Source organism: Tenrec ecaudatus, chromosome 12 (assembly GCF_050624435.1).
Source record: "Tenrec ecaudatus isolate mTenEca1 chromosome 12, mTenEca1.hap1, whole genome shotgun sequence".
NCBI classification, from domain to species: Eukaryota; Metazoa; Chordata; class Mammalia; order Afrosoricida; family Tenrecidae; genus Tenrec; species Tenrec ecaudatus.
Genome location: NC_134541.1, coordinates 141,560,588 through 141,632,676, shown reverse-complemented (window position 1 = coordinate 141,632,676; position 72,089 = coordinate 141,560,588). Strand labels below are relative to the sequence as shown.

Genomic DNA, 72,089 nt, shown 5'->3' with positions numbered 1-72,089 from the left:
CCGCGGCGCCGCAGACACCAGACCCTCCTTTCTGAGCGTGGGAGCGCGGGGATGCTGCCCCGCCTGGTCGATGGCCTTTGAAAGACTGAAGTTCCCACTTCCGAGTTCAAGAATATTTTTCTGTGTGTTCATCTTTGTGATGACAGCTAACCCTTTGCTGCAGTTTCATCGTTTAACCAACCCCTTTCTTATTCTGCTCTCCTGTTCGCTTTTATCTCAACCAAGAAATGTCACGCTCCTCATTCTTCGTGCACAGTTGAATGTTTTAATTATAAACCCTAATGTCGGCTTACTGTAAAGCACCTGTACGAGGAGGCTTCAAAAATTCATGGGAAATTATCTTCTCTTTTCATTCCATTCTCCCACGATCTTTCCGAAGCTCGCGCGCATTGTGATGCCAGTGTACAATTAGTAAAACCCCTCTGGCAAATAATTCAGTAGTCTGGGATATAATTTAGAACTATATGCTATGCAAAGCAAAGGTGGCAAAACAATCCAGTGGTAAAAGAATAGTTTGGTTAATGACTGATTTAATTGACTCAATTTACAAGAAATCAAAGGAAGGAGCATACTACATTCAAAAATAAACTCCAGGAGGATTAGAGCGATAAAATATCCAAAACATTAAAAACTTAGAGGAATTTTTTTTCAAGAGTAGCAATTTAGCTTTAGTGAGGTGGAAACTTTAAGCAAGATAGGAAGACTTATGTCTTTAAAGTAAAGATAAAGCTATTTGACTATATGCAAATATTTTTACCTTTTAGCAAGGCATCACAATGACAGGAAATGTGTTTAAAAAGAACAATTGGCTTCAAATAAAGCTATGCAAAACGCATGGCAATCTACATTGTAATCCTCACATAAAGAGGTTCTATAAATTATTTTATAAGACAAAAGCTCAGTTGTGTGTGTTTTTAATACAGGCAATGCATACAAATAGACAATTAACAGAATAGAAGTTCATAAACATTAGGATTCATAAACATTGAAAAGATGCCTATCTCAATAAAATGATTTAAAATGAATAAAAAATAAAAAAAAACCAAAGATTCAATTAAAAAAAAGATGCCTACTGTCATTGAAAGCCCTGGAAATGTAAACGGTTGAGATATAAATATTAAAGTCATGGAGAGCATGAGCGATAGAAGAGCTATTACAATAATGCAGTCACACACATTTCATGGTAGCACTGCTCACCTCAGCCCCGCTTGGTGGTCCACGTGGAGAGAGGGGGAAGGGAAGGAGGACGAGGGGAAAGGGAAACAGGGAAGGAGAGGAAGCCGAGGAGAGAGGGGGGGGGGGATAAGAGACCGACGAGAGTGGCTTCTATTGCTATAGGGGGGCGTGTAAGCCCAATAATTACAGGTAAAGACATACATCACAGGAAGGAGTTGCACTATGTTATACAGCAGTGAGAGGGGGTGGTCTAGGGACATACACTCAATAGGAAGAGGAGGGATTGGGGTATACATGTGACAAGATGGGCGGATCCTACATTTAGGATGGCGGCCTAACTTTGACCTGCTTTCTGGATCTCCATATGAACCTTTATCAGTAGGGTGTGAGCTCCACCTACAGGAATCAAGCTATTGGTTGCAAGTTTTAGAGAGAAGCAATCCATTGTCTCCAGCAGCAGGGAGCAGAGACAGCAGTCTGGCAGCATTGCCTTGAGGGACTTTGCAAGCATCTGACCCACACACATTATCCCTCTAGTAGGAATCAACCCAGTTAACTTAAATTGGGCCTTTTTATCTCCAGACTATATATTTTTATTGGAGTAGAAAGCCTCATCTTTCTTCCCTGGAGCTGGCTGGTGGTTTTGAAGAGTGAAACTTTGTGTTTAACCGCTAAACCCATAACCTCCTATGGCACTAGAGCTCCATGAACTAGCAACGTAAAATGCTTTGCCCTCAGGCAGAGTTTGTTTGCTTCCACCCACTCCTCTGGCCAGCCTGGTGAGGAGTAGTCTAGCCCTCAAGAACTTGCCTGAGTATGCCCTTGATGGGAACTGGGGTACGAGGTTGCATGTTCATGCCCTGGCCAAGATGGTTGGAGGGCCCTGGACCAGTCCTGTAAACTTTTCTAATCTGTAATAATGTATTTACTCCAATCATGGTCCCTTTCCCATTTCTGTAGTCACATTTCCAACTGTGATGGTCTGATCTGCTGGGAACGTGACTTTTAAAGGGGCTTCCTTTGTTTTCCATGTGACTGAGCTGTTGTGGATCCCTTAGGCCCCATTATGGAGTCATGCTTACGGTCTCCCTCAACCAGATGATTTGTTTTGTCTGGACTTTGTCCCATTCAAGATTTAACAAGGGGGTCTCTGTAAATTATATTTGAACTTGGACTCTTCTCGCTGCCCTAAAACAATGCACACAAAAATATATACCAATTCGATCATTTCTACGTGTACAATTTGCTAACATTCATTATATTTATGAAATTATGTAGCCATTCTCACTGTCCTTTTCCAGTTCCAAATTTCCATCATACACATAAGCTCACTGCCCCTTAAACTTTTCACCTAACCTTCCAAGTTCCTGTGTCAATCTGATCACAGACAGATTATTCTTTACAAGAACACAATGTCTAAAGCAGATCTTCTTTACTGATTCAGCTATTGGTTGGCTTTAAAAAGGCTTTCCAAAAATAAAACCTGCTGCTATCAAGTCAATGCTGACTCATAGTGAATACCGGATATGGGCTTCTGAGACTGTAATGTTTACAGGAGTAGAAAGGCCCACCTTTCTCCTGCAAAGCGGCTGGTGGTTTCAAACTGCTGACCTTGTGGATCGCAGCCCAACATGTAACCACTACACCAATAGTGCTCCTCAAAAGGACTCTAGGGGATGTTTTTGATTTAAGGTTTTAGGATCTCCACTTTTTCTTTTTTCCCCCCTTCTTTTCACCCAATTGATATTTGATTCATACTATTTCATACCTTGATTTTACACATAAGATAGCTCTTGTTCATAACAGTTCATACAGTTCTTCTACATTCTCCTCCTAGAGTATATGTGAAAAAATGTGGACATATCATAACACTTTTACAAAAGGAGCGCACATGCATAACCAGTTCACAGATCGAAAAAGAGAACCTGACGACATTGCAGACTCCCACTTGAAACCCCTCCCAGTAACCGTCTCTGTCCGCAACTTCTAACATCAGAAATCCATTTTTCCTAGTTTTGAACCTTAATTAAGTGAATTCATACAATATGAGCTCTTTTTATGTCTGACATCTTTTGCCATACATTGCTCCTAGAATCTTGGTGATATTTCTATACAACTGTGTGTAGCAATACCTTATTCATTTTCAGTTGATAAGTATAATTGTGTCATTTTTTTTCAATCTCATTGTTTTATAGTATTTCATTACATCTATAGCTCCAAGGGAGCCCTAGTGTCAGCGAGGTTATACATTGGGCTGCTAACCTCAAAGTAGGCCATTCAAAACTACCAGTCACTCCATGGGAGAAAGTCAGGTCTTTCTGCTCCGGTAAAGAGTCACAATCTCAGAAACTCACGGGCAGTTCTACCCTGTTCTATAGGGTCACAATAAATCGACATGGACTTATGGCAGTGAGTGAAAATTTTGTATTCTGTTCTATATGGTATCATGTTTCCCTTTAGGAATAGTTGTTATATAGTTATTTGGTCCCTTATAAATGTTTGTTTCCAATGGTTTGATGAGCAAAGAAATTGTAAATTAAATCTCTAAAAGACTGTTTAAAATACAAACTGTCCACTCTTACATCATTGTCAATTCCTCTTCTACATGGACATTGAACTGCTAACACCGAGGTCAGTGGTTCAAGCTTACCAGCCCCTCCGACGGAGAAAGATGAGCCTGTTTGCTCATGTAAAGATTCACAGCCTTGGTGTCTCCATGTAGGCTCACTATGAGTCCTGAGCACCACCTTTCTGTGGAAGCCAGTCATCCTCTCTCCCCAGCCACTGCTGGCATTGCCCAGTGGGCACAGGAACAAAGGGGTCATGGTGGCAGGTATCAAGGTCGTCTCTTGGAATTACCATGTCCTGTGGTTAAAGTCCATGGTAAACTACAATACAATTCTGACAAGACTACTAATGGCACAGACTCTTCAGGAGTGACAGATTCGGTCACTGAGTCAGGCCAAGAACCAGGACCAGCTGCAGGACTTGTGAGGGCAAAGGGAATACAGAGTGGGTGGTGGAAAAAGGCAGCTCCAAAGAGCAGCCCAGCCACATGATCAGTTACAGAGATGAGGACTACAGTTGTTATGCGGGCTTCCTCTTTGCATGTACACATCCAATATTTGGGGTTCATTTATACAATATAAGGTGAAAATGGGGTTGTGTGCTGTCAGTTGTACCCATGTTAGTTGTGTCATGTTACATGCGAGTATGTCTTTGTCTTTGTTTGGAGATTCTGTTTGGTTTACAGAGAAGTGTGTAGGTGCCAAATAGACAAGAGGTGGAGTGTGACCGATAGGTTTAGTGTCAACTTGACTGGGCCAGGGTTCTCAGTAGGATGTGATCTAATTGCATGGTGAGCAGCTATGCAGTTGTGGTCAGATGAGGGTGGGGGGAAATGGACAGGAAGTTTCCTCCTATTTCAGCAAACTCTGGGGGAAGCCATGCCTTTTCCTCCTGGTGCGAATCCTGCAGCTGTCTCATCGACCTCTGTATCTTTGGACTTCAGCCGCCAGCCTGCCATCTTCCCTGCTCATCCTGTCATCTCTCAGCACCTGCAAAGTTGCCATCTTGCTGGAGCACGTAGCGGTGGGAGAACAGCCTGTGGAGCAGGCTCCTGGGAGGGAATGTGGGGATTGGCAGGCAGAACGCCCAGGCCCAACTCGGTGAGCTGTTTAACTTCATCCAGGCTGACGCTCCTCCCTGAGATGTCACGGAGGACAAGCTAGAAGCAGTTTGTAAATGACCAGGCACCTCACACCATGAGCTTTCTGTGAGTGTCTGAGATGGTGGGACCGTGGACTCTGATGCTTGGGCTCTCAGTCTAACCTGCCCAACGTGACTCTGAGGGACATTCCACTTAACTTCGAAGGTTCCTTGCCCCTGACCCTCACCACCATAGCCCACTCTCCTGATTTCCAGTCTTCAGAAGTTGCCACAAAGAGTTACATGAGGCTGGGCCCATTTGAGCTTCTTCAAACATAACTCATTGTGGCCCTCATGTTCAGTGTCCACCTTCCTACCCAGGGGTCCTGAGTGGCCTGAGGGCACAAGGTGGCGAGGGCTGATGTGCAGGCTGTCTGAGGCAGGGAATGTGCAGGGAGTCCTGGGGAAGAAGAGCAGAAGCTCAGTGATGTCAGTGCTCGAGGAGAGGAGCAGTATGGCATGGCAGGCAGGGGTGGGATGGGGAGCAGGTGATGTGTTTAACAGAAGAGCATGGGGAGAGGAGCAGTGTGGCGTGGGGAGGGCAGGTCATGTAGTTAACAGAAGGGCATGGGGAAAGGAGCAGCATCGCATGGGGGCGGGCAAGGGCAGGTCATGTAGTTAACAGAAGGGCATGGGGAGAGGAGCAGTATGGCATGGGGAAAAGCAGGTCATGTGGTTAACAGAAGGGCATGGGGAGAGGAGCAGTATGGCATGGGGAGGGCAGGTCATGTGGTTAACAGAGGGCATGGGGAGAGGAGCAGTATGGCATGGGGGCTGGGAAGGGCAGGTCATGTGGTTAACAGAAGGGCATGGGGAGAGGAGCAGTATGGCATGGGGAGGGCAGGTCATGTGGTTAACAGAGGGCATGGGGAGGGGTAACTCAGTGGGATAAGGACAGCTGCCATCAAGGTGAGGGGAGGGTATTGGGTGGGGGTTTAGGAGGCTGTGGATGATGTCAGGGGTGAGGAGGGTCAGGGGTAACAGAACCTGGGAAAGGGTATGAACATGCATAGCAGATGTCCCTGCACCAGCCAGGGCTACTGTCCAGGTTGTTTGCTCTTGACCACAGCGTGGCCTTCTATCTCCTACAGCCACCAAGTACAGCCCTTAACAGGGGTCAATTTTGTCAGCAGACATGTCTAGAAGCTATTATTCCTGTGCAGGAAAGAGCACCCAGTGAAGCCCATTGGCAGCCACTGAGGAACAGTGATCAGAACCCAAGACTGTGCTGCTTCCCTGCCGTCCACCCCGACAGCCATTCGCCAGGTGGCTCCACTGCTTCAGCAGACCCCAGATGAGCCTTCCAAAGGGACAGCCACTGACTCACTGGGCTGGAAGACGGTCAGAGAAGTCTTCTTCAGGGAACTCATATCGTTTGGGCCTTCTGTCCCGACAAGCTCTGACCTTGACCCATCAAGCCAACCCAGTTCAGCTTCCTCTTGGGCAGCTTTCCCATCTGGAAACACTGTGAATTCCCGGCCAGAGGACACTTCCAACCTCTTTGCATGAATGTCTCACAAACATGAGCTCTGAAGCTAGAGCCACTCTTTCCTTGACCCTGACATCCAAAAAGTTCCTGGAATTACACACTGTCAAGAGAACAAGTGAGTTCTGACTCCCCCCTCCACCCCCGAGTTCTTTGGGGATGTTGAAATGACTCAGGCAGAGCATGCCACCTCAGTGCCCAGTCCTCTGGAGCAAACCGGCACACCTGTCCAGCCCTGAGCAGCTCATCTCTCCAGGATCTGGGCCATTCACACTAGAAATTGAACCAGCTCTTCAGGGGCATCCCCTCTGCACAGGGAGTCCCTGGGGACTACTGCCTGGGTCCCGAGGAGCTCCTCCCCACTGCAGTCTCCCTCTGTTCAGTCAAAGAATTTCCAGTGCTGCTCAGTTCAAATCTATCCAACACAGCTGAGGGAGTGAAACTGAACAGTCAATTGTGTTTCATTTGAGTGATTCACTAGAGATAATAAGCTCCTCTGTCCCGCAGACAGCAGGGCCACATTAAGCACAGCTCCAATGTTAAACGGGTCACATGGAGTCCAGATGAAAAGTGGCCCAAATTCATCATATTGCGGATCCAAGGGTTCTGTCAACTCACCCTGGTCATGTCCTTTGTCTAGGAAATGATGATGGATATAATGGCCATTTCTCTTAAGAATATGTTACTTTTTCTAGGAAGCAAGTATTGGACCGACCCTTCCATCCTGGAACATAGGAGGACAAGGAAAAACTAAGATTCAAGGAAGCAATTAGCCCCAAGGAATAATAGTACCCTTGGACCACAACCTCTTCAAACCTAAGAAGAGAATAATTAGCTGGACCCCAATACCAACTACCAACCAAGATCATAATCGAAGATCCCGGTTAAAATAGGTGGAAATGTAGAATAAAAGGTAAAGACCAGACTTACTGGACCGAAAGACACTGGAGGAACCTGGAAGACTATTGCCCTGAGAGTACAACTGCTAACTTGAAACCAAAGGCACCTCTGTAAGTCAACTTTCAACCAAATGCTACCTGGGACTATAAAACCCACCACAAACTCATTGAAAAATGTGGCCTGGGGGACAATCCACACTACAAAACTGAAAGGGTAACATTTGCTCCAAACCCAAGAGGAGGAGACCGGGAAAGTGGACAAAAGAAAATAGGGAGCCCAGGGAGTTAACAGGCAGCTGCTACCTCACTGCAAGAGTGTGTGACCAAGGTCACTCAACAACTGTAGGAACTGCTGATTGGAAAACAAACTAGCTGTGTAAACCTTCACATAAAACACACTCTTTGTGGAAGGAGGATCAAAAGCTTGCTGCCTGTACCTGAATAAGAAAGCAGTTTATGTCCACCTCTTTCTACGACCATGACAACATTTCTAATCTATGAAACAATATCACCCAAAGGGATAGTGAGTAGCTTGTAATTCCCATTTAGTTATATTTGTCATTCTCTATTTAGTGTCTTTGATAGTTCTATTTGTGTTTCTCTTTCACCGTTATTTATTAAAAATCTTTTTATTGGGGGCTTTAAAAAATTTTACTGGGGGCTCTTAAGGCTTTTACCACAATCCATATATCAATTGCATCAAGCATATTTGTACATGTTGCCATCATAAGTTTCTAAACATCTACTTTCTAGTGAGCCCTTCTCTTTTACTTTTATATCATAAACACCTGAGTTTCTGAGGTTGGCGAGGGAGTGTATTAGGTACATGATTTCATGCCAAGTTGAAGCTATATAAACGTGTAGGGGTGGAATTGAGCCTGTCAATCAGGTTACAGCCTGATGGTGCTTCCTTGTGGGTGTGGCCTTCTCAGGGGCATCTCCCTCCCTCTCCTTCACCTTCCTGCTGGCTGACCCTGGTTGCTACCACTGCCCTGCAGCTGCTTCCACCACCATTGGATACATGGGACTTAGAATCCACAGGCCTATGATCTTCCTGCATTCTGCATCATTGCATGTGACTTTATGAGTCTGAAGAGGCACTTATGGATTAGTATCAGACTTTTGGACTTGAGTTGTACTGGACTGGGATGTGTCTTTGATATATAAGCACTTATTGATATAAAGCTCTTTCTTACACCTATATGAGTGTCTCTGGCTTTGTTTCTCCAGTCAACCTGGCCTAACACAGGAAGTATATGGAACTGGAGTTCCTGGGTGGCACCAAGAGTTGAGTGCTCAACCACTCATGAAAAGATTTACAGTTCAAATTAGAGCTTGGAATTGGTTCCAACTGGTTCGGTCATGGCAGAAAAATCAAAGCAGAACAGACACAAGTTTTTAAAATTTGGGTGAACCAGAACAGTAACTAAAATGGGAAGTTTATAGGCTGAAGTCCTATCATGAGTGTCTCTGGATAGACATAATGGGTCCTTCAAGGAGCATGGTGCAGTAGCTGGGGGTAGTGGCAGGACTGTGGAGACCGACATGCATTCAAAGCCCAATGTTTGGCCACCCTCTTTGAGAGGGCCGCCAGAGTTGTTTCTGAATGTTCAAGTTCCAACTTGCAAGAGATGTGGTTGCTATACAATGCATATGGTGCCTGTGGTAGTTACGTAATCTGGTGTGAACTTGAGACTACTGAGAGTGAAGGGGTGGAATTTACCATGCCAATCAGGTCACAGCTTGATGACCTCATTTGGAGGCTCTCCGGAGATAAATAGCCTGCTGGAGGAGGGACACAGACACTCTGCTTGGTATTCCTGATGTCAAGACACGTGGAACTATGCTAGAGCCCTGGAGCTAGAGCTAGAGCCCTGGAGCTGGAGGAGCCACGTGGAGGCCCACACCAGCACTGAGATGCTTCCACAGCCACTGGATCCACAAGACTTTCCACCACTGGCCTATGTTCTTCCTGCATTTGGCATCATTGCATGTGTTTGAAGACAGATGACAGATAGATGATAACCTCACCAGGAAGGCCTCACAAGGCTCTAAGAGGAAAGACTCACACGCTCTGTGATAGGGCTAATTTGCCAAGTAGGCCAATCAGAACACAAGGGCAGAGTTTAATTGTGTTGCAACTTGATTAGCGGACAAAGAGAGAAATGGCTTTCCTAGGCCCCTTCCCTTTTCTCTCCCTGCCTGGTCATGGGACCAGCTTGAGCTATGCTTTACCCCAACCTGGACTGCACTACCCGTGGGCCAAGCCAATCAATTGATGGTATAGCTAGAGCTTGAGACTTCTTTGAGACCTGTCTTGCCAGGCTGCTGCTGCGTACATTGCTTGAACTTGAGGCTGGTGGATCCTGTGGCAGTATAGGGGCCTGCTTCCCTAAGCTCCCTGCTACTGACAATTGCTGACTAACCCTGCTATCTGCTGCCTTCAGGCAGACTTGGCCTGTCTTGCCTGAGGGAAGATTCCAATGTCTGCTTCATTGACCTTGGACTGGCATCCCAGTTCAGTGGAAGGATTTCCAGTATGTTAACGGTTGCATGAAAGTGAGTTCAACTAAGCTTTCTACACTGCTCGGTTAATCTGTTAATCTTCTCGATGTATAAACCTATCCTTTGGTATATAATCATAAGTTTTGGCTCACTCCCTGCAAGACATTCTAGAGGAAAGCCAAATGGACTTACCCTGATGTAGCCAGAACCCTGACAGCTGGAGAAAACATGTGGACACCCCTGCCAGCACTGAGATGCTTACACCACCACTGGATCCACAAAACTGTCCACCCACTGGCCTGTGATTTTCCTGCATTCGGCATCATTGCATGTGTTTAGTGAGTCTGAAGAGGGATTTACAGATTGTTATTGGACATATGGGCTAATAACGGACTTATGGACTTGATCTGGGCTAGAATGTTTTCTCAATATTCAATTGCCCTTTTATATAAAGCTCTTTCCTATACAAAACAACAACAAAATGAACACAAGTATCCTGGTTTTGTTTCTCTAGTGAACCCTGCATAACACACTCTCCAATCTCTCATAAAGCATAAATCAAATATGGAGCAAAACTGTAAAGCAACTGAATGGTCAGCAAGAGTAAATTTCCACTGGTTCAGGCCAGTAGATGTTGTCTATCAGGGTCTTCCAAGGAGATCAGATCATTCGTCGGTTCTGGAAGGTTACTGGTAGCTTTCTTCAGGAAGGGAACCCTGCACAGCAGCGGACTCACACATCTACACACAGGGCAGTAAACTTGCTGGGAGGAGGCAGGCATTAACCACTTGACTCAAGAAAAAACAACCATTTTATTCACTGAAGAATAATTCTTTTTCCTGTGGTTTTAGGGAGGCTGGTACCAAACATGGGATATGGAATCATCCTTTGTCTAAAGCATCCCCTTAGGTGGAGAGTCTGCTTGTTCTGTGCCATCAGCAAGGGTTTAAAGTTTTTCTGGAACCCAATCTGTGAGCACCTCAGAAGCATACAGGTACCTGAGTACACACCCAACTCATGAAGTGCTAGCCAAGGATGCAAAGAGACTCTGCTCTGACAATGACCCCAGTGGGTGCTGCTGACTGGGAGGCTGGTAGTTCCAAGGCACCTGTTTCTCTGCAGGTAAAGGGTACGGCTGCCTGCTTCTGTAAAGATCTGGTCTGTGAAACCCTACATTGGCACTCTGAATCAGGCTGAAGGGACCACAGACTTGCTGAACAGCAAACCAGTCGCCTTGGAAGCAGGACTGCCAGAATGCTCCTCAGAAGCAAGGATGGTAAATCTTTGTCTCACAGTCGGACATGACATCACCAGACGAGTGCCTGGAAAAGACATCCTGTTCGGTAAAGCAGAGGGCCAGTGAAAAAGAGGAAGACCCTCAAGCACATGGACGGACACACTGAAGGCCACAATGGGCTCAAACCCAGTAACAGTGAAGACGGTGTGGCGCAGGCCGTGTTTTGCAATGTCGAACATTGAAAGTCGACAGGGGTCAAACACACTCAACAGCACCTGACAACTGGGATGGGGTGACTTGATGGCAGCATGGATGGCTGGATGGTAAGCTGTGCACGCACATAGTGGTGAGATGGAAATGAAGAGGAGAGTTCAGATCATGAATGCTTTCATGACTTGTCATTTAATGCTGGTGAACATTTTTATCATAAACGCAATGGACTATAACCGGCAGTGGAAACCCCTTATCCTGCTCTACCTGGGCCATCACCAAAGGGTTTGCCTCTAGGTTTCTCAGAGGAGAAGCAATCAAAACACACAGATGTTGAGCGTTGACAACCACAAAGAGAACTGGGGGAGGTTTGGCCTTGCACCACCGTGCAGGTGGGAAGTTGGCTGGCAGTGCAGTGTGAACTGATCAGATCTTGTCCAAAGCGTGGACTCTGGTCTGTCCCTGCCTGAGTCAAACTAAATTGCCTTTACCTTGTGACCCCAGGAACAGTCTCAAATACCAAACTAGTCCAAGATCAAACCATTCTAACACAGCCGTGTGCAGCAACACCACTACGTTTCTCAAGGAGTCTGGGAGTTGCTTCTTCTGTGGATCAGAAGCTACAGCTTGTCTTCAACATCCAGACGAGGCACATGTGCTCCCCCTGAAGTGCCAGCCACCTCCCCAAGAAAAGCTCAGTCCAGACTGCTGCTGGAGAATTCACAGAGCATCTGCACCCCCCAGACGGCATCACTGGAGGCTTGGCCAGCAGGCCGCTGCACCTGTAACCAAGCACAGCACCTTCCTCTGCCTCCAGCTGTCCTCAGAGTACTGACTTTCCAGCCCAGAGAACATCCTGGCCCGGCCACACTCCACCACTAACATTTACACTAACCCTAATCTGAAACCCGAAACCCGAAACCCTAACCCATCCCTAAACCCTACACTCTAAACCCTAAAAACCCTAAACTCGAAATCCTGACCTTAACCCTAACCCTAACAACCCTAACCGCGACCCTGACCCTAACCCTAACTCTAACCGTAGCCCTATCTCCTAACCCCTAGCCCCTGACCCCTAACCGCTGACCCCTAACACCTAATCCCTAACACTAACCCAAACCCTAAACTTAACTCTAACCCAACCCTAACTGAACCCTAAACCTAGACCTATCCCTGAACCCTAATGCCAACACCTAGACCCTAAACCCTTAACCTTTAACCCTTAACCCCAACCCTAAAAACCCTAACTATTCCAACCCTAACCCTATCCCTAACTCTAATCATAACCAAGTCAAATCAGGACTGGTCATCCAAAAATTCAGCATCATTTTCCTCCAGTTCACACCTTAAAATATCATCCCTTCATCAGCTTGAGTTCTGGGCAACTCAATGTGGGCCCCCTCACTTAGCCTTACTAGGGGTCCCCTTTGATCATCTTGTCTTCAGATCATTGGCACTGTTACAAATCCTCAATAACCCTACCAGTCAATCCATGCTGTCTTCTCCGCTAGTCCTTGTGAACCACATCCACAGATGTCAGTGGCCAGACTCAACCCATCTCTTTAATGCTGCATTTATCTCACTTCAACTCAACAAGTGGGTTGAGGTGGCCACCTGGCAAGCATTTCAACCTGCCCACAGGCTCCCTTTAGCAATTAAGTCCTAGAGCAAAGAGTTTCTTTATGGATTCAAATTTTGTCCAGCTTCTGACAAAAACCACTAGTTCAGAATTCAAAAACCAAAGATTTCCTTCTTTTTTCTTCAATCTGTCAACAGACTCTGAGATGAGTCTCTTCATTTTTTAATTTCCTGAGAACTCAAGACAGTGGGTGGGGTTTAGCGTTTTAGAATCTTCTTTGCAGGGGTGTCTTAAGCCATTTAAAGATTCAAATTAAGACCTGAAGGCAAGTGGACTTATAAGCTCTCTATTTTCATACTTCCCAATAATCATTTCTATCAACCATTATATCAATTTTGGAAACAGCTATCAATATTCCTGTGATAAATATCAGTCAGGTGACATTTAGAAAACGACCATCAGGAGTCCTGTTGTAAATATTAGTCTGGATATATGGAAAACATCTGTCAGAATACATGTTGGAAACATCTGGAATCATATGTTAAATATCAGTCCAAAGACATTTGGGAAGCATCTGTCGGGAGTTCAGTATTTAATATCATTCAGGACATATTCAGGAAATATCTGTCAGGAAACCTGTGGTAAATATTATTCAGGAGACACTTGGAAACATCTGTTAGAATATATGTAGAAGCAGCTGTCAGCAGTTCTGCTGTAAACATCATTCAGGAGACATTTGGGAAACATCTGTCAGGAGTCCTGTGGTAAGTATCATTCAGGAGACCTGTGAGAGACATCTGCCAGAATACATGTAGGAAATATCTCTCAGGAGACATGTGGGAAATAACAGTCACATGCAGAAAACACCTGTCAAGAGATATTTGGAAAACCTTTTTCAGAATACATGTAGAAAACATCTTTCAGGATACATGTGGTTTCTGTCAGTCAGAGACATGTTGGAAACATGTCAGGAATTCTATGGTAAATATCAGACAGGAGACATTTGTGAAACATCTGTCAGGTGTCGTGTGGTAAATATCATTCAAGAGACTTTAAGGAAACTTATGTCAGGGGTTGTGTGGTAAATATCAGTAGGAGACATGTTGGAAGCATCCATCAGGAAAACCATGCTATCAGTTAGGATACATGTGGGATAATCTGTCTGAATGCATGTAGAAAACATCTTTCAGGAGACATGCAGTATTTGTCCATCAGGAGAGATGTTGGCAACATCTATTAGTAATCTGGCATAACAATCAGTGGTAGACACATGAGACACATCTGTCAGGAGACATATGAGACACATCTGTCAGGGGACATATGGTATCTGTCAATCAGGAGATATGTTGGGAAAATATGTCAGGAATCAATTTCTCAAGACCCATTACTGACCACTCAAGGGGGCCGTTACTCTGTGTCTGATATGATGTGATGATTCCTCACTGATTCCCTATGAGGAAAAAATCTTACTCATTTTACCATGTCCACCTCACTAATATTCTGTATAAAATGTGTATGTTTTCATAAATAGCCAGCTATATCTTCCATGAACTTTTAATTTACTAGTATAAAATAATTTAAACAGAAATATCATTTTAACAGGCATACATTTTGCTCATTACCTCTCCTCACATAAAAACCAGCCTTGAAATCACAATGGATGTAAAATTGAAAAGTAATCAATTGAATAATATAAAAGTATGTAAATTCTTCAAAAAACAAAAAATATAATTGCAAATAACATAATAATATAAAAGTATGAAAACTCTTCAAAAATTCAAAGTCAAGCAATACAATCTTTAAAATATACTGAAATATTATTTTTATCATAATTCATCTGATATTTTTCCAAAAATGTATTCAATTCGTTTTCAAAATATTTTAAAGATGCTTTAACAAGATTAGCAGAAGTTGTAAATTGCAATTTAAAAAATATCAGCTTCCCCACAACCAAATGGGTCTAAGGGGCAGTTGTGTAATTGAGGGGTAAATTAAAGAGGCATCAGACAAGATAAAGCAAGCAAGGGCTCACCTCCTCATTCATGACTGCAGGAACCAGGTCTGAGCAGAGAGAGCAAGTATTGTAACCTCACGAGTTTCTGTAATGTTGGGCACACAGGCCACAGTGAGCACATACGTAACAGGAAGGGGTTGCACAGTAGGCATACATGTGACAGGAGGGGGACGAGCTAGGGGTGTACACACAATAGGAAGGGGAGGCACTAGGGGCACTAGGGGAACATACTAACAAGATGGCAGTTTGACCTTGCCCGTCCCTGAGCTGGCTTGACCTTAGGTGTCTTTGAGCTCTCCTCCAGGGGAACAATCCATTATCCTTATCAGAAGGGAGTGGGTTCTTCTTAGGGTGGTGCAGCCCCTAGGGTCTAATTGCCTTAGATGGATGACAACCTTCAGGCAGATAATCTTCAAGCAGTTGACCTCCAAGTATATATAGTAGCAGCCATGTGCTTGTAAGAAGCGCCTTAAAATCTGTATTATTATGTGGGGACTTTGTGGAGCATAACCTTTACATAGGAGAATATGAGTGGATGTCTTCCAGATTCCTTAACGTATGAATGTTGAAAGTTTGCCTGAATGCACTCGCTTCCCAGTTTTCAGTTTCCCAAAAGCCCATTGGGAAAACCCGTGAGATCAGGAAAGATCTCTACAAACTTGGGGAAATGTCACGTGTATAGTACACATTTTCAGAAAAATATTTTCTTACCCGAATGGTCCTGAAGCCATCTAAGTGCTTAGGACTTGTCAGAATCCACTAAATTTTGGATGGTCTTCATATAAAGGCAGGGCACTGGTTTCTCAGGCTTCAGCTAGAAGAACCTGGGTATAAAGCTTAAGAATTGGTAGAATGTAAATCAGAGTTTCTTTTTCTTTTCTTTTTTAAAAAATAAATCAGGGTTTTGGAGGCTCTTACAGTTCTTGTAACAATCCATACATCAATGATATAAAGCACATTTGTACGTATGTTGCCATCATCATTTCCAAAACCCTTCCTTTCTACTTGAGCCCTTGGTATCAGCTCCTTGTTTTTACCTCCCCCACACCCCATATCAGAATCTCTTGATGCTGGGCCACAAGGTACCCTGTTAAAGGAAACTAGCATCTGACAACTGAAGGGTCAGTAGGCACAATTGTACTGTTATAATGTATAAAGTTCATAGTAAAGTCATAAAATAAAGGAGACAGATGCATTGTATGGTAGCATGCTCACCTTAGCCCGTCTTGGTGGTCCATGTGGAGGTGGGAGTAAAGAGAGAATCTTTACTATCTTGGGATAGATTTATAGGTAGCATAGTCAGTAGTTACATATGTCACAAGTGTTAGCGAGTGAGACCCTCACCCAGACCACTCACTGAAACAGAGATGGAAAGAATAAAGCTTTATTCAGACAGAGTCGAATCTGGGTCCTCACCAGCAACTGAGGCAGGCTCAGTCTGTAAGGCGAGAGCCCTGAACAGCATCAAAGCAGAAGGTATTATACTTTTTTTGTGGGGCGTCTTGCCAAGCAAGGGGAGGAGGAAGGCAAGTTCTTGTGTGAAACTGGCAAAGCATTCTCAGGAAGGTGAAACAGAACAGTTTTTAAGTCTAACAAAGCAAGTTCTACATTTAAGGTCAGTTTGTCCCTAGTGGTCTGCCAAACGATACTGTAGGTAGGCTAGGCTGCTTCTTGGAGCGTAAACATCCTGGTCTGGGCTACACCTGTTTTAGGCTGCAATTTAAAATTTTTCCATTTCAGACCGCGGGGTGACCTGCCTGTTACTGTTACAGGGCACAGTGTCACAACAAGGTGGGTAGCAACTACATTAAGGTTGCTGAGCTCACAGGTGAGGTAACATAATACCTGTATTGGGGGAAGGTATGAGGGGGGCTGGGTAACACAGTGGGAAGAGATAGCAAAAGGACGTCTGCTTCTCTCGGGAGATAACGTTCACCATACGGCAGCATAGCTGTTATGGGAGAATGTGTGGGGACGATGTTTATAGCAGGACAATGTACTTGGACATTAATCTCTAGCTTTCCAACATAGCAGTTTTCCGACAGTGGAATACTAGCTTTCCAGATTCCTTTTATGAGTTAGGGAATATCGTCCTCATCAGAGTTCCCTCAGTGTTAGGTTCCCACAGTTCCCCCTTCTGTACTATGTTTAAAATTAAAGAGAGCTATAGAAGCTACATGGTCTCTTCATATCTCTTAGCTTCCTATAGAAGCAACATGGGACTGCGAGCATCAAAATTATGACAATGAACAGCAGTCAGACTAGAATTAAAGCTATGTGACATACTCTGAATCCAAGTATCCAACTTACCATCCACCAAATGTTTACTCACCTCAGACTTAGGAGATATTTAAGTCCGTCCTTGAATGTATAGAAAATATCCTTTTTTTAGCTGATTAACAGCTCCCTTGTAAATGTTTTCTCATCAAACCTCAATTTTGTAAGGCAACATCGCCTGGGTTAGGGGCTACACAGACTCTGCAACATTCTAATACATTTTAACATCAAATGATAAAGTCCCTAATCTGATCATCTAGCAAACAAGCAGTCTGTTGTGGTACTCAGATCGTTCTTGTCTGAGAGTATCAGCAGCGGCAGAGATGTTTGTGAGCACCAGGAAAGCTGCGACGGCCATTCTCACGAATCCATGAGGTCTCCTTGATGTTTTGGGTCACTTCAGCAACGAGAGATGAGGTCTCCCCATTCTCCAAGTCGAGCCATCCGCTGTTCCTTGCTTCCTGGGCCTGGGCAAGTGGGAATCCATTTACTCACTCCTGCGCCAAAAAGGCACAAAGCAAATAGCCCCCCCAAGGGCAGTTAGCAAACCTGTATCCCAGACGCCATTGTCCTCAGATCAGCTTTCTCTGTAGAGGTAGAAATGTATTTATCTGCCCTAATGATAGAAGCTTTAGGTAGAGAGAGAAAAAAATGAGCTAATAAAGCTAAATGAAGCTTGTCGTGTACAGAATCGCCTTTTGTCTCCACTTCTGTTTTAATAATTGGGACCTGTGTGCCGCGTGCCCACTTGAAACGGGCCTGGCCTCGGAGGTTGAGAGGGACTCCCATGCGGTGTGAATGTTCCAATCTTGACAAAAACTGCAAAACTGTCTGCTGGTATAAGCGGAGCTACTGTCCATTTTCTGATGTGATGTAGTGCCCATCACAACGAAAGAGGAGTGAATGGCGACATGCTTTGTGGATTCACCAGTCATGACTGGCGCCCATAAAAATCCTGAGAAAGTATCTGTAGTAATGTGCACAGCTCCTAGACATCCACGTGAGGGTATGTGCGCGACATCCACTTGCCAGAGTGCATTTGACTAGTCTCCACGTGGGTTAACTCCATCAGGTCCCTGGCTAAGTGAGGTTTGCTGACAATGAGCGCATTCTCTGAAGAATTGTCTGACTTGGGCCCACTTTAGATGATAGGCAAGCAGTATTGTCATGTGTAGGAAGCATCAGGCTGATCAAGGTGTTTACTAATGGGTGACTATTTAGTCCCCTGCTTCTCTGTGTCTCTGCAGACAAAAGCATTGCAAAATGACTGTTATTTGTGACTTTGCTGCTAAAAGCATTGAGGGATAACTCAGTTATTTACGATCTCTTTGAGACTCTCTTGAATCTTGCATATCCCTGTGACTGTCTTTGAACCTAGTGCTTTTATTAATCTAAGGTTAAGAGACTGTGACTAGTTAAGTAACATTTGCATAGATAAGAGCTTAGGAATGTTTAAGTTCTTTGATGTTTGTTTTGTAACCAATTCCCTTGTGTAAGAAGAGTATAGAAACTAAGCTTCAAATATACACGAGACTTCAGTCCATCGGATTGGAGTCTTCCCGATCCCATGCTTTGTATATATCTCTTTCTTTTCCGTTCATCTGCACGCCTCATTTCGAACCCAGCTTGATGCGGGATAGCTGGTCTATATCCCCGCAGTCATGTACACTTTGATGCTCAGCTTTGGGGATTGTAAGAGTAGCAAATGTGCTTTGAGTTAACTCATCTGCTTTAGCATTTCCCACAGGACTTGCCCCCTGACAACTACGTGTGTGCCCTCATGTGCCCAATGCAGAACGAATGCAGACAGGACCTTATTTGAGTTTTCAGGGTGATGAATAATTTACCAGTGTCAGAGTGGGGACCTGACTCCAGCTTTGCCGCTTCAGTGGAAGAGCGTGCTTGTACGGTGCACACTGAAACACTGATTATGTGGTTAGGCGGCTTCACATCTTTGAGTAGTAGAACGAGCGTGAACACTTGTTTTCTGAGCAGAGGTGTAGCGTTTGAAAGGGTTGAGAAGAAGGACCTCAGTAGGCCACTACGCCTTTCCTGGGCCCTCTGTAAAGTAAGTGGGGGCTCCATCTGTGGCTTAGGGGATGCGACTCAGATACATGGAGTCTTTTCAGCAATTCCCAGAGCTTTCCTGGAGGTTAATGAAGATCTAAGTTTCCATAAAATTCAGGTAATGCTATCTGATAATCTGTAAATGATTCCAAAAGGTTTTATTTGGGCTGGAGTATACAGAAAAATTATGACTGGTGGATCATACCCACTTAGTTTTGGCAGCGATGCCTGCCTTTAGTGATCAGCTGTGCTGTTTGTTCCCATTAAGGCCATGCAACCTTGGGGCCAGTGTTGCCCCAATGTAGCCGCTGCAGAGGCTGATCCTCTAGAGCCAGAATGGATGGCAGTGGGGGTGATCGGTGTGTGATAAATGACAAGATTAACACTTTTATCTGGATCAACTTGGTAAGCCTTTCTCTGGCTCATGTGTTCTGCTACAAATTGGCAGGTTTCAGGAGTAAGCTTTCTCAGACTATTTAGCTGTGGATCCCCCTTAGGGTATCAAATAAATGTCAGAGTTCTTCCATGGGACTATTAAATTCGGTCTAATCCAATTTATGTTCTCCAAGAAGCTTTTGAGAATCATTTAATATTCTTACATGATCTTTTCTAATCTCGTGTTTCTGCGGCCTAATTGTGGTCCGATTCTCCACTGTTCCTACCTAAGTATGGAGACTGGTAGCTTCAGTCTTATCAGGATCAATCACTCACCCTGCCTGAGAGACAGTTTTCCTGACATGCATATAGGTTTGTTGTAGCATGTCACTGTTGGGTGTGGCTATCCATGCAGTGGATTATACCAGCTTCTGAGAAAAATTTCCTGGCAGGCTCCAGCACCTTTCTTATGAAGAATTGACACATAGTAGCACTGTTAACCATGTCTTTAGCCAGAGTTTTAATATGGTACCTCTTATTAGGAGGTCTATGATTTAATTCAGGGACAGTGAATGCAAATCTTTCATGATCTGCAGGATCCAATGGAATCATGGAGAAACAATCTTTTACGTCTGTCACAAACATTTCCCAATCTTTTGGAATCATGCTAGGTGAAGGGAGACCTGGCTGCAGTGTCCCTATAAGCTGTATAAGAGAATTAATAGCTCTTAAGTCTATGCACATCCTCCATTTGCCTGATTTCTTTCTAATTACAAGTACAGGGGAATTCCAGGGGCTGAGGGTCTATGCTACGTGCGTTAGTCTGGGTACTTTAGAGAAACAAATCCACAGACAGTCACATGTATAAGAGAGTTTTATATAAAGGGTAAGTGCATATCAAGAAAACATTCCAACCCAGTGCTGCCCAAGCCCACAAGTCCAACATTAACCCATATGTCCAACGCCAGTCCACAAAGTCCTCCTCCATCTCACACAACACACAATAGGACGCCGAATGCAGGAGGAAAGCCAAGTCAGTGAACATGTAAGCATCTCAGCACTTCTTCTATCATCATCATCATCATCATCATCATCATCATCATATTACTACTACTTATCTGCCAGCCGCCCAACTGGCTCCTCACTTCAAATAATTTCTCCGATTGACTCCACATCCGATGGGGTTACATAACCATTGTATGGGACGATTTCTCCTTCAGGAGACCTTCCCTTGGTACCAGTCCCCACAATCAAATGTGTCCAAGGGGCAGTTGTGAAATGGGAGGGGGCAAAATTAAAGAGCCAGCAGACAAGATAAAGCATGCAAGTGCTCACCTCTGGGACAGTCATGATCTCAGCAGCCAGGTCCACGTAGAGAGAGAGAATATATTTCTAATCAAGGTTTATATACACTCAGGGGGCATGTGAGCCCCCCCTAATTGCAGGTAATGGCATATGTAACAGGAATGGGTTATACAGTAGGCATACATGTGACAGGAGGGGGACAAGCTAGGGGTGTACACACAATAGGAAGGGGAGGCACTAGGAGCATACATGTGACAAGGTGGGTGAACCCTTGAGTCAAGATGGCAGCTTGAACTTGTTCCACACTGAGTCTTAATGTCTTTCGGCTCTCCTTCAGGGGAACAATCCATTATCCTTCTCAGAGGGAGTGGGCTCTACTAGGGTGGGACAGACTATAGGGTCTGATTGCTTAAATGGCTGATACCTTTCAGGCAGATAACCTTTAAGCAGTTGACCTTCAAGTGCATAGTCATTGACCATGTGTTAGCAAGTAGTGCCTTAAGTTTGGCATCTAATATGGGGGACAACATGGGGAATAACCTTTCTGTTTCCCACAGTACCCCTTGGGATCACCCCCTATGCTAGCTAGTCCCATGGAGATTCCTGCAACACTCTTCCGTGTAGACATCTGGGGCCCTCTCTGGACCTCTGCCATTCCGTTTCCACTTTGGACCCCCTACTCTGATTCTCTGGGCCTGGCTCCTCCTCCTCTGAGTCAGGGATGCTTTTTATTCTGCCATGTGAGTTGTGGATGCACTGAAGCTGGGAGCCCCTGCACACACCCATCAGAGAACTGAAGTGAATTGGAATATCAAATGCCACTCAAAATCCAGAGAAAGGAATCTTCAGAGAAGCACAGCAACAGTCTGTTTACCAGGTTCAGAAACCGCTGAACACATGTATTTGAAAAACCAAAACACACACATTAAAATGTGATACATTTCTATAGGCTGGATATTGCATACCGTGAGAGGGAGAAACTCTTGGTGCCAGTCATTAGCGGAGCCCCACATCCAATGGGCTTTGACTTAAAAAACCCACCAGGTGCTCATGTGAACACTCAAAACAAGCCTTCCTCTTCTGACACTGGAAAACAGGACCATTCTCAACTTGAAAGATTTCTCACCAGAGAAAGGTCAATTACATTGACGTTTCAGAGTTGGAGGTGAACTACTTCTCCTACCAAACACATCCCCCACATCCTACCCATGACACCTACGTGTGGGACATAGTCAACTGAGATAAAAAGTTCAAAGGTAAAGAATGTGGATACTGCAATGAAGGAAAGGTACACGAACAGGGGAGAATATAAACCACAGCACAGGCATGAAGGTCAGCGCCCCACTACCCAGGCCCTATCACAGATGCAGACTCAATCCGAGGATCACACAGAAAACCCCCTGTTCTCTCACTTCATCAACATCAAGATTCCCATGAGAGTAATTGTGGATTACAATTTAGAATGGGAAGAACCTACCCCTCTGAGGAGAAAAAAAGAAATGAGATTTAGCAAACATTGTCTAACTCTTAGCAGAGTAACATAAATTCTCACAACCCTTAGTTCTCAGAACAAAGGTGATAAATGTTTCTAACTCAATGAAATAGTAAGATCAACTTTTCATTTATTTCAATACATCAATCTTATTGGAACATTGATTTTCTGTGTAATTAATATTTAGTTTGTATAGTACTGTAAGGTTTTCCATTTTTATTTTTTATTAACCCTGAACTGAGTAATTTTTCAATCTCTCAAACAACCAATATTCTTCAGCAAATTTCCGTACTTTTTCCAACACAAGTGTGCAGTACACATGGTTCTAGGAATGGGGTGCTGTATGAAACAGAGTCCTTCTTCAAAGAAGAGGAGACTGTAAGGTTTATTTGGGCGCGAAACAGAACCAGAGATCCAATTAAAGTTTTAGAAGCAGGCTTTACTGAGAAGCTTGCGGGACGGGTTCAGCAACTCAGGGTATTGAGTTATTGAAGCGGCGCAGTGAGAAACTTTAGCTGTGTTTTTATTACCCCCCCCCCTTGCTAGCAAGCACGGTGTGTGTGTGTGTGTGTGTGTGTGTGTGTGTGTGTTTACACAAGGGATTGTAAAAAAACGGAAGCAGTCATTAAATTTTCCGGGAATTGGGTGGGAGTTGGGCAAATTGGCTGAGCAAGCATCTTTTAGTGAGAACACACACTTTTGGACATTTGTGGTTTACCGAAGGGGGGGGGGTTGATGAGGGGTAAGTTTCAAAAACTAACATGGAAGCGCCTGAATCAAAATGGAGTTTCTTGTGCCAAGGTCATACATCCCAGACTCCACCTTACAAGGAAAATAGACGACGCCATCTTTTCAGTAACTGCTTCCTGCTGGCAATGGACGACGATTAAGGGAGAAGGGGGGTTTGTAAGGCAGAGTACTGGGATTCTGGGACCGGCACACGATGGGGGAATTCATATTGAGTTTCCAGGAGAAATTCATATTGGGGTTCATATGGCTGTAACATCATTTGGTGAACTGCAGCTTGGGTGATGTCACGGAGCCGGCTTTGGAGGAGCTGGATAAGACAAGGAGCGATTAAAAGCAAAATTGTAACTAAAATTACAGGTCCTAATATGGGGGCTAAAAAGGAGTAAAGAGAAGTGTTCCACCAGGAAGATGTCCCATCTGTTTTTGATCTAGTGCTCTGTAACTCACGGCTTAGTTCATTAAGGGTCTGGATATTGGTTTCCACAACTTCCGACTCATTGATGTAATAACAGCATTCCTCCTGGAGGAAGAGGCAGGTTCCTCCTTTTTCTGCTGTGATGAGGTCTAGAGCGCAGCGGTTCTGTAAGGTAACTTGAGCAATAGAAGTTATTTGTCTTTGCAAGGAGGCTAAGGATTCTGTGGAGGTATCAAGTGCCAAGTGGAAGCATTCAGTTAACTGATTGGTTGTGGTAATGGAGTGTCCCAGGGCGCCACCACTCAGTCTCACTGTGACTGTTGATGAAGCTAGGGAAAGGCTGCTCTTTTACTGCGGTGACTAAGTGTCTGGGTGTATTTGGTCTGGAATTCAGCTGGGGTGTAGACAGTGAGCTGCGGAACTAGTGACAGGTCGGCACAAGAGGGTAGACATGCTACCGATGTTAAGATGTTTGGTGAGTGTATGATTGCACCAGAAGAAAAATCTTGCTGGTGCTGTTATTGGCTGGGAAGGTGGCATTGTGGTGTTGCACAGTTGAGTGGATGCATTGGAGTAACAAAACAGCACCTGTGCATACCCTGGTGTGAAGTAAAAAAGCGACATTGGGGATAATTATGGATTGCGTGGTGGAGACCTTAAGTGCAGATGACCAGCTGGGAACTGGGACTGCTGCTAGAGGAGGGCATTCCAGGGCTACACACATGAAGCAAGTGGAAAGGTTGCCTAATCCAGCAAGGTTGGTGATGGCCAGTCCCTGCTGTAGCAGGGTGAGCCAGGAGAAGAGAGACCCAAAAGGTTTAGAAATTTTGTTAGTGAGTTGATGTTCTTGGATCTGAATATTACGGTGGATGGTGGATTGGACCTGGGCTAGCGACCTCCATATGAACAGTCTAGCATTAGGGTATGTGCTGTGGGAGTTAAAATACCAGCTTCCCTTGACTGGTTTAGTTTACCTGTTGTCCCACGGGTCAGGGAAGGTTAAGGTGAATTTTGTTCCTGACAAATAGAACCGGTGGGATTTGGTTATGGAGGAGGGGTGAGCATGGTGACTATTGCAGGACTTCCAGGGGCACCCTGTGTTTTCTCCTACCCATTTTTGTTCACAAGCGGGGTTAGAGGTTTGGTCATATAGAAAACAAACAATGGGGGGGGGAAACAATGGGGGAAGTTGGTTTTGGGAGAACGTGTGCATTCGGGGAGTTGGAACCGTGTTTGAACGAGGTGAAATTAAGGTAGACTTGACCGGAACAACCAATGACCAGGTAATCAGCTGTGGCTAGGAGATAACTTTTTCCTGTGAGTAGGTGATGCTGGCGATATTGGGAGTTAGTTACATTTTCAGTGAGAAAGAATTTCCAGGCGCAAAGGGAAGTTATGCTAGGATTAGCTGGCTGGTTTGGTGAGGTGAGTGAGACAGACATAAGGCCAGTAGACCGAGCAAACCACTGGGGGTCATGGTTAGTTTTGATTGCCGGTTTGACTCTGGACAGGTGTATCCAAGAGTGTAGGCCCACTACCTTGACGGTTGAGGGAGTGGTGAGGATGAAAGTGTACGAACCTTCCCACTGGGGTGCCAAAGGTTTGGGTGCTAAAGATTTAATTAATACGGTGTCTCCAAGGTGTACTGACTTTGGGAGGTCGGGAGAGGCTGGAGAAGGTTCAGGGATAGCGGAGTTAGCATGTTGTCTTAGGAAGTCGCGGAGTAAGGACAAGTATGGTAAATAGGAGGCTAATGGAGGGCTGTCGCACGGAGGAAGAGGGGAGAAGAGGAAGGGCTGCCCATAGAGTATTTCAAGTGGACTGAGGCCGGATGGATCCCGGGGGGCCCACACGCAAACGGGTAAAAGCAAAGGGTAATAGCTTTCATAGTGTAACAATAACATCCTGATAAAATTGCTCTAAGCACAAACAATTTCTTGGGACTAATCTTATTTTAACAAGGGCAACTGTGACTTCAGTTTACTCATTGCCGCTCAGAACTTGGGAAAACATAAAGACACTGTTTTAAGAGAGTTATTAATACACTTCAGTTAAAACTCAGTGATTTAAAAAAATTTCCCCTTTATTTTATAACTAACCCTGAAAAATTAAAAGGAAGCTATCTGCTGAGGCTGTGGTTTCTCCAAAAAGCTGCAGGGTACTGAAGCAGAACATTTGGTTTAACCCCTTCCTTACTTCTGCTTGGGTCTGCTTAACAATTCCAGTTTTGTTTTTAATAAAAGTAACCTTAGGCTTAGTCGGTGGGTTTTTGAAATTGGAAACTGGGGCTGGGATGAGGGTGTGGCGGTGGCCTGACTTAAGAGGGCGATAAATGGGAGAGCATTGCTGGAGAAGGAGATAATAGCATGTAACTTGGTTAAAATATCCCTTCCCAGAAACAAAACAGGGCACAAGGGGATAACTAAAAAGGAGTGAGAAAATGGGAGTTGATTTTTCTAGCTTCAATGGTTTGCTTAGTGGCAGCAGCAAGAGCACAAAGGCACGACAGTCACCCGCAAACAGTAGGATCTAATTGTTTGGAGAGGTAGGCGACTGGGACGGGAGAGGAGCCTATGGGCTGCACTAGAACTCCTAATGCTAATTGTTGTCTTTCATCTGTGCACAGAAAAAAAGGTCTAGAGGGGTTTGGTAAAGCAAGGGCGGGAGCAGTGCAGAGGGCTTTTTGTAACAGAAGGAAGGCACAACGCACCATCTGAGGGGAAGTAAGGGGACCCACGGGGAATTCTTTGGCTGCCTGATACAGAGGTTTGGCTAAAAGTGAGAAGTTGGGGATCCACTGTCTAAAGAATCCCGCTAATCCTAAAATGGAGGAGATTTTTGATGCAGTCCAGGGAGCAGGGAGAGCTTGTATGGCCTTGATCCTGTCATATGTGATTGCCTGGTGGGTGGGGATGATAGACAGGCCAAGGTATGTAACTTCAGTGAGAGCTATTTGAGCCTTGGAGGGGGAGACCTTGTAACCCTTGGAGTTTAGGAAGTTTAGCAGAATGGTGGCGGCGGATATACTATCTGATTCAGAGGGGGAGCATATTAACAAGTCATCTACATATTGTAATACAACTGACGGAAACAGATCTTCGGCTAGAGTTTGTCCGAATAAATGAGAGGAATCTCGGAAACCCTGCATGAAAACTGACCAGGAAAGTTGCTGGGATAAATCAGTAACAGGGTTATGCCACGTAAATGCAAATAAAAACTGAGTATCTGGGTGAAGAGGAATGGTGAAGAAAGCATCTTTGAGATCTAGTATGGTGAAGTGGATGGTGTTTGCCGGGATACGGGATAGGAAGCTGTAGGGGTTGGGCACTACAGGAGTGATAGGGACCGCTGCTGCATTAATTAGGCGGAGATCTTGTATAAGGCGGTATTGTCCATTAGGCTTTTTTACTGGTAAAATGGGAGTGTTACAAGGGGAATTTACCGGCGTCAGCAAACTTTGTTTTAATAATCTATTATGGGCTTAAGGCCTAATTGGTGTGTTTTGAAATAGGGAACTGTGGTCGGTTGGGGTAAACTTCAGGATTTTTTAGTTTAATTAGTACCGGGGTATGATGGGATGCAACGGAGGGGGTGCTTGTGTCCCACACCTCCGGTAATACTTTTGGTAAACGGGAAATAACAGGGGGTTGTGGTGTGTGATCCTGACTGTTGAGCATGACCATTAGGAGATTAGAGGAGGTTGAGGTGCTAGAAAAGGAAATAGTAGCCTTTAATTGCCTAGTAGCGGGGCTGGGCAGGAGGGGATGACTAGGAAGGAGTGCGAAAATGGAGTTTTATCAAACGTGCAAAACAGCGGTTGGGTTTCCCTAGGGGTTGAGGGGGACCCATCAATTCCCACCACAGAAATCTGGGAAGGAAAAGTAGGGCCCGAGTGAGAAGGGATCACAGAATAGGTAGCCCCCGTATCCACCAAGAAAGAGATGGACTCACCCGTTACCTGGAGCATGACCCTAGGCTCGGCGAGGGTTATTGGAGTTGAGGGGCTAGGGCTTCTTCAGTCCATGAACCCCAGCAACTCCATACCTTGTAGCTCTGTGTCTGGAGCTTCCTGGATCTCTGCGCCTCGGCTTTGCGGAGCCGGGGGCAGAGCCAGGGTCGGGCAGTCCGACTTCCAGTGGCCCGGCCATTTGCACAGCAGGAAAGGTTTGGTAGGAGGCTTGGGGTTGGGGCAAGCTTTTTCCCAGTGGCTGTCGCGGCCACACTTGAAGCAGGCTCCTGATGGTAAGCGCTGGCTCCCTTGGGGAGCATGGCGACAGACGGGATTACCTACCGGCCTTAGGGCTGCTACCAGGGCTTGGGAATGGAGGCTAACCATCTGTTGGACCCTCGCCTGGTGAGTGGCTTCAGCTGTCTCCTCCCGGGTGTTGAAAACTTTAAATGCCATTTTCACCAGATCCTGTATAGGAATTTCAGGGCCCTCCTTAGCCTTTTTAGCTTTTTTCTGATGTCAGGGGCTGACTGAGACATGAAGTCAGAGGCCAAGATAGAAGCCCCGCTTTTAGACCCTGGGTCTAAATGAGTGTACTTTTTGAGTGCCTCCTGGAGGCGGTTAAAAAAAAAAAGAGCAGGGTTTTTATCTGCCTTTTGGGTGACTTCCCTTAATTTGTCATATTTGACAACCTTGCAGGAAACTGTTTTTAAGCCCTTAATGAGGTACCTGAGCATTAGGTTTCTGTGGGGAAAGTTGGACCCCCGGCCAGGCTGGTAATTTTAACGGGTTTTTTTTAGTGGGATGGCATGCTCCTCCAAGGGGACATTTGGGTTAATAGCGTGGTCTTTGTTTGCTAGCTGGCGGCCTGCATCAGAGACTTGCTTACACTCTTCGGCGGTAAGGGTAGAAGCAAGGATTACTTGGATGTTATGCCAGGTTAAATCATACGTTTGGGTAATGTAAGTAAATTTTTTAATAAACTTAAAGGGGTCTGCCAAGAAAGAGCCCAGGCGGGTCTCCAATTGTGACAGGTCCTGTAAGGAAAAAGGGACATGGACTCGAAAGAGTCCCTCTATGCCTGCAACCTCTCTTAAAGGACAAAGGGCAGCGGGAGGGTTGTGGGAGCAGGTATGAGAGGCAACCGGTGAGGACAGGGGAGAGCTATCAGGCGGGTGATCAGATGACGCAGCGGGCAGGGGAGACTTATACGGCACAGGAGCGGCGCGCTGAGGAGCTCGGCTGGCTCTTCAGGGGTTTGAATGTCAGGTTCCTTCTACGGAACCCACAGATTGGGGGAAATCAATCTTTAGTAGTGAGGAGAGGGAGAAAGAGGGGAGGAGCAGAAGACAACTGTGGCATTTTCAGGAATGCCCAATCTTGATGCTCACCTGAGCATGCATCAAGGGAAAGGAGGTCCGGTCTGCGTGGTATAGCTCAGGGAGCAGGGCATGAAATCATTGTCCGAGGATGACGCAGGCTTGTCAAGTCTCTTGATTTTGCAAGGCTCAGGACTCCTCAAATTGGGTGGTGGTGGGGAGCTCATGTGCAAGCCATATGGTGCCAGGAGAGACGTGTTAAAGTGGGGCAGGTGGCATCAGATGCTGTCAACCGGTGAGTCTCTGTGGTCTGTGCAACTGAGGTGTCTCTTGGGGAAATGCCCTCCACCCACTTTTCTGTCCGTTTGTCTTCTGTCTGTCATGGCTTGTGTGTTGTTGTGTTTCAAATGCAAGCAGGGCCACCCGAAGGGAACAGCAGGGCTTCTGTAAGGTCTTTCAGAGACAAGAGAGAAGTGAGACCTTTAATTGAGTTAGGGAGGGAGGTGAGGTTGTGGGGAACAGGAAATCAAAGGAAATGAGGTGACAGGGGTCTAGGAAAGTGGCATAAAGGGTCGAGCTGGCCCTTTGTCTAGAGCCAGAGAATTAGCTAATTTAAAAGGTATAGAGACCACGAGAGCCACTATTACAGAAAGGAAAAGAAAATTAAGTTTCATACAGACCCACTAACAAACTACAGCTGAGTCTGGCGAGGAAAGAGTTAAATGGCTGTGGGGCCACCGCCCCGATTCGGCTTCGGGACCCCTGGCAGGGACGGGAACGGTGGATAGCCCCCCGGGAGCCGGGAAGGCGTCCTGGAGAAAGAGCCACGGGCGGTTCAGGTAGTCAGCAGGGGAAAGCGGAGAGCGAGCGCGCGCGCGAAGACAAAGGACCTCCAGACTATGTCTGTTTGGGTGCCAGCCATCAGTCTGTGGAGCTGATGAATCCTGCGCATCCTGTGGTTGGTGCGGATCGCCCCGGCTGCGCCCGGAGACGGCAAAGGCAGCTCCGTCCGCCCGGGAGCGGTCTGCAGGGGTCCCGACGCCGGAGGAGTCCGTTTCCCCAGCGAGCCTCCGCCCGGCCCCGCCCCTCGCATAGACCCCGCCCACCGCGCGCGGTGGGGGGGAAGTTCCGGTGGAGCCCACTTCCTCCCGCTGCGAAGGCTCAGTGAGCGCCCCGCGAAGGTGAGTGAGGCTGTGCTTCTTCGTCGCTCCCAGGCGCCGAGTCCCCTGCAGGCCTGGCGGCCGCAGCTGTATCTGGGTCCCCGGGGACCGTGCAGTCCCCGCACCTGTCCGCTCGCGTTGCAGGTCGCCGTGACCCCCTGGGGAGTTTCCGGTCAAATCCTTTCTGAGCTGCTTACGGGCCTCTGCCTTCGGCCCTGGGAATACTCTGTCCCCCTTTTCCTGCTCAGAGCCCCTCGTGCATCCTCACCCTGCACGCCGGAAAGGCCCAGTTGGGGGTGGGTTCTTGCGTGAGCTTTATTCCCTCGGCGTCAGGTCGCTGGCATGAGAGCGAGGGACCCCAGAGTGGCCTTTGCTGAAAGGAGAGGGCAGTCTTGCAGTCTTCCCGCCCCCGCCCCCCCCCCAATGATGCCTGGGGTCTGTCTTAGAGCTTAGCTTCGCAGCACCGTGCTTCGTAAAGGGAGGGCGCCGAAGCAGTGACGGCTATGCGGACACCAGCTCTCCGCACGGATTAATACCTCACATAGACGGCGGAGGCCCACCTAGAATGAGCCTCCATCGAATGCTTTCGGGCCGGGATCCAAGGTTGTGATTTACCGTCACCTCTCTCCAGGCGGCCCAGGGAGTGGCAGTCGCTCTGACAGACGCGCGCGCGCGCGCGCGCGCGCGCGCGCGCGTGTGTGTGTGTGTGTGTGTGTGTGTGTGTGTGTGTGTCCTTGTAGAGGTCACCAAACTGGAGACAGTAAAGGGGTCTCCTAGACAAGAGCCGTGTCCTATCAGTCTTGCCCTGGCTGCATTGGTCAGAAGGCCCTGGACCCATATTGTTAGCCCTCTATCTAAGGATGGAAGTGTCTGTCATTGTGATGGATTGCTTGGCCACCAATCAAGCTTTTGTGACCATTTCTTTTGCCCTGCCTCTCCACCACTGCTCTCCTTATCTCACATCTCAATTGTGAACCAGGGAAACCATTTCAACCTATTGACTTCCCTCATCCAGATGATGTGTTTGTGTCTTTGTGTTGTCTTTGTATAGTAAGATTTAACAAATGTTCTCTTTAGACTGTATTTAAAATGGGGTCTCCTTTTTACTCTAAAACAGATCTTCACTGTGTGTCCCTTCTGAATCATTTCTGCCCATTGGAAACTAGCTTGTGCTCTGTTTTAGACTGCAAAGAGACTCTAATCTAACATATAATTTAAGAGAAAATTTATTACATCTTAAGCGAGACAACTTGAATACAGAGACTTGGACATCACCCGGATGAAGGAGATCATTAGTGCCGGTCAGGGAAACATGCAAGTCAGGGATCTAATGAAATAACATTACCACAAAAGAAACTGCCACAAGGTCACGATTGGTGGAGTATCAATACAGCACTGCTATGAGTGGGACTACAGAAGCAGGGCCAGGTCCATAATTGGGGCGCCTACATTGTCAGAGCATTTTACAAGACTGGTCCAGGGACATCTGACCCAGGCAGTCAAGGCTAAACTGCTAAGGCATGGCTCCTGACTCTAGGACCCCCTGGATTGGCTGGAGAAGGGTGGAGGTTGTCCACTTTCCAAGGTCCTCTGACCCTGGGCAGATTTCATCTGTATCCTTGCTTAATGATCAGAAAGAGTTCAGTGGAGGCTTAATCTATGGGAGACCCTTCATTTGGACTTTAAGCAGTCCCTGCCATCCACAAACCTTTACTAACTGGGGTGCCAAGACATCTCTACTATAGTCCATGAGATGTGAAGAGCCCCACTTGGGGATGTCTCCCCAAATGAGCCTCACCTCAGAGATTGGTTTTATTATTGGCTCTTTTCTCTTTAATACTGCGCTCTTCCACCCACTACCACCCCTGCCCCTCCACCCCGTCCCATCCCTCTTGGCTTTTTTTTTTGGCTGTATTTTTTAGTATTGCTGGCCCAGATTTTAAGCCCACTCAGGTTTTTTTAATAGGGAATTTTGATTTCCTTTTACATCCTCTTGATTTTCAGAATCCAGCAATTATTTATTTTTCAGGTCCTTTTAAGTAATAATCTGGAGAAAGAATAGATTTTCTCCTCCTGTAAAGAGGTCCAGTTTTGAAAATCCACAGGGGAGTTCTACTCTTGTCCTATAGGGTCACTGTGAGTCAGAATTGAGATTCGATGGCAGTGAGTTTTGGTTTTGTGCATTCATATTATATTTTAGTGACACATGCCCTCAAGGCCAGCACTTTTTTTGTTGTTTTGAGTTATTTTCCACAGTGACATAGACTTTAAATCAGTCATTTATCACTTATCCTAGTATATACAGAAAACATTTCTTGGAACCAAATTCTAAGAATGTAAATTATTTTTATCCTTTTTGATTTATTTACTCAATTGTTAACTGTTTCTTCAATTAGTTGGATTTGACTGTGTAAGAACTGTGTCCTACTAACATTAGGTTCTCATTTTTAAAAATTGTGTCATAATTGTTCCTAATACAAGACAACATCCAGACATACTATTCTTCTTTTTTTTCTTTTCGTCTTTTTTTTTTTTTAATATGGAACGCTTCACGAATTTGCATGTCATCTTTGCGCAGGGGCCATGCTAATCTTCTCTGTATCGTTCCAATTTTAGTATATGTGCTGCCGAAGCGAGCACCAGACATACTATTCTTATGTATAGTAAGATATCATCTTATTTAAAATAAGTGGCCATTTTCTCTGTTCCTATGCATGGTAATACTTAAATGTTCTAACCTTTTATGCAAGTGTTCTTGAGAAAAGGCTTGTTTTATTCACTGCTTTATTTTGTTAGTGATGCCATCGGATCTTAAACCCTTCCTATGGTTTCTAGGCTCTAATCTATGTGTGACCAGATGGCCACCTCGTGGGACACAACTGCTGTCATTTCATGGAGCTGCCAATCCTTGAACCACTGGAGCAGTAGGGCTTCTTCGCTGACTAATTTAGATAGGCCATGCCGACATGTTTTTCATTACAGACATGGTGATTCTTAATGGGAATTACTATTGTTTTTCAGATTTAGTCATATTTTCAACAGGATACCAATGTGCATACATACGTATGAATGTGCCGTCATCATGTTTAATTTCTCCTTGGGTAAGGGGCCTTGGAGATAATGCCATCTCGTGGCACCGTCATGTGGTAGAGAGCTGAAAGCTCCATAATGTCTCTGGAGCATCATGTTTGGGGAAGCAACTCTCCAGGCCTGTGTTTCTGCAGTAATGCAGACTCAGAGGAACAGTCCAGTACCAGGGATTGTGCCAACTTGAAACCTTCATTGTCCCTAACGCCCCAAAAAACAAACTCACTGCCACAAAGTCAATTCTGACTTAGTGTACCTGTGTAGGTGTCAGATTCAAAATCTATATAGGAGCAACCAGCCTGATTTTCCTCTTACAGAGCTGCTGGTAGGGTTGAACTGCCAGCCTGAAGGTAGCCAATGAAGCCAGAATTCTCTTTCTTACCTTAGAAATGAACCAAATCAAGCAGATGCGATCAAACCCACACCAACTCCTGGAGACTCCGTGTGTGTCAGAGCACAGGGATGTTGCAGAGGGGTTTCAGTGACTGGTTTCTCAAAGTGCATCACCCAGGCTTTCTGCCCTGGAGACCCGGAGTAGACACAGACTTCCTATGTCTCCATGAACACCTATCCAGGGTAACCATCTGGAGTGCTCAGGGACATGAAACACAAAGCAAGGCACACATGCGTGCATGTGCACACGCCTTTAAAAGCCAATACTTAGGACAAGTTGCAGATCTTCCAGAGAAGGGAACCTCAAAGCTATACAATGAGGTTGACTTTCTAGCTAGAACATGGGAAACCACGCAGTTGAATGTGTAAAATTTGCAGGACCCTGAAAAATAAAGTCAGTCTGTTAATTTTCAGTCTCACAAGTTTCTCTGTGAATCATACAATTGTACTGTAACCTCACTGGACTCTACAGTAGCTAGGGCATAAAATTAATATCAACTTTAATAACTTCAAGAAATGCTATTTGTATATTGGTTATTTCTGAGTTTTTGTGGAAGATAAACAGGTATCCTAAGAATTTTAAAGATGTACAATATTTGAGGAATTATAACACATATTTATTACATTCTCTTTTGCACAATAATACTACACTGTTTAGCATTATCTATCAGAAACAGCTATGCAGTGGCTTCAAAAGGCTCGTGGGTAAATGCCATGATCTTTTTCCATTTTTCCATGACCTTTTTGAAAGCCCTTTGTGCATTCCTGGCATGAAGGATTGGCTACCAATGAGCTCCTTGTATCTCAATTAGATAATAGTTTGGTAAATATCAATCATTTTGCTTACCATTTGATTCCATGTGGTGACCGTATGTGGTTTCAGAGTAAAACTATAATGGCTAGTTTTAGAAGTTGGTTGATTTCTTCTATGGTACTTCTTGGGTGCCTCCACTCTTTTGTTTAATAGCTAAGCACGCTGTTCGCACTACTTGGGGACTCCATTTAGGGACCTTCATCTTGAAGGGTGAGTGCTTGTGGTCAGAGCCCTGCATCGCCTGATGTGTCCTGAATTAGCTTCCCTTACAAATTGGCCTTTTCTGGGGCTGCTTATCTTTCTCCGTTGTCTTTTATGTATTCCTATAATGATGTTTTGTTGTATGCCGAATATATGAAGAAAGGGACCTTTTTGTCACAGTGGTTAATGTGCAGGAGAAAGATGCATCTGCTCGCTCCAGTAAAGATGTACAGGGGTGGGAGTCCTACAGGGAGTTCTACTCTGTCTGATAGCTCTGCTGTGCGTTGGATTAGGTGTGGTGGCAGGGAGTTATGTGTGGACAAGACCAGGCCTTATTCTTGACCGTTTATTGGTTATTTGAGGCCAAATAAAATTAGATTCACATTTTTGTGGACTCCTTTGTGAAGTGCAAAAAAAAATTGGTTGTGACAGTTTTGGAAACATCTATTTGTGGAGGACAGTTGTTTTGAAACTTGCTACCTTTTTATTGACTTCATTCTCTTTTTATTCATTTCTTCATTGAAGTCTCAATGACATGCTTTTCTGACATTCTAACATTTATCTAAAATTTATTTGGTCAACCCTGGGGTTTGACTATCCTTTCAACATATCAAGTATACTCCCCTCTGATGTCCTGTGGTCTGGTATTTTCTGCTCCTGGAACAAACTCTTTTGGGCTATCCCTTAGTTTGTTCCGTCACATCCTTCAACTCACTGTATTCAATGAATTCAATTAATTAGACTACTAAGGGCAGAGGGACGAAAACCATTGCTAAACAAAAGGGTCCCCTAGGCAGGTACACTGAATGATTCCACAGTAGAAATCAGCTGAGAGAGTACCCATGTGTACCTCCCCGCTGTTTTGAGGACAGATGTTTGCCCTGGGTCCTACCTATATTAATTAGAGACATTGAAAAGAATGCCTTTCTTGTTAGCTGCCATCTAGTTTTCTCCAATTTATGGCAACACTGTGCACCCATAGTGATGTACTGGGCTATGCGTTGGGTTGGTAATCACATGTTCAGCAATTCAAAACCACTAACTGGTCTGCAGGATGAGGCTTTCTACTCCCTTAAAGAGCTGCGGTTTCAGAAACAACTGGACCTGTTCCACCCTGCCTTTCAGGGACGCTATAAGTCAAAATTGACTCAATGACAATAATTTTTTTTTAATGTACTACAGAACAAAACCATGCCCTGTGACCTCATGAGTTCAATATGGTCAGCTTTTTTCTCTGGGACTGGAATGTTGGCTTTGGGCTCTTCACATATTGGTCATAAACCTGAACGTCCTCATTTGCATTTCTTATAACTCTTGCTTCTTTTGTTTTGCTTTCTTGCTAGTACTTCTTCATGCTCCATTTATTTTTTCCCGTGTGAGAATTTCCATGTATACTTTATTGCTAATGAGCTTTCAGTTGGTGGGTGACCATGGAGCTTCCCTTTCCTGGCCATGAAGACCTCAGTGCTCTTTGACGCCTTTTGCCTGCACGTTGGGAGGTATTGAAGTCCTTGAGCATCTGAAATCTAAATGAGCATTTGCAAACTCATCACAGAACCCTCCCACGTGGTTAGACTTTCCCTATCAAGCCAGGGTTCACTGGCTAGTGTTTCCTAAAGTGATCATTTTGTTTCTCCCTGCACTAGCTCACTCAATGTAAATATGCTTGTGCTACTGATTCGGCTCCACTTCTGTTGCATTTCTCATCCAATTTATGACCATTTGACCTTGTGCTTTTGTTGTTGTTAGTAGCTAGTGGAGTCAGTTTCAACTCATAGCCACCTCATGTGTCCAGGTAGAACTCCGTTGGTTTGGGTATGGCATGCCCTCTCAGAACAGATTGGTCTTGTTTTGTTTTGATTTGCTCAATGCTGTGTCTGCTTTGCCTGGGCGTTAATATTACCTCAATCAATCTATTAAATGCAAGAGCCAGATCCATGGGCCTGAGGTAAGCAGTATTGTCTGAGACTCATTGGTTTTCCAGGGAAATGAGTTCCAGCTGTCTGAAGTGAGTAGGTTGTTTTCTTTGTTTCTTCTCACTACACAGAAGACCCCTAGATCTTCTCTGTATTTGATGACTGATAGAATAACAAACTACAGACATAAGAACAGAAATGTAGTTGCCAGGAATTTACTTGTAGACACCTGGGCCTGTATGCTGACCGGTTCAACAACATACCATCTGGGCAATACTGAAGTTGTGCTTAATGGTGACTTTCTTCAGCTGTGTCCTTTTGGAAGCAAGTCTGCTTTAAAGAGGGAAGAGGACTGAATGAGCTAATGGGGAAAAATCTTTTTAGAAATTGCTTCAAAATCGTAGTTGCTGAGTAAATGCAATGTTTTATCATGAGCATGTGCGAAAGAAGTCCTAGTGGTTCACTGGTTTGCTTGATTGGTTGCAGGGCACACGCTCTGGCTCAAGCATACCAGGCACATCAAGGGAGGACAGTGAGGCTGCATGGGCCTGTAAAGATTTACAGACTTGGAAACACTAATGAACAGTTTCACTCCCTAGTATATGGTCACAATGAGTTAGGATTGACTCGACGGTTTTGGTTCATCATTAAGGTATGGAATCTAGGCTTGTGAAGGCTTTAACATGTCACCTGATGCACTGCTGTGGATCAGGTTTTTGAAAAGCTTATTGGATCGACATTTATGTTACACTGTTGTAGCAGCATTGTAAGTTATAGCTAGTTGGCTAGGCTGAAATTTGAGCATCAAAGTACAGCCTTTTCTATATTGTTAGGTGTCATCGTGTCCATTCCAACCCCTCAAACCCTCTTTATAGCAGCATGAAACACTGCCCTGTCCTGCACTGCTCTCACCAACGTTTCCACATTTGAGTCCATTGGGACAGTCCCTGTGTCAATCCATTTAGTCGAAGGCCTTTCTCGTTTGAGCCTCTGTTCTCCCTTACCAAGCATGAAGTCCTTCTCCAGAAACTAGTCTCTCCTGAAAAAATGTTGGGACAAAAGTATGACAAGTCCTAGAAGCCAGTTCTAAAGATGAGAGAATGCTAGTGGTCATCACGTTAAGTCCTAGGGTCCTTGCACAGTCAACTCCAAAGAAAACTGGAATCTAACTGCATTTTCCCAATCAGCAAAACAGAAGGGCGTGCTATTGTGATACTTCACATATTGTGCTTTTTGTCAGTATATCACCTTAGTGTGTATTTATGTGAGTGTCCAGGTCTCTTTTGAGGGGAGCACTCTATAATAATGTTTATAGTCGTGTAGAAGCTGAGTTTTTCAGCACATTTTTTATGCTGCAAAAGCCCCCCCTTGCCGTATACTTGAGTGAGGGTCCCACTTAACTGTTCTCCAGTGCAGTGTGGGTGTTCTCTAGTATCTCCTGCTCATCTGAGGGTGCCTGCAGCCTCTGGGTGGTCCAATGACTGCTGATATCACCGCTGTTCGTTTCTCCTGCACCCCAGCAGTACTGGGCAAGAACCAAATGTCGGATGCGGCCGCTCTTCTCCAGGGCTGTGACCGATGACGTAGCCTTTACAGTCTTCCCCTTCATTGGTCACACCGCCTTGCTCCACCCAAGCATTGCTGAGTACAAGTACCGGTATCTCTGGTCTTGGATATACAGTATGTTTATTTACCAGTACTTAGTCTGCTATGCTTCATTTTTTATTTTCTTATTAACCCCTATCTGGCTCCGGTGTTGACTGCTTGCACAGAGCAGCCTGTGTTGGGGCTCATCGTATACACGCTGCACTGTGCACGCACTGTGGTACTGCATGTATTGCGTTAGCACTTCCCATACATACGCGGTAACACTGCTCTTTGCACAGTCATAGCATCACTTTCTGAAATCTCATCAGCCTGCATGAGGCCTCAACTATACCAGCTGTGTTGTGTACATGCAGCAAGGCAGCATATGTAGTAATGCAGCGCATGCAGTAACATAGAGCCCTAACACAGGCTGCTCTGTGCAAACATAGTCACATCATCACATTCTGGAATACTCTTACACCAAACTCTCTAAACTCTGAATTACCATCAGCTCCCTGGGTGATCCAGCATGTTTTGGGTCTCATGGTATCTTTTGAGTGTGATTCTTTGGGGGGAGGGGTGGTATCTTTTTCATGGTGAAGTCTATCTGTCTTGCTGCATTCTACTGCCAATTGATTTTACTTGTTTATAATGTATGCCGGTAGTTCCCTGGACACCACCGTTTTTGCTGTAAAGTGACCTCTTTTAAGAACTATAGCGATTATTTTTGGAGTAGATTTCAGTTGCTATGGTACGGCATTCTTTTTCAAAGGCTTTTTTTTATCCTGTTAGAAATGGACCCCAATACTTCTAATCCTGAACCCAAACAAAGACGCAGGTCATACGAAGCTGGTTTCAAACGAAAAACAAGTGAGGGAGTGGCAGAAAATGAAAGCTGATTTGGAAAAGATTCCAAAGGCAAAAAAAGCTCAACGTGGCTTAACGAGTTCATATGGGGCTCTAGAGACCGAATTGCATAAATGGGTTATGGAATGTCGTCAAAATGGTTACTGCATAACATGCGTGGGAATTCGCTTACATGCTCTTCAAATAGCTAAAGATGACAAATTAAAAGCACCAGGCATTGAAGATTTTGTTGCGTCAGCAGGATGGTGTACCCGCTTCATGAACAGGTTTGCCCTGTTTGTGGCAAAGAACAAAGATTTCACAGAAGTTGCCAAAAGACCTTGATGAAAAAGTGATGTCATTCCATTCATTCATCATAAAACAAAGAGGAATCCATAACTTTGACCTGGGAGATGGTGGGAATCTGGATGAAACACCTATGCCCTTTGATCTTCCAAGCAATAGAACTGTGGCAAGTCTGGGAGGCAAAACTAGTCTTTACTCAGAACCACGGGAAATGAAAAGAGCCATTTCACAGCCGCTCTGCCGTGTTTGCCTAATGGAGCTAAGCTGCGGCCTGTCACTACTTCTATTTATTTATTTTTCTTTTTTCTAATAAAATTTATTTGTGGATTCATTATAAAACACTTGAAGTATTAAAGTATAGTGAATCTCGTACATTTTTCTAGTCCTCAAGAGTCACACACAATGGCATACTTTCAACATCTAAAATAATTCCTAATAACTAGAAGGTATTTTCCTTATAGACTTCAACTCTCATGACTGAAAACAATACATTCACTTAATTGTATAAATAGGCCTCATATTAGAAATTCTATTGTGATTTTCTCTTATGAGTAAGGGTAAGAATCTTATTTTTATAAAAACTTCATTTCGATAAAGATGGTAATTTCAGCTACTCCATTATACCAAAACAGTATTTATTATAACATGCCTATACGTGTTTTTCAAATTAGTTATAATAGCTGCTACAAGAAAACACAAGCATTCCTCCACTCATTCCCAAAATGAGAAACTTCCCTAAATTCACAATGCTGCTTGCATAATTCTTAGCTAAGTTTCCATGTAAAACTGTCTACAACCAAAATATTTAAGTATCAGAATCCAGGGATAAAAGTTTCAATAGTCCAGAGAATCCCAAATTATAGGTCTACAAAATTCAAAATGACAATTTAGACATTTGAATACCAATAATGCCACTGTAGAAGATAACAACTACAAGTAATCACTGGACTGTACCACATGCAGCAAGTAAGAAAATATCAAGTTAACCAAAATATAGTAATAAAAAGGAATCTTTTTAATAGTATGGTCGAGTTATGTAAAATATAAACAATATGGGTGAAGAAACTTCAGTAACAACAAGCTAAGACTTGAACCTCCATTTCGAGCTACTTGCTAAAATGACCAGAAAGTCAATTTCACTGAATTAATGAAAACAAAATTTGTTCCACGATAGAGGTTTCCATGGTAAAAAATGAAACTTTAAAAAACATGAAACAAAAGGTAATATGAGAAGCTTTGTGATGTAAGCCATAATATGTAGATTCCCTTTACTGGGTATTTATCAACTCAAGTGCCCTATTTTCTTTTTTTTTTAATCATTTCATTGGGGATCCTGCACCTTATCGTAATCCATACATACATCAATTGTGTAAAGCGCACTTAGACGTTTGTTGCCCTCATCCTCAAAATTCACCTTCCACTTGGGTTCCTGGAATCAGTGCCCTATTTTCAAAGTTAGTCATATAAAATTATTTTTGAAGTATTTCATTTCTGCATAAGCTAAATGGCTCGAAGGAGCAAGTTGCCCCATTACAGCACACTTGCAGGGTCTAACGGGAAGTGATGTTTAAAACATGTCTTACCGAGGAGCTGGAAGTCTGAGAAACACCAAGGCACAAGTCGCAGACTGCCACATTCGGGTCACACAGTTGCAAAGAGTGAGGGTGCACGTCCTGTGTGTCATGTCCCCCAGGCCCAGCACAGCTGCTCTGCGTCAATGCACCCAGTCCCGTGGCTGGTGCAAAACTTCCAGAATCTCAGCTTCTCTGGAGTCCTGTGGGGGTGAATGCATGTATTCCCACTGGGCGGTCAGAGGTAATGACATCAGGATGCTTTCGATCCTGGATCCTGGAGTGAAGAGGCCAGACTTTGTGCCCCGATCATCACAGAGCAGGTTAAATGTCACATACCTGCCTCTCCAGAGCTGCTGCCACAGCATTTCCTGGGGCGTGAACGTGCCCTCGCTTTGCTGCTTCACGCCGGGCATGTAGGAAGGGGCAGCAGCCTTGGCACAGCTCTGCACAAAGCGCAACACCTCTTCCTCGGAGAGAGTCCAGGTCAGCGAAGAAGATCCCGCCGATGCCCCTCCGCTCTCCACGGTGGGCTATCAAGAAGTAATCACACCATTTATTACAATTTGGGGTCGAGCTCTGGCCCGTGCGGGTCACGTTTCCTTTAGAGTTCTGTGAAAATGGGCAGCGTCGTCTTGGTTCAAGTATGTTGGAGTCAGGTCACATCCACCACCAAACTGTCCGCTTCGACTTCAAAGTATCTGTAGTGGAAGTGGATCGTGGTAGCATGAGGATTCGTGGGATGGATCACAAGCTCACACCTGTCGCCACAAAATGGCCCTTCAGGACTTTCCCTCTGCTTCTCATCTGTCTTGAGGCTGCTTCAGAAAGATTTCCATGAACCACACAAACGCTCACTCCAGCCTTCTCAAAAGCGCGGCTGTCTTGAAGCACACAGCTTATGCCACCACCTCGTTCTTTCCTCTCCCACCAGTCCACCGAGAAGTTGGAGCCTCTGTCGACTTGTGCCAGAGCCTGGCACACCTGTGCTTGAGTCTCCCAAGATCAACAGCTCCATCTTAGTCTTCTGTCACCTGGCCTCCACCCCAGCTCACGCAGGTCCGTCACAGGCGTGGCCATGGAGCAGCTGCAGCGGCGGGCCAAGGCCTTCCAGTCTGGGGGCTCTGTGCCCCCGAGCTTTGGGGAACCATCTCCGCTGCACCACGTGCCCGAAGGCGGCTGCAGCCAGGCTGCCGGTCAGCAGCCCCAAACCCCCACACCCCCACACACCCCGCCCCCTGCCATGGAGTCGTGCCCCAGCCCCAGCCCGCTACTCTGCAGCTGTGCAGTCCGCAGCCGCCTCACGCAGCCACCCAGTCTGCTCAGCTATAAGGCCATGTTCCTTGCACTCTCACCCTGGGTGCCCTGCCACTATCTTTAAAAGAAAAACCTTGCCCCCCAAATTAATTAATTAATTTTAAAATAATAATAATGACAAAAAAGAAAAACCTTGCCTAAAAAGGTCAGATTCCCACTAGGAATTACAGTGCACGCACATATTAAAGGCTGGATGGATGATGCTGGAATGAAAAAATGGCTGGAAGAAATTTGGAACGAACGACCAGGAGCAACCTTAAAGAAAAAAACCATCATTGTGAGTTTGGGATATGTTCAGAGCCCACACATCTGAGGACATAAAAAAATCAGCAGTCTTCTCAAGTTACTTTGGCCGTTATTCCAGGTGGGCTTACATCTGTATTGCAGCCCCTAGATGTGTGTTTAAATAAACCTTTAAAAGACAGGGTGCAAAAGATGTGGCATGAATGGATGTTATCTGGTCGAGCCCGACTGACAAAAGTTGGAAATCTGATAAAGCCCAACATAGAATTGATAGCAAAGTGGATTTGTGGTGCATGGGAAGAGATTCCAGAGGACATGGTGCAACGCACCTACACGAAATGTGGCGTTAGTAATGCTGTGAATGGCAGCTCTGTATGAGAACGACAGCAGTGATGGTGATGACTGCGAACTCAGTGATGGGGACAGTGTCTGTGCTGCTAACCTCACACCAGTTAAAGCTGGAGCTCAGTTGGGCTTAGGGATGATGGTGCGGAATCCGGTTTTGAAGGATTTTAACTCTTGTGTTTTAGCTTGGTTGCTGAGTGAGCTAAGGGTTTTGTACTGCTAAATTATTTGTTGATAACATATTATTTTTGTTGCCTCTCTTTTCCACCTACAGAGCTAGTTTACTGGTTGTTGTTTTTGTTGTTTTTTTGAAATAGATTTTCAAAAACATTTAAACTGATACCTCAATTCATGTAATTTTATTGGTATCTACTTTTATCTTGAAATTTACCTGTAGTGTCAGGGGAAGCCAGCCCCTAACACATCATTACGGGTCCGGTAGGTGCAATTGTACAGCGATAATAAGTAAAGATCATAGTAAAGTTATAGAGAGCATGAGAGGTAGAAGTGAAGTATTGAAATAAATTGAGTCAGTCATGATTCATGGTAGCATGCTCACCTCAGCCCCACTCGATGGTCCACGTGGAGGGAGAGAGAGAGATTTAATGCTAACCCAGGCTTTTTATCTTCTCTGGGGACATGCAAGCCCCCTACTTACAGGTGAGGACATATGTCACAGGAAGGGGCTGTGCTATAGGTAATCCAGTAATGAGAGGGGGTGGTCTAGGGACATACACGCAATCGGAAGAGGAGGGATTGGGGATATACATGTGACAAGATGGGTGGACCCTAGATTCAAGATGGCAGCCTAGCCTTAGTCACCCTTGGGCAGGTTTGACCTCTCTGGGGTCTCCTACAAGGAAACAGACAACTACTGTCCTTATCAGAAGGGAGTGGGCCCTATTTGTTGTGGGATAAACGGTGGTGCCTGCTTGCTCTGGATAGTTGCTAGTTCTCAGGGAGAATAACCTCTGACCTACTTCTGATGACCTCCAAATGTATGTTCATTCGCAAGCAGCTGTTTGGCATATATTTGGGGGAGACAGCTTGGGAGAAATCCTTCTGTATCCCACACCGTAGCTGCTGCATTTCCCACCCTGGGCTTATACTCGGGTCAATACGTTTTCCCAGTACTTGTGGTAAAATTAGGCACCTCGGCTTATATCCATTTTGGCTTACACTCGAGTATATACAGTAATTACAGTAGCTTTGTGTCTCAGAGTGGGAACATTTTGATGATATCCATATATTCAGTTGTGATCAATCTTTCACTCTTGCCCTGTTTCCCTTTTCAATAGCCTGGCCTAGCTCCACGAAGGTACAAAATACACAAGAGTGCAACCGTAGAGTGACTGAAAAGTAGGTGTGTAACAGAAACACTACAGAAAATTTCATAGTTCCCCCAAATAATCATCCCTTTCAGTAAGTAATGTGTCAGCTCTTGATCACATTGAATTCTCCAAGAGAATACCATGCATCCAGAGCTTTGGGTTGCTGCAATAGCTAATGAGGGGCTCCAGTGGAAAACACAAGTTCTGCAGTGTTTCCTAGTTGTTATCTTGCTCTCACCCTCTGATTCATGTTCGATAAGTATTCTGGTGGGTCCTATGCAAGGAGGAGACTTGCTCCCCTCCCTCCAATGCAAGAGAAAATATGAATGTGGAGTAGAGGCTTGTGTTTTTGGTCACTTGTCTGATTTGTGTTATGTGCTCTGACTATATGTATATATATATAGTCACTCTATTATATGTTCACAGAAATTCCTTGTTTTAGTTCATTAATTCATCAGTATATGAGAATATCAACACTATAGACGACTACAGGACTAAAGCCATGGCTTTCATCACAAAATGGGTGGAAACAAATTCACTGTTTCAGGGTTCTAATTTGAATAATTGTGTGGTTCCTTTCCATAAGATATGTACTATATTTTGATGCATCCTGTGTTTTCTTTAATCGTGTTTAAAAGACTATTCAGCAAGGCAACTCTATTGCCATTGTATGCCCTTCTCCTTAGTATGGTTCAGGGTGCGGCTGTATTATTAGACGTTCTTTGTCTTCCAGTCTGTACACACACATCTTCACTGTGTGAAAGGTGTTGCCGACTATTTAGGAACCTTCATAAAGCTGAAGATTATTACTTGTGACATTGCTGTAAGACAGTAAAACTTCCCCTATTATAAATGTTAAATACCCACCTATCAGGGATAGGCACAGAATTATTTTTTTTTTTAAAAAGGAGAAGAAGGCAATTCCCTAGGGAAGCTGTGGGATGAACAAGTATCAGAGATCACAAAAGGAAACCAGCTCTGAAACTATCGGCACCTGCTCCTGATCTGAGTCCTGTGTGTGTCCTGTGAGCCCCATGTAGCCCAGATCCTTCCATGCCCGGGAGACTTGTGTCGGGCTCTCACTGGCTTCCTCTCCCTCTGTAATGCATGGCTCTGCCCTCAGCAGTCATGGAGGTCACCTGCAGGAAGAACTGATTCTTTGATGTTTCTCTGGTGATGGAGAATTAACTTTGGAAGAGGGAGTTATAATTTCTACTACGTTCATAGCGTGTACATCCCTCCCACAGCAGTGTCAGCCGTAACTACTGGTGATGGAGAAACCAGAGACAGTATAGGTGGGGGAGAGCTCCTGGGGTCCTGGACTCAACACCTGAAGCTGCACCTGGGACAGTGAACCTAAAACAGAGAAATGACCTCCTTCAGTCACTTACAGTCATAACCACCCTCCATAGACTCAGCTATGATGTCTGAGACCCATCACAGGAGGGACTGTCACCAGGAAGGAGAGAACACCTAACCAAAGCACCTTTAGACTACAGCTTGGCTAGGCCCTCTGAGGAGAATTGAAAACCTTAGGAGCACAACGTTGGAATTTTATCCTAGTCTCTGAAGAATAATTTGCTTATAGGTGGTCCCTGTCCTTAGAAGTAGAGGGGTATTGATGTCAATCTCCCCTATTCTTCTGAGGCCACTGTAGGGAAATTCTTGTTTTGAACTCATCTGCCTGTTAGTCTGCAAGAGAAAGCACCTGATCTAAGAGGTATGAGGGAAAGGTCAAAGTTAAGCCAAATATTCCCTGGTTTCAGCCTTTCATTGCTCTTAACTTATCTCAAGCATGAACATGATTCCCTTCCACTCTCCAACACCCCACCTTTTTTTTTTTACCTCAAACTACCTCTTCCATTTAGTGACTTGTGGTACATTGTAACCAAGTAAGTTGTCTATTAAAAGTCTCAATTAGCATGAAAAAAAACAACAAAACCCCAAAAACCTACCTCCTCAAAGTCCTTGAGTTGTAAACTGGGCACTATCACTGTTGCCAGATTATAGAAACCAGGTGGTTTGGGAAGATTCTTAGTTTTGTTTTCACATGAGTGGGGAAGAAGAAGGGGGACGAGGTGGGTGGGGGGAGTCATCCTCCCTCCAAATGTCAGTCTCCCTGCCCCTTTGTTCTCACAGAATGGATATACAAGCCGAGGGAAATAGTTCTTTCAGACTGACACAAATAGTGGAAAAACAGGCACAAATTGGGTAAACAAAGTTTTGGTTGACAGGGCTTCCATTATGTAGGAACACTACATCCCAAAGAGATTGGCTGGCTATACAGGTCATGCCTGTTAGTGAGGGGAGGGAGGAAGCCTGGGAGATTCAGAACACAGGTAAGAATCTGGGCATTGGCTTAGCTAGTTCCAATGAGAATTGGTGCCTGAACACTATCACAGGATACACTGTGAGACAAGCTGGGAGTATTGAGCAGGGATACATTACAAGAATAAATTGTTCTTAGGTTACGACTAACCAAGTGTAAGTTGAATATACAGCGTGTATCTAAGGCACACATATATTTATGGCCCACTTTAGAGGCAGCAGTATCAGCTTGAGAAACGTTGTAAACAAACTTCTATGGGACATTGGGTATTTGTAAGGACAATAACAACTTGGCCAGTGGTACAGTATCCAAATTCTTGTAATGCCTAAAATACATGGCAGGTCACCTGTATTCAAGACTTAATTGGCAGAACACTGTTGAAGAAAACAGTAAGAGTCTGACACAAAGCAAAGGCAAAACCATCGGTCTGCAAAACTGAGGCACATCCCGGACAGCAAAGGAGACAAGAATGTGGCAAATATAAGGAAGCTTCCAGTTATCAATCATTGTGTCATCTCAGAGCAATAGAGATTTGAAACCAATGTCCAAGGGTCCCAGAGTTCCTGACCTCGAGTATTGGTCCTTGACTTCTTCTCACACTTGGGTGTTTCAGCTTCAAGTTCAAGGAGTCTTTCAGGTTCATTTAATCAGCATCAGGTGTGTTTAAGACAAAGTCCACACAGTGAAGTTCTTAAAATGAATCTCTTTCATGGGACCTGTGGAGAAAGGAGGGGAAATCATCCATAAATGCACGATTGGTAATGTCATACAAGGTAGAGTCTCACCGGCAGCCTTTAGGAACAAATACGACACTTCTCTAAAGGCAGCTGCTTTTCTAGGACTTGTCGGCCAACTAACATGAGCTCACGCCCTTCAGACCTGCAGGTAACCCTTTCTTTTCCGGCCATGGATTTGTATACTTTCTCCTAAATGGAAAACCCGCAGAGTGTGTTCACTTCTTTTATTTTTTAAACATTTTATTATGGGCTCATACAACTCTTATCACAATCCATACATATGCATACATCAATTGTATAAGGCACATCTGTACATTCTTTGCCCTAATCATTTTCAAAGCATTTGCTCTCCACTTAAGCCCTTTGTATCAGGTCCTCTTCTTTTTTCCCCTCCCTCCCCGCTCTCCCCTCCCTCATGAGCCCTTGATAATTTATAAATTATTATTGTGCCATATCTTGCCCTATCCGGCTTCTCCCTTCACCCCCTTTTCTGTTGTCCATCCCCCAGGGAGGAGATCACATGTAGATCCTTGGAATCGGTTCCCCCTTTCCAACCCACTCATCCTCTACTCTCCCAGTATTGCCCCTCACAACCCTGGTCCTGAAGGTATCATCCACCCTGGATTCCCTGTGCCTCCAGCCCCCATATGTACCAGTGTACAACTTCTGCCCTATCCAGTCCTGCAAAGTAGAATTTGGATCATGGTAGTTGGGGGGAGGAAGCATCCAGGATCTGGGGGAAAGCTGTGTTCTTCATCGGTGCTACATTGCCCCCTGACTGACTCATCTCCTCCCCAAGACCCCTCTGTGAGGGGATCTCCAGTGGCTGACAAATGGGCTTTGGGTCTCCACTCTGCACTTCCTCCTTCATTCACTATGGTAAGATTTTTTTTTGATGATGCCTTATACCTGATCCCTTTGGCACCTTGTGATCGCACTGGCCGGTGTGCTTCTTCCATGTGGGCTTTGTTGCTTCTGAGCTAGATGGCCGCTTGTTCACCTTCAAGCCTTTAAGACCCCAGACACTATCTCTTTTGATAGCAGGGCACCATCAGCTTTCTTTGCCACATTTGCTTATGTACCCGTTTGTCCTCAGCGATCATATCATGGAGGTGTGCAGCCAATGATATGATTTTTTATTCTTTGATGCCTGATAACTGATCCCTTCGGGACCACGTGATCACACAGGCTGGTATGTTCTTCCATGTGGACTTTGTTGCTTCTGAGCTAGATGGCCGCTTGTTTATCTCCAAGCTTTTAAGCCCCCAGACACTATCTCTTTTGATAGCCGGGCACCATCACCTTTCTTGATCACATTTACTTGTTCACCCGCTTTGGCTTCAGCAGTTGTATCGGGAGGGTGAGCATCATAGAATGCCAATTTAATAGAAGAAAGTATTCATGCATTGAGGGAGTGCTTAAGTAGAGGCCCAAGGTCCTTCTGCCACCTTAATACTAGACCTATAACTATAGACACATAGATCTATTTCCCCATCCTCATATATATATTTGCATGTACATGTCTTTGTCTAGACCTCTATAAATGCCCTTTGCCTCCTAGCTCTTTCCTCTATTTCCCTTGACTTGCCCCACTATCATGTTCTGTCCCCACCTGGGTTACAGCTATACCTCTTCTTTACGTAACCTTACCCTTGATCATTCCCTACCAGGCCTGCCACTACCCCCTCACCACCAATTTGGAGCCCATGTTGTTCCCTTGTCCCTGGGTTTGTTAACATCACTTCCTTACCCCCCACCTTCCCCTATCCCAAGTCCCCCCCGAACTGTCGGTCCCGTTGTTTTTCCTCCAGAGAGTTCATCCAGCCTGTCTTATTTAAACAGACCTGTGGAGATAATAACATGCACAAAAACAAGACAGGAAAACAAAGTAACAGTATACAACCAGACAACAAAACAACAAACCACTGACCAAAGAACCAAACAAAACATATCAAGAAAGAAAAGCTTGTAGTTAGTTCAAGGATCGTTTGTTGGCCTTTAGGAGTGTTTTCCAGTCCAGTCTGTTGGGGCACCACGCCCTGGCCCCAAAGTCCACTTTCAGCATTCCCTGGGGACCTTGCCACTCCATTCCCTTGCTGTTCCGCTGCACTCCCCCAGTGCTTTGCCTCGGTGTGGTGGGATCAGGTCAGGTGCAATCTGCACACTGTGCCTCCGGTCCTGTCCCCTGTAGCGCCATTGGTCACTGAGGGGCATCATGTCTCATAGTGGGGCCAGCCATGTAGTCCTCTCTGTGGACTGGCTGTCTAATCAGGAACTTTATCCTCATGGCCTGGTGGGCCAGGCTGTGTTCCACTCTCTCCTCCTCCCCCTTCATCTGTTCCCGTGTGCTCTGATCAGATATGTCCCTCTCCCGGAGCTGCAGAATGAAATGTTCTTTGAAACAAATTCTTCTCCGGGGAGAGTGTGTTCATTTCTAAGGAAGCCGAGAGTGGATCTCGTAAATCTCAAGACCTTGGAACATAATAATACAAATAGAGACGTTTTCTTGGGGAAACTGAAATGACACATCTGCAACTGCCTCAGAACCTGGTTCTTGTGCCCACTTGAGCACCCCTGTAGTCCAGATCTGAAGGAAAGGTTTGTGCCTGGGTTCACACTGACTTCCTTCACTGTGTCTCACGCAGCAGGATCTGGCCATGCCCCATTCCAGCTATCTGTTTAGAGATTCAGCTGATCCTTGGCACCTTCTCTGTCGATGGCCTATCAGGCCTTCATGGAGTCTGCCTAGTTCTTAGCACCACCATCAGGTTAAATTGTGCGATTCACCGCAAGCCTTGTCCCAGTGAATGCAGAGGCTGCATAGGAGAGTTTCAGGGACCTCTGAGGTTGCCCCAAGTTTCCCTAGGCTCCTTCGGAGTCATGTTTATAGACTTATTTGATGTTAAACAGTAGCCATGGTCTCTTACTTTCACTCAGCTTTCCCATTCTCTATACTTAGGTTAAGTTCTTGTTTGCTACCTGTTTGGTGTTTTCCAATTACTTGAACTTAAACAACACACAATAAAGTGTTTATTCATACTGTCTGAATACTCTGGTCTTTAGCTACCAGAATCTTCAGCTTTAATCTCTCTTACAGTTAGCCCTGTAGTTTTGCATGGAATCTAATTTTGATTCAATTGATTATAGACCTTCTGAGCATCCTGAAACCCACTTAACTCTCATAAATCACTTGCTTTGATCTGGGGCCTCTGGTCTTGCAGCTGACCCCTCAGTGTAGAGGGATAAATGATTTACACTGATCTTGACAGACAAATAGTCACACCTGAGTCATTGTGTGCTGCCCTCACACTAGAGCCCAAGTTTGGGAAATACTCTGCCATACAGCATGCTGGGTGGATCTTAGAGAATTTCCTTCAGCTCACCTCCAGGAGGATGGTGCAAATCAATGAGGGGCAGGAATTCCTCAGTGATTTTGTCATCGCTTTGTTTTATATGTATGTGTGTGTGTGTGTATTAAATGAAGGAAACCCATTCCTTTTTAATAAGAAAGCTTATGTTCCAGCAAATGCCACATGAAAGTTTTGGTATCTGTTACCATGGAAATAACTTTGTAAACATAACTAACACACTGGTATTGTGTGCATGTCTTGGGTATTGATTAGTGGTTTCTGAGGTTGATGTTAGGTGTCATTGAGTTGATTCCACATCATAGGGACCTAGTACACAACAGAAAGAAACACTGCCTTCTCTGCCAGACTTACAATTTTGGATGAACCCATTGTTACCACCACTGTGTTAATGAGCGATTCCTAGTTTTCACTGCCCCTCTCATGCTATCCTTATCCAGGGACTACCCCTTTCTGACAACATTGTCCAAAGTATGGAATAGAAACTCTCATCATTTTACCTCTGACCTTACTCCTTCAAAGACAGACTTGTTGATACCAATGTTTTTTCAGTATTGTTGGCCAGCACTACAATTCAAACGAACCAATTCTTCCTCAGTCTTCCTTATTCAATGTTCAACTTCCACATGCATATGAGGCAATTGACAATACCTGTTCTTCAACACTCTAAACAAGCCTAATGAGGCATATTTATCCAATACGATGCATCTGTTGATCTCTTGACTGTTACTATCACCATTCTGTGTTTTGGTATTTTTTTGCATAGTTAGCAGTTTTTCAGGAAGGAGTTAAAACATAGTCAAGCCAGATTAAGAATGTTTCTCAAGGAGGGGCCTAGAAGCCAACCTTACTCTGCAACCAACCAATGTAAGAGCCCTGAGTTGAAGCCTGTCCTTAAGACCTGGTGGAATGGTGAGCCTCATCTTCCAGGTATGCTTGATGACTGGGCATGAGAGAATCTAAAACAAATTGTGCTTTTCTCTAGTAGCCTGACTTGCTGATTAGTTTTAGAGGAGCACTAACCTAACCCCCTTATCCTATTAAGGCAACCCCACACCTCCTTGCCTTCAGAAGCACCCTGGGGGTTGCAAAAGGGCAGTGCCAATGATAACCATCTAGCCACTCAGGCAACTGCCTCCCTACTTTATCGCAGCATTGCTTCTTCCCACCACACTCATTTTGCTTTCTTGACAAACTAGGTTCCTGGTGGAGCATGTTTCACAAGCTCAAGCCAAGGCACTAGCTTTTCCTCTTCTCCCTAGAAGACCAAGACTATGGATGGGACATCTTAGAACCGAAAAGCACTCTCCTACAGTTTGTGTTGTTTGCCATCTGTCAGCATTACCTAGAAAGCTTGGAATCCAGAATCTAGGCAAAAATGACAATGGCTGATCAGACATCTCTTTCCTGGATCCATCTTGTTTTGTTTTTTTTTTTTCGCTTCTGTCCTCACTTTGGCTCTTGACATCAACCTCTTGGCTCTTGACATCAGCCATCTACCTACCCCTTGCCATTCTTTGACTGTAGGCTGCAGTCTTTCACAAAGGCTTTAAAATTGGACATCCGTAAATCCAAGAGCTTAAGAGAGTAGCAAATAAGGCTTCCCCTGGCTTGTTTTCTTGTTTAGGATATCTCTGTCTTGGCCAAGGTACATCTCGGATGTCCTCTTGGTGTCCATCTGTCTCTTGTTGTCCACCTCCACAGCAAGTTTCTCTAGCACACGCTATTATGCTTAAATAGGCTACCCAAGCAGATGCATTTCTTCACACACAGTAGATATTATAAAGAGTACACAAGATTCAAGGGGATTGGAACAAGTTAAACTTGATGAGAAGCTCAGCCTGGGCTGGAGTGGCATATGTGAGCATGATTCAGCTTGATCACTTTAGCCAGATATGTCAAGGGTTATGGTCTGAGGTGCAGTATAGGCTGGTAAAGAACATTCTTCATAAAATATTCCTTTCTTCAGTTAGATTGCTGGTGAAAAGAAGATATTTACCTTCAGTGGAGCTTGTGAAATTTGAGGCCTTAACATTTTCCACTTTATTCTAAACATACGTTTTGAATATATAGGATGTGAATCCAAAGTTGTTCATGATATTTGAGACATTGGTAAAATTGCTCTGTAAAGATAGCGTGGGCTCTGTGTTTAATGCAAACACCTCAGCATGGTTTTCATCCCAGGGGGCGTGTGTGGTCACTGTTTAGGGCGAGAAGTCCAGGCCAAGAACCTGACGTGCCTTTCTGAACAGTCTCCTCTTCTGTTTCAGAACACAGATTTGCCACAGAAATAATACAGTCCTGTCTGGGGAGCTGTCAACCTGACTGATGCATCACAAGGAAGAATTTCAGTTTCTGACTGGTGTGAACCATATTCATTCACCTGACTCCAAATTCCCTAATGGTTTTGCTGCTTTTATTTAGAGAGGGCATTGATTTGACTTCAAGAAGCTCGAGCTACAAAATGGTGAGTAGTAAAGAGACCTAGGGTAGTTACATAGAGAACGTTTAGATAGGAATTGTTGGAACACTATGCCCTAAGACCTGAGGTTCCCCCACAAGATAAGGCCTAACAGTGGCAGGAGACAAGGAACTGAGCTTTGTGAAGCAGTCTACTGCTATCAAATACATCTGTGGTTTCAAGCACTGTATGACTGTGATGATCTTTCTTATGTGACTTGGGGCTGGTTACATAAGGTATCAGCATCCCAATTTGGGCCTTGGTTTGTTGTGATGGGCAACAGAACTTCCTGAGCAGAGTCTGGATATGAAGCTCTACCAGAGGACATGAATGATCAGGAGTCACCCTTGCTCCATCACTGCTTTTACTTGTATTCCCTTCAAGCAGTGAAACATTTCCTAGAAAGTTCTACAAATGGTAGATAAAGCTCTTACACTCTTTAGAGACTAGTTCACTCAAGGTCTTCTGGAAGGCATTAGTCTGATGACAATATGTCCAGTTGTTTGATATGTGGGAATTCCCTATGCATTATTTTTATTGATTGATGGTAATGGTTGGTGATGATGACTCTTTGTACAACAGAAGGAAATCATTCCCTGTCTTGCACTAGCTACACAATGACTGACATCATTAACCCTTTTCTGGTGCTATTGTTAAAATACAGCCATTGAAGGCGGTTCTTTTTTTCCCTTCTTTTAAAACCGGTCATGTCCTTTCCTCTGGGTGATTCCATACCTTTAACATTCCCTATGTCTGGGGGAAGATATCTCACCATCACTGATTTTTAATAGCATTTGCCCTGTACTTCTAAGAGACCAAAAAATAAAACAAAAAAATTCAAATTCACTGCCATAAAAGCAATTCCAACTCCTGGCAGCCTTGAAAGAGAGGGCAGAAGTTTCCCTGTGGGTTTTTCACGCTGTAACTGTGTATGGGAATTGAAAGCCTCCTTCTCTGAAATGGCTGGATGTTTCAAACGAGGGACTGAGCAGTTAGCAGCCATATGTGACACAAGTGTCCCTCCCCGGATTTACATTCTCTCTTTCTCACTGTCAGTGAAAAAAAATGCATCGAGGGTGATGAAAATATCACGGCCCGAGCCAAGATCTTCTTAGTCCCAAAGTGACATCTGTGATTTCAGCACTTTAAATAGGACCTTTACAGAGTCTTGCCCATAAAATATGTGTTTTGATTTCTTGAGAGCTGTTTCCAAGGTTACTGATTATGGATCCAAGTAAAATATAAATCTTTACTTGAAATTATGCACAAACTATTAGAATGTTGCTTATTGGTTCAGTTGTGAGGCTCTTTATTTTCTTTATGGTGTGTTGATATCAATACTGAATGCTATAATTTTTTATCTTCATTAGTAATCTCTTCATATTCTCTTCACTTTCAGCAATAAAGATCTGTGGTTATTAATGTGATTGTCTCTCATCTTGATACTATGTTCTCCATGTCTGTGTTTTAAGTTTATTTGTAAAATAAATAAATACATACAGTATCTTTGCTGATTTTAAATTACACAACATCTTGTTGGTCTGTTTGAATAGCTTCCTCTTTTCCTCTGCTATAAGGATTTCCATGTAAGCACAGTAAGAAACCCAACATTTTTTTTATTTAATAAATCTTTTTATTAGGGCTCATACAACTCTTATCATAATCCATACATACATCAATTGAACAAAGCACCCTTATACATTCGTTGCACTCGTCATTCTCGAAATTCGCCTTCCACTTGGGTTCCTGGAATCAGCTCAGTTTCCTTTTGTTTTTTCCCCTCCCCAAGAAACCCCACACTTTCATGGCATTATCTTACTGAATGTTGTGTGAGAGCCGTCTGATATCATCACAAATTTCAGAGGTTCTCCATTCCAGAAGTTCTTCTCAATACATCTTGAATTTCTGGCAGTTGAGTTGGTTGAGAATTGCAGCTCTTTTTGAATTATTTTCAGCAGAATTTAACATTTGTGTTATAAAAATATTGTTTGAAAATTTAACATTCTATTAGGTTTCTCTTTTTCGGAATGCACATCATTATGACTATCCCCCAATCTGTGAACAAATACTTGTTATCCAAATTTGGAAGCATAGACCATTTCCCTGTGTTTGTTTAAACATATTAATTGATATTCAGTCAATTATTGGAGCCTGTTTATCCTTAATATGTCACAGCGTATTTGAATTATATGTTCAATTTATTCAGATATGCTATCTTATGAAATTGATGATGAGAGGCAACAAACAACCAAGTTGTCAATCTTTTTAGTATTTCTTAATTGTTAGTATATCAATATCCACTTGTTTTTTAAAAATAGATTTTGTTTGTTGCTATGGGAGGTGTTGACCACCCCACCCCCCACAAACACACACACACACACACAAGAAGTGGTTATGTGGAATATTGTTTTGTAGTAGAGCGTTTCTGAGTATCATAAACTCTTTAATAAGTAGATGGCAATCGAAAAGTCCCAGTGGGAAGCGAGGAGTGTCTAAGGCCATCATATTGGAGAAGTGAATATCGATAGTTAGAGAAGGACATTAATGGCTTAACCCAATGTTCGACCTTATAGAACACACAGCCATGTGTCAAATTCATATGAAATGGAAGTTCCTCAGGATCATGAGCCTCATATTTCTTTTCACACATATTCCAATGCTTAGTGCTCCAATGAAACCGATTGTGTGGGCTCTTTCAGGACGCGGTGGCTGTTGAGGATGTGACTGTGGATTTTACCCCAGAAGAGTGGGCACTGCTGGATGTTTTTCAGAAACAGCTCTACAGAGCGGTGATGGTGGAGACCTTCACAAACCTAGCTGTAGTCGGTATGAATAGCTTCATTATTTCAAACTAATTCATTACTTACCAAATACACATGGTGATTTTCCCAGTCACTGGGCTAAGGGATAGGAACACCTGGTTAAATGAGACAATTAAGTTCCTTTTCTCTCTGGAGCAGTTATGTTCTAGGCTTCTCATAATTAAACGTCTATATGTATTACAGTCTGTCCCTACCCTGTCACTTTGTCACATTGTCAAAACATGCATGTTGTTATTCTGGAGGCTACCCAGCGAGTATTTCAATTCCTACCAGCCTGACCCATGGTGAGCAGGTGTCTGTTGAACTTCCAAACTACCAGTGAACAGATTAGTAATATGGAACAGGTGTTCCACTTCTGGAGTATAAACCATTGACAAACATATGAATCACAATGGAGTATTATCTGATGTAGTGACCTCTGAAGACCCCTGTGGTTAAAAGATATTCAAAGCATCAACTTTCTTCCCCAGAGCAGGGCATCACTATCAAACTGTTAGTGTTGCTTTTAGCAGCACCATGTGTACCGCCGATGACACCAGCGCTTTAGTGTGTTGATTCAATGTATGAGAAAATTTGGTTATTTTGCAAATAATTCACATCTGCCTGTTTCCAGAGACCTTGAAAATCAAAGTATCAAATCAGTTTTAGGAAAATAATCTGCACAGATACCTGTATGTCTTTCTGTTTTCCTTTTAGACATAACAATAGCACCTATGTTCTTAAAGGGGAAAATATTGTTTCCATCTTTAATGTTACACCTGTGTTGGGTCCACTACTTTTTGAATTTGATCTTGTAGTTATAAGTTTTATAGACTTACTGTTTTTGTTAATCTTCACGGATGAGTTTACCTGTCAAAACATTGAAACAACAAAATATTTCTTGCCTAACATCTACCCCTTGTCTGTGTTTAATGCTTTTCATTTTTGTTTCATATTGTGGACTTCAACTTACATAACTGTTCCTGTTTCTCAAATGTCAATGATTTAGAAAAACTACCCACTGAAGATGTGATGGCAAGATTGTTGAAAAACGATGCCAGTGACTCCATATTACAAGGAATCTGTGAGCTTCATGTCCATGAGAAGCAGGGTAACAACCGGAACCCGCCTTTGAGGTGAGTGTCATTTGCTTGAGAGAGAGCAGTGCTCCGGGACAAAGTTTGAAGTGCTTTTTACGTTACAAAGTACATGTATGAGCAGGTACCCCCCAAACCGGATTTTTTTTTCCAAAGCTATATATTCAATTTTTTAACAAAATAACCTTATCACCTTCACTTAAATACACTTAAATACATTTTTTCAAATCTGCAATTCCATTCTTGGAAACATTTTCTAAACTCATTTGAATGACTGACAGCACCTCCCTACCTCATTTATTTCTTCACCTCTTCTACATTGTTAAATCACTGTCCTTTCATGTTCCTTTTTATTCATGGAAACAAAAAGAAGTTGCACATAGAGATGTCAGGTGAGTAAGGTGTGTAGCGCAAGAGAAGAATGCTGTACTTTGACAAAAAATGGAGCACTGAGATGGCTGCGTAAGCATTGTCGTGGTGGGAAAACCAGTTCAGGCCTTTTCGGTCGCACACTGTTACACAACCTTTTCAGAACCTCTAAATAGAAAGTTTGATGAGCAGTCTGACCTAGTGCACTATGAGTCCACAGTTTTGTCTGTTTGGCAGGTTGGCAGATGTCCAGAATGAGGTTGGTCATCAATCGACATTTCACCTTTTTGGAGATGAGAAAACCACTCACACACTTAATTTTTTCCACATAGCACGGCCCTTGTACCTGTGCTCAGCGTCACCACAGTTTCTACGACGTTTTCCCAAGAACCACAATTCCATGGCCACACACTGTTTTCTTATATCGACCATTACAAAAAGCGAAGTTTACAGTGCTTTCATAACAAAATTCACTGTGACCAGAGAGAACATTCCCAGGTGTCATCACTGGGTGCACTAACTCAGAGAGCAAGTTGCTCGATGCTCTCCTAGTGGGAAACAGGCCTACTATCAAAGCTTGGCCCAGCCGAGTTTTTCCCCTTCTGGTGGGGTAACCCCTTGTATAAGGAATGAAACTAAAGCAAGTATTTTGGCATTTTAAGTACCTATATACTTGAGTGTAAGCCGAGTTTTTCAGCACATTTTTAATGCACTTTTTGTGGTAAAATTAGGTGCCTTGGATATTTGGGTCAGTTTATACTAGAGTATATGTGGTATAGATGATTCAGCACTCAGGTAATAATGCAAAATGTGTCAATTAAGAACCTCCCAATAACTGGGGGAAAACTTCTTTGGTCATCTTATAGGTAAGTCACTATGAGCTGAAATTATATAATAACACATCTTTCCACATATATGTAGAGATATGTTGTTATATATAAATATGTATATATGTAAAGACCTGTTGTTATATACATCAACCTATGTGCATGATCAACACATGAGCTACACGTATTCACCCACTGTTGTTTCATCCATTTGAAAGTTTACTGACAAAGCAGTAAACAGTGGAATGCTGCATAGGATGTTTTTGTTTGTTTGTTTTATCCATGTCATAGTATGGATCTCCTTTATTTCTCTTCTGCATAGGATTTTTTGAGGATGTGAATCTTTATGGAATATCACCGAAATCACATTCCTGGAGAACAGCTTTGTTTGTTCTGGCAGTACCATCACTTAGCAGCCCCACATCTAATTCACGTAGTGCACTGGTTGCTCATTGGCCTGCTAACCAAAAGGTCGGAAGTCATTCCTGTCGTTCCATGGGAGAATGGCAAGGCCTTCTACTTTCTTAAGAAGAGTTACAGTCTTGAAAGTTACAGTCTCAGAAAACAACAGGGGCATTTCTACATGGCCCTGTAGGGTAGATATCAGAATCATAGGGAATTGTGAGACATAGAGTTGAGGCATCAGAAAGGTCATGAAAAAATAGAATTTTTCCACAAACATTTTGAGGCCCAAATCATGTGTTTGTAGATGGATGTAAATCTATGTTTGTATACTATGTATATGTACACACCAAAACACAATCCTGGTGGTGAATCATATTAAGCACTAGGCTGCTAACTAAAAGCAAATTGATTCTACCACATCAGCTACAACTTATGAGAAATATGATACTGGTATTAAAGATACTTCTATTTTTTCTTATAGGGTCACTAGGAGTAGAGTAATTCTATCACAGTTTATATCTAGATCTATATTTGAATGTACTGTATAAATATATGCATAATACATAATGTTATGTAGGCATATGTATATCCTGTGTATATATATATTAATCTGTTTAAGCCAATTATGGCTCAAGAAATGCCACTCAATTAAAACTGTCAACACTTACCTTAATAGTAGAGTAAAAACATGTTGTTGCAGATCTATATGTCTGTGTGTCTACCTGTAATAATATCTGATAACAATATTACCATTATATATTTTTAATTGATGTGAATGATACTTTGAATATCGAAAATATATTTTTCTTACATCCAGTTATATAATGTCTCCACACTTTATTAACTCAGTGACAATAACAGTTGCATTGCGCTCAGAATTTAAAATTTATGCTTTGTTAGATAATTGAGCAGGAAAACTATGTTTACACTCAATTGTAATGATAAAGTGTTTATTTTTTAAATGTTTTTTTAAAACCCTATTTTTAACTGCTTTTTTAAACAGAAGATATCTTCCAGTGACATGCTGGGCAGGATATGAGGGATATTCTGCGGAGGTCTCCAGCCCAATTTCAATTCCTCCTGCATTAAAAAGACCAGGATGCTTATATCCCATGGAATGTTTTCAGTATGGAAAATCATCTGAGACTCTTTCTACACTGGACTATCATGAGCAACGTCACACTCAATGCAATACTGACCAGTTTAAGAAGCATGAAGGAAAGAATATGCAAACCTCAGTAGAACGCCGAACAGGAAACCAATGCTATGCATATAAAAGATGTGGTAGAAAAAGTGATCCTTCGACACTCACAGATGATATGGGAATCTCCAAAGGAACTAAGTCTTATGTATGCAAACACTGTGGGAAGGCTTTTACGCAAGACACACACCTCACTCAACATATGAGAATTCACAGAGGAGAGCGGCTCTATGACTGTAAGGAATGTGAGAGAACTTTTTTTGACTCTTCTGCCCTTAAACGGCATATGAGAATTCACAGTGGAGAGAGGCCCTATGAATGTTTTCAGTGTGAGAAAACTTTTACTACATCCTCACACCTCAAATTACATCTGAGAATTCACAGTGGAGAGAGTCCTTATGAATGTCAGGAATGTGAGAGAACTTTTACTCAATCTGCAATGCTCACTGGACATATGAGAATTCACAGTGGAGAGAGGCCCTATGAATGTCAGGAGTGTGAGAGAACGTTTACTACATCCTCACACCTCACTACACACCGGAGAGTTCACAGTGGAGAGGGGCCTTATGAATGTCAGGAGTGTGAGAGAACGTTTGCGCAGTCTTCTGCCCTCACTCAACATCTGAGAATTCACAGTGGGGAGCGGACCTATGAATGTCAGGAGTGTGAGAGAACGTTTACTACATCCTCACACCTCACTCGACATCTGAGAATTCACAGTGGAGAGAGGCCCTATGAATGTCAGGAGTGTGAGAGAACGTTTACTACATCCTCACACCTCACTAAACACCGGAGAGTTCACAGTGGGGAGAGGCCCTATGAATGTCAGGAGTGTGAGAGAACGTTTACACAGTCTTCAGTCCTCACTCAACACAGGAGAATTCACAGTGGGGAGAGGCCTTATGAATGTCAGGAGTGTGAGAGAACGTTTACTACATCCTCAAACCTCACGCGACATATGAGAGGTCACAGTGGAGAGAGGCCTTATGAATGTAAGGAGTGTGGGAGGACTTTTACTCGATCCTCACACCTCACTAAACACATGAGAGTGCACAGTGGAAAGAGACCTAGTGAAGGTGGGAATTAATAGTCACTTCTCATGTCTCACTAAACCTAGGAACTCAGAGTGTTAGAAGACTTATGACTCTAAGGAATGCGATGACAGACTTAGTAAATGGTCAAACTTTGCTGTGCACATGAGACCCACAGTTCAGAGAAGTCTAAGGAATTATATAAGTTATATCATTAGTAATGTACTGTGTTTTTTAATCTCCACTCGATTTTCTGATCTGATTTCTTTATGCTCTATATTTTTAAAATCTTTTTATTGGGGGCTCTTCAGCTCATAACATTCCATGCACCATTTGTATTGAGCATATTTGTACATAGTTGCCATAATTGTTTCCAAAGCATTTTCTACTTGAGCCCTTGGTATAAGCTCTTTTTTCCCCCATCCTCATGAATCCTTGATCAAGTATATATTATTTTGTATCTTACACTGTAGTCCTCTCCTTTCACCCACATTTTTGTTATTCTACTGTTTTCCAGCATTTTTAATAAAGATGTTATTGAAAAGTCTTACCACTTTTTTGCTGAACATACAATCTTTTATATGCATTAATCCTTAAGAGGTATATGACTGCCATATGGGACGTGTATTTATAAGAATGTGTCAACTTCTTTTTAAGGACTCATGGCAGTCTGTGATTGGGGACCAAGTCCTGGAAAATCAGATGCTTGAAATGAACTCTGGGTACCTAAGAGTATTTTGATTAAAAAATTTTTATTTTTAGTAAAAACCATAAATTGCCTACCACCCAGAGAATGCAGAATGTGATGTAGCAGCCAGTCTCAGTGGTTTTTCAACCCTCAGCTTGGCAGATATATCTCTTGATTTTCCCCCTGATTAGAAGCCCCCCCCAAAACTCAGACCTCCATTCCTATTGCCCATATCCACTATAAGACCCTTGTTTGAGGAGGGATAGCATGGCAGGGCACAGAATCCTGAGAGCTCTCCACTATTTCCCATGTGACACTCAGTCTTTTAAAACAGGGAGCCAGAGGATCACCAAATCAAGGGCCCTTTGTTATGAACACTAACATGGATCTGCTGGGCTCTCCCTATGTTATACAGTGAGTTGATAAGTGATCCCAGTCGATTACAAGATGTACTCTTCATATCCCCCCATATACACTACCTCCAGTCCTGCTCCCCTTTTCTCAGGCACACTATAACATAAATGAACAAGGGCTAGCACACCCCTTAAAATACCCTTTTCCAATTTATAGAAAGCCACTTATGATTAATACCATCAGATAAACCCTACTTGAGCTCAAATCTCCTATTAGTAACTCCCACCAATCCCTATAACTTTTTCCTGAGCTATAGATAATAGAATTTCCTGCTCCTACTTGATCCTCTAACCCAAACAGCCAAACCATTCCCCTCTACAAAACCAAGAACACAGCACACCATCCACAGCTCTGGAGCACAGTGACAAGCAAACAACAGTCAACTGCAGTAACCACAAAAAAGGATAAACAAAAGCCAACAACTGAAGATTACCCAAACCCAATGAAATATACAGAAAAAGAAGCCATTAACCAGAAAGAGAATACAGGAGAATGTTGGTTAGGAACATACAAGAGATTTGGGGATAAATCTTGAGATAGAAATTGAGATACTAAGAACCTCACATACAAAAGAAACCCAGAATTTTAAAAAATGAGATATAAAAATATGTTACAAAGACTGACTAATAAAGTGGAGAAGGAAAATTCAAATCAGTGAACTTGGCAACCATGCAGATGTCAGCAAATGAGCTAAAGAATTAAACACAAACTATCTGAAGAAAGCCTAAGGATGATGTGGGACACCACGAAGGGAAATAATTTACATCTCATTGGACTACCGTAACAAGAAGAATAAACAAGACTACAGATCAAATAAAAACAGAACCCGTGGAAAAAAATTTCCCCAGTATTAGAAGCAAGAGGGTAACTATCCAGAAAGTACATCCCCCAAACGAAACCCCAAATCATCAAGACATTTATTAGTCAACTTATGCAAAATTCTCTCAAGGAACGGGAGAGTATCTTGGTAATTAAAAAATGACAGTCTCCAACAAAGGTAAACAAGAATAACCTCTGACTTCGCCTTAGAAATCATACCATAAAGAAAAAATGGAAAAACAAATGGAACATTGAAAGACAAAAAAATTTCATCCAGGAATCCTATATTCACAAAGCTATTCAACAAATTTGAAGGAAAAATAAAATTATAATCAAAGAAGGAAATATTTAGAGCATTTGTGTTTTTTTTAAAAAAACATCAAAAAGTATTACCCAGATCTCTGTGGTCAGAAAAGAAATGCTACAGCACACAGCATGTCAGCGTTACAGGGTGTGAGTGAAGAGGGATGTGAGAGGGCAGCAACGTGACCACGTAGAAGAACTGCAGGAAAACACAAAACAAAACGAGGGAGATGCTGTCAGCCCTCCAAACAGATGAGTTTAAAAACTGATTACAAGGATGAAATTGCAAATTTGGCAAATGTATTAAGTGAAATTGGGAGTACTTTGAAAGTGATAAGGTTGTTTGGTAAAACCATTTAAATGCATAACATTGAAAAATTATTCTGTTTTTGTGTGTCTGTACCAGCTTGTATGTGGGAGTCTTGAAGGACAGTTTGGTGGAGGGGTCGTTACATCAGGTAGGATCAGATTTTTTACAGATGGGGAGGGGAGGATGACCACCCAATGGTTGCCCTGCAATTGTATGACGATATCCCTCTGGACTGGCAGACATTCCTACCAGGGTGATGAAGGATATTGATGAGAAAATCAAGTCAGGAAGTGCAGAAGGGAACATGCACACCTTGGAGAAGTCAAGTAATGCCTGTTGGTAGAAAATGAGAGAAGACTAATTTTTTAGCAGGGGAAAAATGACTAACAACTCTTTTAAGGACACAGAAGGAGGACCATGCTCCTAATATATCACATTGCTCCAAGTTTCTGTACATCCCCTGGGGCCCCAAGCCATGTGTCATAGAACATCAAGACATTGAACCCTGGAACTTCAAGGGGCATTACACACTCCAGAGACCATCCCAGAGGGATGAGATATGGAAACGACACTAGGTGAACAAAGGGTTACCTCAAACACACCTGAAATCTGGGAACTTAAGACTGAAACGACATATTGTGCGAGGAAGCAGAAGACTTCTATAGCAAGAGGATTGAACTGTCGACAGGCAGACTAACAGTGACTTACTAATTGAATGTCCTACTTGCTGTATGAAGATGTGTATTCTTCTGGCAGATGTGTGTCAGCTATTGTCCATGACATATCAAGGAACCCGCTTCACAGCACATGAGGTAGGGCAATTGACCCATGCCTACGGAATCCACTGGTCGTAACATATTCCTCATCCTGAAGCAGGTGGCTTGATAGTATGAGGGGGTGACCTTCCAAAGACACAATTATGGCACCAACTAGGTGGCAATATTCTCCAGCAGGCTATATATACTGTAAACCAGTGTGCTGTGTCTCCAATATCCAGGATTCATGGGTCCAGGAGCTGACAGGTGGAAGGCGAATGGCACCACTCACTGTTACTCCTGGTGATCCACTTGCAGTATTTTTTGCTTCCTGTCCTAATAACTATATTCTTCAGGCCTGGAGGCCCTACTTCCAAAAAAAGGAACACTCCCAGCTAAGAATGCCTCCTGGCCATTTTGGAATCCTTTTGCTTTTGGATCAACAAGTAAAGAAGGTTGTCACTGTATTGAGTTGTGTGATGGCTTCTGATTACCAAGGGGGAGTTGCATTGGTGATAAATAATGGAGGTAAAGCGGAATTGTGAGGTACTGACCTCCACAGCCGAATGAGTCCTAAGGGGAGGTTGTGTAAGTGAAAGGTAAATAAACATCAGACAAGGCATGTAAGGGCTCACCCTTCCAATGGCAGGATCAAGAGAGAGGTAATGTAGTCTTTAATACAGAGGTTCTCAACCTGTGGGCCACGACCCCTTTGGGGATAGAACGACCCTTTCACAAGGGCTGCCTAAGAACATCAGAAGACATATTTCTGATGGTCTTAAGAACCAAGACACAGCTCCTCTATCCATCTCTAGGCAAGTACCCACCGTGAAGACTGTTACCCATGCTACACTGTGCTTCAAGACAAAATTTCATTTATTTGTAATTAGAAATAAATACTTCACAATACATAATTAATATATTGTTTTCATGATTAATCACTGTGCTTTAATTATGTTCAATTTGTAACAATAAAAATATACCCTGCATACCAGATATTTACAATTCATCACAGTAGCAAAATGACAGTGATGAAGTAGCAACGAAAATAATGTTATGGTTGGGGGTCACCACCACATGAGGAACTGTATGAAAGGGTCACGGCATTAGGAAGGTTGAGAACCACTGAGCTAGTAGGCTTATATAATCTTGTAAGAAGATATGAATGGAGTTTAGCCTCTCAATCAGGTCGCACAGCTTGATGACCTCCTTTGGAGGTGAAACCAGGGTAAGTGGCTCTCTGGAGGCCAGCTCCTTTCTCCCCCTGTTGGTCAAACCAGTGCTCTGTCTGATCTAGCTGTCCTTCCTCATGTGTGCTGTGCAGTGCTCTGCTCTACCTCACTGTGCCAATCTGTGGACCACAGTGGACCCAGTAGCTGGGCTATGCTATTCCATGCTGTCGCACCCACCCTCATCGCTGTGTTTTCTGCCTGTGGGCTGACTCCTCTTATCTTGCCAGCACTCCAGATGCCGCACCTCCAGCCAGCCACCTTGCATCACTCCACTGTGAGGCTCCACCATGACCTGCTTCCCCCACACAGTGTTACCGGCCTCTGCTAGACCTTGATATCTAATCGTCCTAGTTGAAAGGACATTCAACTGACCCATGAAAGTGAGTTGGACTGAGCTCTCTGTTCTACTGTGTGCACTAATTTGCTGTCTTATTACTTTTTGCTACATAAAGTTATATATACAGTGGTGATGGTTAGGTGCCCTAACCACACACACACACACGTAATCATATATATGTATGTATTATATATAATGGTAACTGTCCTGGTTCTGCCTCTAGAGATCTCTACCTAATATAGTGGTGGAGTAATTTGGAAAATTGTATCAACAATGGTTGTACAACATGGAATGATTCAGAGAAGATTAGCATGGCCCTTGTGCAAGGATGACACACAAATTCATGAAGCATTCCGTATTTTTATGAGTCTACAATAAAATGATTTAAAAAATCATAATCAATGACAATGAATAATACATGGAGAAATTGTTGAATTGGAGAATGTTTTGTCTATTTTTGCCACAATTAAAAATAATTACAAGAAGAAAATGTTCTAGAATTGATTGTGGTGATGATTGAATTATTGATTTGTAAGACATGTGGATGAAGTGCCAAATAAAACTATTCAAATATATTTTGGAAAATACAAGCTCAATTCGAAAGGACAGAGTATTTAAAGTTTACATATTAAACTATCACAGGACACCTCTTGATACCTGGAGGAATAAGAAGGTACAATGTTCTGATGCAGCAATTTTCCTTAATTTTACTTTCCGTGCCTTTCCCAATTCTGCACTTTTCCATTTTCTTAATACTTGAGGAACTCCATGACATTCTTGTGTCATTGAGAAAATTATTTGATGATGATCAAAATTCAGGCACCATAACCTGAGTTCACCTTGTTCTCATTAAGTGGCTCAACACATGGAAACACTGGGCTCTTCAAATGAGACCCCCTCGCTCTCTCCTCCCCCCTCCCTCCCCCTGTCCCTCTCTCTTATTCAAAGCTCCATCTGTTCACCTCTCCACTCATCCACCTATATACCATCAATCTATCCCCACACTCTCACAGACTTTCTCTGTGTATCTCTATCCCCAAATGTTATATTTCTTCAGTCATACTTGTTTTACACCAAACAAGGGTGCTGGGGAACCTAGTGATCTTACCATGGATGGCCAAAAGAACACGAAGTTCTGTGTTGTAAGAAGCCCAACCACATTGCTCCTTAAAGGAGGCGGAGGGGGGCGGTGTATCAGAATTTATCTAAAGTATTTTGGACATACTATTAGGAAAGACCTTCTCTGTAAAAAGAGACCTCATGCAAAGTAACCTAAAGGGGAAGTGAAAAAGAGGACGATTTCTCAAGGAAATGGATCTACAAGGTGACTGCAACAACGGGGCTGAAAACGGCAACCCTGAGGATGCTGCAGGGTGTGATAGTTAAGGTTTATTGTGCCAATAGACACGTGGGATTAATTGAAGGGAAGTTTAATTGAAAGGCCGAGAGATAAATGGCTTGGTGAGCTTCGCCTTTCTTGTTTTCTCTCAGTCTCTTTCTCTCTGATGGTCACACCAGGGTGCTGCTACCTTAGCTAGTTCTTTACCTCCGCTGGCAAGGCTCACTTCCTGCGGGACATCCCTGAGGAGAAGGCACCTACCCTGATGCAGCCCTGGTCAGTATGGATCACAGCTCAATGTAAACAACTGGACCAATAGGTAAATTCATGATAAATGGAGAAAAGGTTGAAGTTGCCAAAGATTGTGTCTTGCTTGAATCCACAACCAACACTCACAGATGCAGCAGTCAAGAGAACCAAAGATGTATTGCATTTAGTAAATCTGCCCCAAACCTTTACAGATTATTGAAGAGCAAGGAGTTTACTTTGAGAACTAAGGTCTGTCTGACCCAAAGCCATGGTGTTTTCCATTACCTCCTACATAATGATAAAGTTGGGCATTGAATAAAGAAGAATCTGTCCACTTGCATTGTGATCCTGGAGAAGACACAGTTGAAAAGTACCAGGGATTGCTAAAAGGACAGACGGATTTAACATGAAACGAAGTGAAGGGCTATGGAAAAGAGGAAGGCCTTCAAGGAGCTGGATTGACACAGTGTCTGCAACAATGGGCTCAAGCATAGGGACAATTGTAAAGAAGGCACAGGACCATGCCGTGTTTTGTTCTGTTGTGTGTAGTTCGCTATGGGTTATAACCAACTTGATGGCAGGTAACAACAACAAATGGGAGATGGTGGTGCTTGAGATCATTTGAATGGCAGAAGACGTGCTGGCAGGGAAGTAGGCTGACATTAAACCAGAGCCACATGAAAGCAGAATGGTTATGAATGTGATACTGTGTCTGCAAACTTAATTGTTTAGGATCAGAACCCACGATGGCAGAAAGGTCATTAGTTGAGAGGCAGGACAGTGGTCTAGAGGTCTCACTAGAGGATCTTCTAGGCCAGTTAGCAGCAGAGAATCTGATGGCAGGAATTCTGACAGTTGAGCTACCTGATGTAGACAGCAGCTAAGGACTGAGAAATCTGCCATCCACTGCCTGTGAGCTAGGTCACACAGCAGTAGAAAGGCTGATGTGAGAGACCGAATGACAGAGCTGTGTACTGATCTGGAGTTAGAGCAGTTAGCGGCAGAGAACTGTCCAAGGCAATGATCAACAGACCTGGGTCATCAGGGAATATTTATGTTCCAAGAGTTATCTGCTGAGAAAACTCGCCTGGTTGGCCAACTACATCCTATAATCTGTATCTTGTTACATCCAAATTAATTTTGACCCCAATGTGTAACCTGTTTCCACCCCTAATAAACCATATACCTGTGTGTGTGGTCTGAGCCTGTATAACTAGTGGATGGAGCTGTCACACCCAGCAGAGGAGGGAGTGAAGTACAGGGAGCTGTTGGGTTTAGAAATGGTGAAGGAGTTGAAGCATGGGAGTGGTCTGTTTGACCTCCACCTCACTGGAATCACCTTGATGCTGATGGCAATTTATTCCATTGTGAATTACGCAAATAATTAAGCTACACCATAATCACATACCTCCCCCAAGTTATTAAAAACTCCTTAATTTTTTTCTGAGTTTTGATCCCTAAATATTAGCAAAAACTTGATGGTACTAATTTGTGACTATTTTTTTTTATTTTAACAATTTATTGGGGCTGATACAATTCTTTTCACAGTTCATACATATACATACATCAATTGTATAAAGCACATCTGTACAGTCTTTGCCCTAATCATTTTTTTCTCTTTTCTTCTTTTACATTTTATTAGGGACTCAAACAACTCTTACCACAATCCATACATATACATACATCAATTGTATAAAGCACATCCATACATTCCCTGCCCCAATCATTCTCAAGGCATTTGCTCTCCACTTAAGCCCCTTGCATCAGGTCCTCTTTCCCCCCCCCCTCCCTCCCCATTCCCCCCTCCCTCATATGCCCTTGGTAATTTATACCTCGTTATTTTGTCATATCTTGCCCTATCTGGAGTCTCCCTTCCCCCCTTCTCTGCTGTCCCTCTCCCAGGGAAGAGGTCACATGTGGATCCTTGTAATCAGTTCCCCCTTTCCAACCCACTCACCCTCCACTCTCCCAGCATCGTCCCTCACACCCTTGGTCCTGAAGGTATCATCCACCCTGGATTCCCTGTACCTCCAACCCTCATATGTACCAGTGTACAGCCTCTGTCCTATCCAGCCCTGCAAGGTAGAATTCGGATCATGGTAGTTGGGGGGAGGAAGCATCCAGGATCTGGGGGAAAGCTGTGTTCTTCATCGATACTACCTCACACCCTAATTAACCCATCTCCTCTCCTAAACCCCTCTATGAGGGGATCTCCATTGGCCGACACTTGGGCCTTGGGTCTCCACTCTGCACTTCCCCCTTCATTTAATATGATATATATACATATATACACATACATATATACATATACACATACACACACTTATATCTTTTTTTTTGCATGATGCCTTATACCTGGTCCCTTGGGCACCTCGTGATCGCACTGGCCGGTGTGCTTCTTCCATGTGGGCTTATTTGCTTCTGAGCTAGATGGCCGCTTGTTCACCTTCAAGCCTTTAAGACCCCAGACACTATCTCTTTTGATAGCCGGGCACCATCAGCTTTCTTCACCACATTTGCTTATGCACCCATTTGTCTTCAGCGATCCTATCATGGAGGTGTGCAGTCAATGATATGATTTTTTGTTCTTTGATGCCTGGTAACTGATCCCTTTGGGACCACTCGATCACACAGGCTGGTGTGTTCTTCCATGTGGACTTTGTTGCTTCTGAGCTAGATGGCCGCTTGTTTATCTTCAAGCCTTTAAGACCCCAGTCACTATCTCTTTTGATAGCTGGGCACCATCAGCTTTCTTCACCACATTTACTTGTTCACCCACTTTGGCTCCAGCCGTTGTGTTGGGAGAGTGAGCATCATAGAGTTCCAATTTAATAAAAGAAGGTATTCATGCATTGAGGGAGTGTTTGAGTAGAGGCCCAAGGTCCTTCCGCCACCTTAATACTTGACCTATAAATATAGACACATAGATCTATTTCCCCATCCTCCTATATATATTTGCATGTACATGTCTTTGTCTAGACCTCCATGAATGCCCTTTGACAAACCCAGGGACAAGGGAAAAACATGGGACCCCAAATGGTAGAGAAGGGGGAGTGGCAGGCCTGGTGGGAAATGATCAAGGGTAAGGTTGCTTAGAGAAGAGGTATACTCTAGCCCAGGTGGCAATGAAGCATGGTAGTAGGGCAGGAGGAATTTGTGACTATTTTAAAACACAAAAGTAACAATAGTTTTTTTGACAATATTAATCACATTTCATGTGTTAGCTAGACATGTGTGACCATGCCCACCGAATTGAACATCAGAGATAATGACCGAGACTTCCCGGATGTTTTGCCATGATCGTAATAAGAAATGGAAGTATAGGTGTGTGTGTATGTGAACAAATATACATGAAAGTATAGTGAGAGATTCAAATAATCCCAGACATTGAAACTCCAGAATACTAGCTCATATGATTTGATATTTCCCAGCACACAGAAAATATATACATATAAAAAACACACACACACTTTCCTTTTCTACGGAAATTATTTAAACCCGGTCGTCTGCGAAGAGCGGAAGCGGAAGTCCGTCTCTCACGCGCCTGACGCGTATTTCGGCCGCTGGTGGCCGCCGTAGTTGCGTGCGGCGTCGCCGTGACACCCGGCGCCGCGGCAGGGGTCCGGCGGGGACTCGGCACTGCCGCGGCGCCTTTGGAAAATGCCGAATAAGGCGGGCGGAAACGAGTGTGCTCCAGTCTCTGAAACAGGGCGAGCGACGTGCGCACGCGCGGGCGTCAGGATCCGGGGTTCCCGCGGGGGCACTGGGGGATCCCCGCTTCCTGGGGCATGACGGGGAGAGCAGCGCGTAAGACGGCCAGGCTGCCCTGCTCGGCGCGGTCCGGGGTCTGCGGCGTCTCCCCTAAGATGGAAGTCACTGGGGAAGTTCTGAGCACTCCAGTGTGCAGACGGCTGGTGGCTTAGGGGTTACAGATTGGGCTGCTAACTGCCAGGTCAGCGCTTCAGAATTACAAGTGACACCTGTGGAGAAAGGCAGGGCTTCTCCTCTTGTCACGAGGTACAGTCTCGGAAACTCACAAGGGGCAGTTCCACCCTCTCCTAAAGGATCGCTGTAATCGGAATCCACTCGGTGGCAGTGATTTGGGTTTTACACAACCAGTCTGCTAGCCTCTGCTTTTTAACGCCTGAGTTCAGTACATTAATATTCAGGGTTATTACATCGATCTGTGGACTCTGTGATGTCATCTTGTACCTTTTGTTTTGGGTGTTGTGTTGGGTGTTTTCCTATCTCCCTTTCTGCTCAGTGGTGTGTGTTTCATTCTTGCACCCTTGAGTCAATGCTTTCTTGGGGGCTGTTTTCTCTTTGTTGCCTTCTGGGTGGGGTTTTGTCTATGTGGTGGTCTCTCATTTCTGCTAGGTTGGTGCTGTTCTTTTGCCCATACTGGGTTGGCAAGGATCTTTTGTAGGGCTGCGTTTCTTTTAATGTATTCTTTGAGTTTTTTCTTGTGTGGGAACACTCTATTCGCCGTCTATCTTGATAGATAATTTGGCTGGGTAGAGTATTGTTAGGTTTGTGTTATTTTCCTTCAAGTTTTGGAATATGTTACTCTTCTCTCTCCTCTTCTTCATAGTGTCTGCTGACAGGTCTGAGCATATTCTTATTTGGGTACCTTTATAGGTTGCTGCTTGTTTTCCCCTTGCAGCTCTCATGATATTTTCCTTTTCCTCAAAGTTGGATAGTTTAATTATTATATGCCTTGGTGACTTCTTCTTTGGATTCTGTCTAGCTGGTGTTCTTTCAGCCTCCTGGCTGGTTGCCTGGTTTTCATTTATCAAGCTGGGAAAGTTTTCCTCTAAGAATTCTCTTACCATTTTTGCCGTTGATATATTCATTGTATCTTGATTAAGTAGACCAATTATTCTTATGTTTGTACTCTTCATTGCATCAGACATGAATCTCAGGTTTTCTTCAACTTCTCTGATTATCTTATTTGACTGCCTTTCCCATTTGTTGAAGTCTGCCTGGTTATCCTCTAGGTCACTGGTGTGATCCTCTGCCCCCTCAATTCTTTTGGTGAAGTCTGTTAATTTGCTACTGGATTTTATTATTTCATTACTTAGGTCTTGTATTTCCCTTTGGTGTGTGGCCTTTATCTCCTCGTCATTTCATCCTTTTT

General features: G+C 43.8%; 1 long non-coding RNA gene, 2 other non-coding genes and 1 pseudogene across 3 annotated transcripts; 2 read left to right on the top strand and 2 right to left on the bottom strand.

Moving 5' to 3' along the window:
* Window positions 1-29,884: 29,884 nt before the first annotated feature.
* Window positions 29,885-65,816, top strand: LOC142422176 (uncharacterized). The gene is made up of 5 exons (XR_012779060.1): window positions 29,885-29,944; window positions 52,585-52,781; window positions 55,475-55,601; window positions 56,586-56,712; window positions 59,278-65,816. It is a non-coding gene; the product is annotated as an uncharacterized LOC142422176 (long non-coding RNA).
* LOC142423530 (U6 spliceosomal RNA) lies at window positions 32,457-32,563 on the bottom strand. The gene has a single exon (XR_012779161.1). It is a non-coding gene; the product is annotated as a U6 spliceosomal RNA (small nuclear RNA).
* Window positions 40,788-51,877, bottom strand: LOC142422263 (oxygen-dependent coproporphyrinogen-III oxidase, mitochondrial pseudogene; annotated as a pseudogene).
* LOC142423551 (U6 spliceosomal RNA) lies at window positions 65,626-65,727 on the top strand. The gene has a single exon (XR_012779181.1). It is a non-coding gene; the product is annotated as a U6 spliceosomal RNA (small nuclear RNA).
* Window positions 65,817-72,089: the final 6,273 nt, after the last annotated feature.